The 67,452-nt window shown below is 34.8% G+C and overlaps 4 protein-coding genes across 5 annotated transcripts; 2 read left to right on the top strand and 2 right to left on the bottom strand.

Annotated features, from left to right (window-relative positions):
- The first annotated feature begins 18,467 nt into the window (after positions 1 to 18,467).
- On the top strand, positions 18,468 to 19,362 carry LOC121247845 (brassinosteroid-responsive RING protein 1-like). Its single transcript, XM_041146305.1, has one exon. The coding sequence runs from the start codon at positions 18,599 to 18,601 to the stop codon at positions 19,133 to 19,135; it is 537 nt and encodes a 178-aa protein (XP_041002239.1). The 5' UTR covers positions 18,468 to 18,598; the 3' UTR covers positions 19,136 to 19,362.
- A 3,545-nt stretch (positions 19,363 to 22,907) lies between these two features.
- LOC121247079 lies at positions 22,908 to 26,809 on the bottom strand. The gene is made up of 8 exons (XM_041145412.1): positions 26,441 to 26,809; positions 25,543 to 25,564; positions 24,730 to 24,786; positions 24,561 to 24,642; positions 24,108 to 24,203; positions 23,851 to 23,975; positions 23,747 to 23,765; positions 22,908 to 23,431 (listed from the first exon to the last, which is right to left on the bottom strand). Exons 1-8 carry the CDS (start codon positions 26,532 to 26,534, stop codon positions 23,177 to 23,179), a joined length of 750 nt encoding a protein of 249 aa, XP_041001346.1. The 5' UTR covers positions 26,535 to 26,809; the 3' UTR covers positions 22,908 to 23,176.
- Positions 26,810 to 51,936: 25,127 nt separating this feature from the next.
- LOC121244944 lies at positions 51,937 to 53,830 on the top strand. Its single transcript, XM_041143200.1, has 3 exons — positions 51,937 to 52,460; positions 52,742 to 52,809; positions 53,021 to 53,830. The coding sequence occupies exons 1-3, from the start codon at positions 52,317 to 52,319 to the stop codon at positions 53,709 to 53,711; spliced, it is 903 nt and encodes a 300-aa protein (XP_040999134.1). The 5' UTR covers positions 51,937 to 52,316; the 3' UTR covers positions 53,712 to 53,830.
- Positions 53,831 to 55,724: 1,894 nt separating this feature from the next.
- Positions 55,725 to 59,681, bottom strand: LOC121245757 (syntaxin-71-like). 2 transcript variants are annotated; one of them, XM_041143612.1, is made up of 9 exons: positions 59,275 to 59,680; positions 58,733 to 58,858; positions 58,106 to 58,274; positions 57,946 to 58,031; positions 57,469 to 57,537; positions 57,357 to 57,401; positions 57,051 to 57,113; positions 56,850 to 56,926; positions 55,725 to 55,985 (listed from the first exon to the last, which is right to left on the bottom strand). In XM_041143612.1, exons 1-9 carry the CDS (start codon positions 59,437 to 59,439, stop codon positions 55,973 to 55,975), a joined length of 813 nt encoding a protein of 270 aa, XP_040999546.1. In that variant the 5' UTR covers positions 59,440 to 59,680; the 3' UTR covers positions 55,725 to 55,972. The 2 variants fall into 2 exon arrangements, with proteins under 2 accessions (XP_040999546.1, XP_040999547.1); XM_041143613.1 differs by lacking the exons at positions 55,725 to 55,985; positions 56,850 to 56,926; positions 57,051 to 57,113 and adding an exon at positions 57,141 to 57,192 and having other exon boundaries at positions 59,275 to 59,681.
- Between the last annotated feature and the right edge of the window lie 7,771 nt (positions 59,682 to 67,452).

Raw genomic sequence — 67,452 nt, 5'->3', positions numbered from 1 at the left:
CGAGTCTAAAGCCCTTAATTCCTTAAAGTTTAGCCAAAAAATTTATTTATTATTATTATTATTTTGACAAAATCTTCTCTCCATCCAATTTCCTATTTTAGGAAAAAGTTTTGTGATGTGAACCGAGCTACTATTAATTTCTAAATCATTTTTTATAAATATTTTATTCTAACAAATTAAACAAATTCTTCTTTCAATCATCTACAATTTCTCTCATGTTCATATTTATTATAGTTTTAAGTAATAATTTAAATAATTATGAAAATGTAAAAAAATATATATTTTTAAAAACATTATCGTACCTGCAAAAAAAAATTAAATTTGTTTTAAAATATTTGCTAGAGAGTAATAGTTCATAACATAAGAAAAAATATAAAATAGTGAGTAGTTAAGTTTATAAATAGAAGTGAGAGAAAAAAGTAGTAAAGAATAAATTGAGAAATATTATTTTAATAGAATAAAGAAATAATAGGGAATGAGATGTAGGAAGTTTTTTAAAAATAAGTAAAATTTAGGAAAAAGTTTTAGGAAGTGTGTTTTTTAACCAAATTTTAAAAAAAAAAATTATAGGAAACCCAATGTGAATTATCTAAGGCACCACCCTGTTGAACTAGTGGCTACTCATTAAATACAAAAAATAGTTTCGGTTTCAATTCAGTTCTATTTGAAAAATGATAAACTTACAATTAATTTATAAGTAGTTTATTACTCTACTTAAAGACAAAAAAAGCCTTCGGAGTCTCCACTGAGCTCTTTTGAGAGAAGCTTGGGTGGATAAACAGTCTCGCCTGCTCATTGAGTGAGAGAGGAAAAGGTGGTTATATGCTTGAAGCCTTAGCGAAAATGGAGGACTTGGAGAAGAGATGGGATCAGCTGAAGTTAACCACTTAAGAGAATGCTAAAATAGAAATTGGGAAGGAACAGATAGAGAAGGTGTCGGCAGAGGGTGATAAGTGTCTGGTGGGGAAACTAATCTCTGTTCAAAGGATGAATAAGGAAGTCATTAGATCAACTTTGACAAAGATATGAAGGCTGAACAGATGGGAAACCATGGTTGTTTGTAATTTCCTTTGAGATCCTGAGAGATAAAGAGAGAGTTATGGATGGGAAACCGTGGTTGTTTGATAGTCATCTTCTTGTACTAAAGCCTTTTGATGGTTTGACCCCTCCACAGAGTATGAACTTTGATTTTGAGTGATTTTGAGTACGACTGAATAACCTGCCATTGGCATGTATAACCCATGAGGTAGGCAACCAAATTGGTGCATCGATTAGTAACGTTAAAAAGGTGGATGTCTGTGACAATGGGATTGGCTGGGATGTTATCTGAAAGTGAGGATCAAAATGGATATAAGGAAGGTCATTACGAAGGGAAGAACTACCAACTTGGCGGGAAACAGAATATGGGTGCCTTTGACATACGAGAAGCTACCAAATTATGCTTTGAGAGAATTAGACATATAGGTGGTGGATGTGATGGTGTGGGGGACAAATCGCAGTATGCGTGCTCAGCCTAGCTCTTGGAGGACTGGAATGGAGAACAAGCAGTACTAAGGGAGGAAGCAGAGGGAAGGCAGTGAAGGGGATCAAAGTAGAGAGGAGTGGGGAGTGGAGGGGGTTTCAAATTATATGACTCCAATAAAGTAGATGAGAAAAACTAAAGTAAGGGAGGATCCAGTGAGAGCTCGGAGTGAGGTGGAGGTTATAAAGGTGATGCAGAATATGATGGTTGTATTGGAGGATCAAGTATTTGATAAAAGGAGTTAGTGTGGTGGAAAGAAGGGGGAGGGTGGGTCAATCTCTGTGACTGAGCAGACAAAACATAAGGCTAATAGGGACCATGTTGACAACTCTGAAGCTATAAAGGGTGAACACAAGGTAAAAGAGGATGCATGTTTGGGTCAGCAACTATCCTGTGTAGATCTGCAACCAGTTGAAAAGGTGGGAAGGTTGGGAGGGGAGGGGGAGGTGGAGGTGGAAGAGAAAGGCACGCAACACAGGCAATAAGAACTAGGGTGCTTCCTCATACGATGGGAAGAGAAATTTGGTGGATGAGAAGGAGAGCAGTCATGAGGAAGGCTTGACGTAGAAGAACAGGCAGAATGACTGGGAGGAGTTAGTGGAAGATGAACAGATAATGGTGAAGGCTGTTTACCAGCCCCACCAAGCATTATGAAAATCTTAAGTTGGAACTGTCGAGGGCTTAGGAACCCTCGAACAGTTCAAAGCCTTTACCAGATGGTGAAGAAAAAGAGACCCGAAATGATATTCTAAATTGAAACAAAACTTGCAGCTGGCAAGTTTAAAGGTATTAAAAAGAAGATGGGATGGAAGGGATGTTTTATTGTTGAAGCAAGAGGGAGGAAGGGTGGTTTGCCTTATTGTGGAGCAATGAGGTTAAGGTGGAAATATGTAACTACTCTCATTTCCACATTAATGCAATAGTATGGTGTGTGGTAAGAAATTTATCGTGGCTGTTCACTGGCTTTTATGGCCATCTCAAAGCTTGTAAAAGAAGGGATTCATGGAAGTTGTTGTCATTGTTAAACCCATCTACTCAAATGCCATGATGCATAATGGGAGATTTTAATGAAATTGCCTTCCAATATGAGAAATGGGGAGAAAAGCCTAGACCTGAATCACAGATGGAAGACTTTAGAAAGACCTTGGTTGGGAATAAATTGTTTGATGTGAAATGGAAGAGGAATCTATTTACTTGGAGCAACAAGCATTCTGATAGCACATTCACAAAAGAAAGGCTTGACAAGGTTAATAGTAATCCTTTGTGGTCTGAGATTTTTCAGGATGGGATTGTTGAGGTTTTGGATGCAAGCTAGTCTGACCATAAGGCTTTGTGTTTAGACTTAAGTTCCAAGATGCTGAATAAAAGAAAAAAGAAAAGAGTTTTCAGGTTTGACACAAAATGGATCCTGGATGAGTGTTAGAACAGGCTTGGGACATAATTGATCAGATGGTTCTTTCACTCTTGTGCCAATCAGAGGAAAACGAAGAATCAGATCAATGAAATTATAGATTCTTTACGTAAAAAGGTGACAGACAAGGAATGGATAAAGGGTATTTTTTATGAGTATTTTAACAACTTGTTTAGCTCTTCTAATTCTACAAGGGAGGCTATTGATATGTGCATTAGAGACATGGACCCGAGAGTTACCAATCAATTGAATGCTGATCTTCAGAAGGGTTTTACTAAAATCGAGGTGGAAGGGGTGCTTTAATTGAAGTCCCCTAGACCCAATGGGTACGGTGCATGCTTCTACAAAGCATATTGGAGTGTATTTGGGAAGGTGTCTAATTTCATTCTCAACTTCCTAAATGGTGATGGAGAACTGGAAGACAGTGTTAACAATGCACTTATTGCTCTCATTCCCAAGGTGACTAATCCTACTGCTGCTAGTGATTTTAGATACATAAGTTTATGCAATGTGCTTTACAAACTGGTTTATAAGATTCTAGCTAATAGATTGAAGAAAATTCTTCCAATTATTGTTTCCCATAACCAAAATGCTTTTATCTCTAAGAGACTCATTACAGACAATGTAATGGTTGCATATGAGACACTCCATACTATGAAAACTAGACAGAAGGGAAAAGTAGGGAGTATGACACTTAAACTGGATATGTCTAAGACATATGATAGAATAGAGTGGGGATATTTGGAGGCTGTGATGAGGAGGATGGGTTTTGGGAGAAAATTGATTTCTTTGGTCTTGAAGTGTGTGACTATGGTTACATATTCAGTGCTTGTAAATGGTGAACTTAATTGTATTATAAAGCCAACAAGAGGGGTAAGGCAAGGGGATCCCATCTTCCCTTACCTGTTTATCATTTGTGCAGAGGGGCTATCCTCATTGATTAATGTTGCTGAGACAAGATGGGTTGCTGTTTCAAGAGGGGGTACAAGGATCAGTCATCTCCTTTTTGTTGATGACTATCTCATTTTTGGTAGGGTTAAGATGGCTGAGTGGCAGCAAATACAAGGGCTTCTAAAGCTGTATGAAAATGCCTCATGCCAATGTTTGAATTTACAAAAAACCACCATATTTTTCAGCTCCAATACAAATATGCAGATCAGGTTGCAAATCATAAATATGGCAGAGGTGTCTGTGTGTGTAGCTATGAAAGGTACCTTGGTTTACCAACCATGGTGGGCAGATCAAGATACAATACATTTAGAAACTTGAAGGAGAGGGTATGGTCTAAGATCAGTAGTTGGAAAAACACATTTTTATCTCAAACAGGGAAAGAATGGCTTCTTAAAGCAGTTGTTCAGGCAGTCCCTACCTTTATAATGAGTGTCTTCAGGCTGCCTAAGAGATTGTGTAAAGAAATAACATCCCTCATGGCCCATTTTTGGTGGGGTAATAAACAAGAGGATAACAAGTTCCAGTGGAGAAGCTGGTACAGAATCAGTGAAGGCAAGTGGAATCGTGAATTGGGATTTAGGGACCTAGAATGTTTCAACACAGTTATGCTTGCTAAGCAATGTTGGAGAATGGTAAATAATCCATCCTCATTGGTGGCTAGGATTTTGAAAGAGAAGTATTATAGGCATGAGGGGTTGTTGGATGCAAAACCTGGCCACGATCCCTCTTATATATGTAAGAGTTTATGTTCTACATTTAAGTTGGTGAAAGAATTGATGGTTTGAAAGGTGGGAGATGGGACAAGGGTGCAGATATGAAGAGACAACTGATTACCACAACAAGCCTACCCTCGAGTGCAATCACCCAATAATATCCTACCAAGTAATGCCAAGGTGGATCAACTTATAAATAATGAAGATGCCACATAGAAGATAAACCTACTTAATGAAATCTTTTCAGAAGAGGAAGTGGAACTGATCAGCAGCATTCAAATTAGTAGATGGGGTGCAAGGGATAAAATGGTATGAGGCACTTGAATGATGGAAAATTTTCTATCAAGAATGCTTATCACCTTGAGCACAAAAGGAAGAGAATAAAAGTTGAGGAAGCATTAAAAGGAGCCTGTGATGATAAAGAATGGAGACTTATTTGGGGGCTTAATGTCCAAGGTACAATCAAGCACTTCCTGTGGAAGGCATGTCACAATCTGCTGCCTACTAGAGATAACTTGGCCAAGAAACAAATCATAAAGTCCAGTCTGTGTCCAATCTATGAAATATAGTCAAAATCAACTATGCATGCTCTCTGGAGTTGTCCTGCAGCCTCAGATGTATGGGCTGAACCAAAAAGTCATGTCCAAAAATGATGTAGTAATGAGGTTAGCTTCATGGATGAAACTTAATGAACAACTGAATATAGAGCAGGTGGAGTTAATTGCTTGTGTGTTGAGGAAAATATGGCTTAGGCGAAATGTATGGCTATTTGACAATAAGTTTGTTGATCCTAGGTCTGTGTTGAAATCTGCTAAGGAGGGGTTTTAGGAATTTACTACAGCTAATGAACTACAACTGAAGATACAAGGGGAAGAGGGTTCAGACAGAAGGGGCCAGATGGGAGAAACCACATGGTCTGAGCATAAAAGCTAATTGGGATGCAGCAGTAGATATGGAACTTAAAAGTTTGGGGCTGGGTGCTGTGATTTGTGACTCTAGTTGAGAAATTATGTCTTGCCCGAGTTCAACTGTGAACTATGTACAGAAACCTGTCATTGCAGAGGCTTTGGCCTTAAGAAGAGCTGGTTATCTATGTGCAGGATTAGGGTTGTCAAATGTGATTTTCAAGTGATTGTGAAGGCTACAAACAGTGAGGAAGAAGTTTGGGCAAATTATGACAACATAGTTGAAGACATTAGACTGTTATTAACTGACAAAGTGGACTGGAAAGTTAGGTTTGTATAGATAGAAGCTAATAACATAGCTCATAAACTTGCAAAACTAGCATTTAAGTTTTATGAGGAAAGAGTTTGGATAGAAGAGAGTCTCATAAAGATAGTTAGTGATATACAGAAAGAAAAATACTGTAATGATTAAGTTACTATGATATATCAATAAAGGTGACATTCTTTATTTATTTATTTTTAAAAAAGTTTATTACTCTACTTAAAATGAAAGGTAGTTAAGTAAAATTGAAATTATTTTAATAAAGTGTTATAGTTATCTTACGATGGACCAGAATAGGAGATTATTCTGATGGATAGTTAAACAACGGAAGCTAGAGATTGAGATTGAGAAAAGTTGCAACAAAGATAAACTCTGAGATTAGGGTTTTACTATAAAAATAAATCAATCCCTTCTGAAGCCCACAAGTCGGACTTAAATAGCTAATGAAAAATGGCAAAACTGTAATTAAAGTCAAACTATAAAATACTGAATAAGATAATTATGACTAAAATGTAGCCTAAGAATTCGGAATAAAATCGTTACTAAAGATAAACATTACCATAAAAGAAAATTAACCAAGAATGAAAGAGTTAACTAAAAATGACGATTCAGAAGGAAAAATATTGATTTTAGGGTCGACAAAGGGCCCACCAGGCAAAGCATGGTGACCACAACATGCGTGCCAAAGAGAGCTTTCTGACTTGGGGTCATATGTGCAATTTTGACACCTGTATCCAAAGTTATAGTTAAAATACTGATATCGCCACTTCTCCTCGCCCAACCAAAGAATAAGTCTCCTCGCCCAAATCTGCCGCTTCTCGCCCAAATCTGCCGCTTCTCGCCCAACCCTAGGAATACTTATCTCTTCCCATCAATTTTGCGTTGGTCTACCTTCTCGAAGTAGTTCAGTGCTTTTAACTTCACATATGTCAACTGAGCCTCATCGGCTTCGGATTCAAACTCGGATCCCCCTACATCAGCCTCCCCTAGTTGGAAAGAACTTGCCCTCAAGTTCACACCATCTTCAACAAAGCAGGGGATGAGGTGTTTTGACGTTGAACACATCCGAAGTCCTCATATGACCAGGAAGACGTAGTCTATATGTATTGTCGTTAATCTTTTGGAGAACTTCACAAGGTCCAATATTCCTATCATTTAACTTATTGTACTCACCAATAGGAAAATGATCACAAGTTAGCCCAAACAAGATCTCTACCATCAAAAAGTACCTAGAGGCGACAAATGTCGGCATGAACCTTGTACTTTGCATTGCTCGCCCGAATTGCTTGTTTGACTTGGTCGTGTACTCCCTAAAGGTGATCTACCATCTCCTCGGCCTTAACTTTCAGGCAACCAATCCATGGGATAGGGACTAAATCAAGGACGCCCGGTGAGTTCTAGTACACAACTTCAAATGGACTCAATCGATAGTCCGGTTCTTGGATCGATTGTAAGAAAACTCTGTCTACGATAAGGCGAGATCCCACTGTTTTGGCTTATACCTGCCACACTTCTCAGGAGGTTGCCCAAACTTTAATTCACCACCTCGGTTTGCCCATCCGTTTGGGGGTGGTAGGCAATACTAAAGTTCAGCTTCGTTCTGAGCTTTTCCCACAAACTTTTCCATAAATTACTCATAAACTTCGTATCCCAGTCTAAGGTGATAGACTGAGAAATACCATGCAGACAAGCAATCTCCTTAAAATAAAGGTGGGCGATCTAGGTGGTGTCCATGGTCTTTCTACAAGCTACAAAATGGGTCATCTTAGAAAATTGATCGACCACGATGAAGATTGAATCCATGGCGCGTTGGGTCCTGGGTAAACCTAAAACAAAATCCATTCTGACGTCAAGCCACGGACCATAAGGTACAGGTTGAGGTAACTGACTGTAAAGGCCAGCGCTTTCTGGCACATGAAACAGCTCGCCACGTATCGTACCATGTCACTGGTCAACTTGGGCCAATAGTATTCTGCGGTCATTAAAGCCAAAGTCTTTTCTCGCCCAAAGTGCCCCTCGCCATTTAGTTCTCGTATAATGTGCTCTCTCAAGGAACGGTCTAGGATACACAACTGTAAGCGACAAAATAAAAAACCATTGTGCAAAAGAAAATCACTTCGCCTACCCTCAATTACTTCCTTAATAATCTTTCCAAATGACGGATCTTCGGCATACAAATCCCTGAAAGTGTCAAATCCTACCACTCTGGTACTACTAGTGGTGAGGAGTGCCACTCAACGACTTAAAGCATCTGCACCCGAATTCAAGCTTCCCGATTGGTGCCTCAGCGAGAACGTGAACTCTTGTAGATAGGCGACCCACTTGGAATGTTGTCTACTTAGCTTGCCCATTGATGTACTTCAATGCCTCATGGTCAGTGATCAGAATGAACTCCTTTTGTACCAAATAATGTCGCTAGTGTTTCAAGGACTGTACAATGGCATAGAACTCCAAGTTATACGCGGAGTAGTTTTTCTTCAATCCTGAAAAATTCTCACTAAAAAATGCAATAGGTCCTCTTTCTTGACTCAGGATGCAGCTAATACCCACTCCAGAAGTATCGCAATTCACCTTGAAGATTTTCTCAAGGTGCTTGTGCTTCGGTCATCTTCTAATTGACCAGCTAGAAATTGTTATATGCTTCCTCGAACCAGTGGAATGATAGCCCTTTTAGGCACTCTGTGATGGGTGTGATTAGAGTGCTGAAATTGAGGATGAATCATCGATAAAAGGATGCCAATCCATGGAAGCTCTGTACTTCGTGTAGGGTCTTAGGAGTTGGGCACTCTAAAATGGCTTCCACTTTGGATTGATCTGCATGGACACTATCTGCAGAGATGAAGAATCCAAGGAATGTAACAGAAGTGGCAAAACATGAACACTTTTTTTGGTTGATGAACAAACACTCATTTCGTAACGTCTCGAAAACAGCTCTGAGGTGTTCTACATGTGCCTCCCACGTCAGAATATAGATGAGGATATCATCGAAGTAGACGATGACAAACTTTCCCATAAACGGCTGCAATACCTGATGCATAAATCTCATAAATGTACTAGGTGCATTGGATAGTCCAAATGGCATGACCAACCACTCGTAGAGACAGTGTTACATCTTGAACGTTGTCTTCCACTCGTCGTCAAGGCCTATTCGGATATGGTGATACCCATTTTTAAGATCAATTTTGGAAAAGATCTTAAAGCCTAACAACTGATCTAGCATGTCGTTCAGGCGGGAAATTGAGAATCTGTACTTCATGGTGATTTTGTTAATGGCTTTGTTGTCCACACACATGCGTCATGAACCATCTTTCTTGGGTACCAGAAGGGAAAGAACTGCACATGGGCTCATACTGTCACGGATGTAGCCCTTCTCTAACAATTCCAGCACTTGGCACTGCAATTTTTCTGATTCATTGGGGCTGAGGCGATATGTTGCTCTGTTTGGTAAATTAGATCCCGGCACCAAGTCAATCTGATGTTGTATATCTCTCATGGGAGGAAGGCTAAGGGGAAGGTCTTTTGGCATTAGATCTACAAATTCTAGTAGTATCTGCTGAACTTCTGGCGATATCTCACGGTCCACCCCGCCATGGTCATCACACGGCACCAAGGCAAACGCCATGCCTTCTTTCTTTACCTCCTCCAAGAATCTAGCCTTTAACAGAAGAGTGTGTCCCTTTTCGCCCTCAGGAGCAGAAGTAGCTGCCTTTCTATGGGATGCTAAGGTGACCTTCTTCCCTTTAATGCTAAGGGAATAGGTGTTTTTACGCCCATCGTAAATCACGCTTTGATCATACTGCCACGCGGCCTGACAATAAATGACAAGCATCCATGGATACCACGTCACACCACATGTTGTCAAAATACTTCCTACCAATTTAAAAGGAAACCAAACAACGTTAGTCAATGGTGACCTCACTACAATGGTGACCTCACTGCCCTTCATCGACCACGACAGTTTGTACGGCTTCGGGTGCTGGTCTGTCTTGAGTTGTAGCTTTTGAACTGCTTCCTCGAAGACTACATTCTCACAACTACTACTATCTATGATCAGTTTGCACACCTTCTCAAAAATAGTGCAGGTCATACAAAAGATATTAGTTCTCAACAAATCTTCACCTGAATCCCCCTTGGGAGTTAGTAAACTCTTCCTGACGACAAAGGTCTCGTTACCATCTCCGTGCAAGACATCCCCTTCCTCGCCATCTTCGTCATAAATTAGCTCTTCCATGCTTTCAACATCCTCTGTGTCATCCTCATTGATTAGGAGGATTTTCCCCTTCTAGGTGGTAGAATTTCCGCATTGTATCACCCTATGACTGAGCTCCCCACATCTGAAGCATCGAATATTGGCGTTCGAACTTTGACCTTGAGTGAGCAGCAGAGTAGGGCGAGTCTCATGCTACTGACCCCTCGAGTGTTCTGATCGCCCCTTGGCGCAGGTCGCTTAGTTTGCTACTTCTCCACGACTAGAGCACATTGATAGGCTTCAAAAATAGTCCAAAGAGAGTTGAGGCTGAGGTAAGTGATTTCGCAAGCCACTCAAATAATGTGCTACCAAGTGTATCCAAAGGGAAAAAAGTGACCCTTTATCTTTTTCTTCATATTCTCCCAGTCACAAATCTTGGCTTTATCCTGTCGCTCTCAAGACTGTTTCAATTACTCCCACCAGGCAGACACTTGGCCCTTTAGTTTGATGGCTACTAGTTTCACTTTCATACGATCTTGGACATCCTTGTAATCAAATATACATTCCACTTCATACAACCAATCGATGAAACCCTCCGTTTGCAGAGTACTAAAAAATTCCGGTAGTTCCACTCTGAAGCCTAGGTCTCCACCTCGCTCCTCCCTACCACAATACTCCCAAAAAGGAGCACGATTGTGATACGGGTTCTCAAAACTGGATTCAGACTCTTAATCATAAGTCTGACCCTCCAGGTTTTGCTCCTCTAGACGCTGGGATAATTCTGTTATTTGCCTCTACAATCATCGCGTACTGTACGTTACAACCGCGGGGAGGGACTTCCTTATTCGGAACCTATCCATGTTGACCACTGCCTCTACCACCAGCCATGAAAACTGATGATAATTCACCCCAAAAATAGGCTAAAGCTCTGATGCTCATTGATGCCGGACCAAAATAGGAGATTATTCTAATGGCTAGTTAAACAACGAAAACTAGAGATCGAGATTGAGAAAAATTGCAAATAGAGAGAAACTCTGAGATTAGGGTTTTACTATAAAAAAATAAATCAATCTCTTTTAAAATCCACAAGCCGGGCTTAAATAGCTAATGAAAAAATGTCAAAACTGTAATTAAAGCCAACTATTAGAATACGGAATAAGATAACTATGACTAAAATGTAGCCTAAGAATCCGGAATAAAATCGTTACGATAAACATTACCATAAAAGAAAATTAACCAAGAATAAAAGAGTTAACTAAAAATGACGATTCAAAAGGAAAAATAGCTGATTTTGGGGTATAAAATGGGTTCACTAGACAAAGCATGGGACCGCGATGTGTGTACCAAAAAGAGCTTTCCGAATTGGGATCATATATGCGATTCTGACACCTGTAGCCAAAGTTATAGTTAAAATACTGATGTCGCCACTTTTCCTCGCCCAACCAAAGAATAAGTCTCCTAGTCCAAATTCGCTGCTTCTCGCCTAACTCTAGGAATACTTATCTCTTCTCACCAGTTTTGCGTTGGTCTACCTTCTCGAAGTAGTCCAGTACTTTTAACGTCGCATATGTGAGCTAAGCCTCATCAGCCTCAGATTCAGACTCGGATCCCCTTGCATCATTACCTTTGTCGATTTAAAATGAATTGTAAAATAGTTGTAGGGGGTATTTTTGGCTTGCTACCAATTGGGCTAGGGACTTCAGTCAACAGTTTTTCCTGAATACATCAGCTCATTCTTGACTGACCTGATTGAATGTTAATAATATAGAGTAAAAAGATTCGAAACTTTGCATGACGGTGCCAAAAATTGATGCCTTATCTTGGCTATACTCCATACGACCTTGTTTTGGACATTAGAATTGGGGGAGAGGGAAAGGAGAACCAGGATTTGAAGAATAAGCTGAGTCATGCAAGAATGCGGGGACATAGCAAGTAATCGACAATGTTCTCTCTTTAAGATCGACTACAACAAGCTCACGACTCTAATAGAAACAAGGGTAAGCTCTCTACTCCATTTGTTTGTAGTTCTATACCTATCAAATTTGGTGAGCGCTTCTATAACCTTAGACTTGTTACGTTGTTCGACTAAACTCACTGCCTTCGTGTCCATCGAAAGTCAATAACCTTCGTCACTATCAGCATTTGGTACTCTCTCGATAGCTTGAATAATTCATTAAAAGCCTTTGGTGTAATAAACTATAAGTCCTAAAGAAAGAAAGACATAATCGAAAAAGGTTTGATTGCAGGAACTGACGGTGACAAAGGTTATCGGGCCAATGCATCAAGTAGTGGCCACATATTGTAGAATCTTTGATAACCTAGCTGCCACTATCGTGTGTGTACAGTTGGGGCTTACAGACGTTTTGTCATCCGAGAATGGATTCTACTACTTTGAAAATGGAATAGTGAGGAGAACTTAGACTTTGTATTGAATCAGGCTCCTTGGCTATTCAAATAAGAGTTGTACCCATATGAAAATATTCTGTTTCTCGATATGATCTAGCTGAATAGAAACTTATTCTTGTGGATTCCCCCTTTCCCTTAGATTGTTGAAAGGCATTCTTCACGTCAAGTTGAAATAAGGACCACTTTCTTATTGCTCAATCCTCAACAACAACTTATTCTTAGTCATTCCATGGGTTCCCTGAATCAAACTACCCCTGATCTTAACAGGCATTTAATCATAGGCGCCTCGACCTCTTTGACTTCAGCATTCATTGCCATTCATGCAGCTTAACATCCTTCGAATGATCTAAGCTCAAAAACTAATGGAGGACTCAAATAAACCTATTCGTGGAGGTCTTCATGAAGAAAGGGCCTTTTGACATCGAGCTAAAAAAGCTTTTAGAATTTTCATATAATTTGAAATTCAAATTTAGCTAACTAGTCGTGTTTCAATCTATACTTGTTATAAAAGAGCCGTAAAAAATATTGTGCTTGTTACTTTATAACATATTTCTACTTATTTATTGAGTTTTGCTATATGTAAGTTAGTGTGTTAATATACCACTTAATGTAAGACTTATTATAATTTTTTAAAAAGTAGACATGTTTAAAGAGGTGATGTGGAAGACTTTAATAAATGTGTAAAAATAAGGCTTGTAAAGAAATTGTTTACTATTTATTATGAGATTCTTCTTATAAAAAATCTAGAAAATAAATGTTAAGGAGCGGTTAGAAGTCTTTATAAAATAAAAAATTCTCCTTATAAAATATATCCATCACTATATTTCTATTAGTTTATCTTTAGCTTATTTTTCTATGTTCAAGGGTCAAACGAGATAAAGAAAATATATTTGCAACTGTGAATTGTGCAACTGTCACGTAATCGCTTTAAAAAAATGTGAATAAAACATAAGATCCATATGAAAAAAATTAATTTTTTAAAAGTAGACCCTACTCTTTCTCAAAACAATTACTCGAAATTTACGCATTTCACGGTTATATAGAGAATGACTCTTTTAATTATTCTATTCATTGATTACAAATTAAAACAAAAGAGAAATGTCATAACTACAAACAATTTTATAAAAATTATTTTCTTTTTCAAAGATGACTTCTATACATAGTGTGTGGGAAGGAAGAATTTCAAAACTCCATTCTCAGCCTCAGTTTCTCTCTTTTGCTTCTCACATTTCAGCATTTTCTATCCCTATGAGAGAGAAGTTTCAGCCCTGAAAGAGAGGTTTTCATATGAAAACAAGGTCTGCTGAAATTTTTTCATTCTCACCGAAGATCACCTCCAACTGAGAGCATTCTCATCTCATGCCTTCTATCACTATTATCCTTAAATTATAGGAAAGAATTTAGAGAAAAGCTCAAAAATCATCTCCCATTCCATTCCCTATTTTAGGATTTTGATTTAGGGGATGAACAGTAGTTCTCTAAATATAGGGAATCACTATTCATCCCCTAAATCATCTTTTATTAATATTTTATTCTAATATATAAAATAAATTCTTCTTCCAATCAACTACATTTTCTCTTATACTAATATTTATTATAGTTTTAAATAATAATTTTAAAAATAATTTAAATAATTACTAAAATTTAAAAATATTATCATACCCGTAAAAAAAATAATTTAAATTTTTGTTTAAAATATTTGCTATAGTAATAGTTCAAAACATTAGAAAAAATATTAAGTAGTTAAGTTTGTAAATGGAAGTGAGAGAAAAAAGTAATAAAAAAAAAAATAGAATAATATTATTTTAATAGAATAGAGAAATGATAGGGAATAAGATGTAGAAGGTTTTTTAAAAATGAGTAAAATTTTGGATAAAATTATAGGGAGTGTTATTTTTTCGCTAAAATTTAGGAAAAAATTTAGGAAACCGGATATGAATACTCTGACAATTGAACATTAAAAAAAAAAGACTTTTTTTAATTTTTTTTTTAATTTTTTTCACATAATTTCAATAATAATAAAAAAAACTCAAAAAAATTATTTTCACATTTCAGGGTCGACCTAAAAAATCTGCGTTTAAAACTTTAATTACTTTGGATTTTCTGCATATGTAGAGGCTTTTCTACCTTTCTTAGGGATATGGCATCCCATGGCCTTCTGTTTCGTATTTAAGTGTCATTATTTTGTTAAATATTTTGGAGAGGAAAGAAAACAAGTAACAGGAAGAAATTAGGGAAGAATATAAAAAAGAAAAAGAAAAAAGAACTCAGATATCATGCTGTATGACTAGACTATGCCCAGTTCCCAGTCCTGTGTGCAAGTTCCTTTCTGCATCATGTTGACATGTTTCATCTCCTGTGCATGCAAGTCTAGGAAAGGAGAACAACTGAGTTCGAAAAATGAGCTTTTACCATGAACATTGTCTCTAAGATATGAGAAATATTAAAGCAACAAAGAGATTCTACAAGAGTAAACCTACAAGCTGATATGGTTTCATATGATATATTAGATCTACTTTACGATAAAAGTAACTTTACAATTTAACGTACCACACCAAACTATGTCAGTTTGTGGGTTACTTTTTTAGAATCTCTTTGTGACTAAGTATTTCTCAAAAAGAAAATATTTTATAATTTTATTAATAATTTCTCGTGGTGGATAACTATATTTGGGACACCTTGGTCATTACCATAATATGTTAGGTCACAGTGCCTAATTTACCATGCTTGTAATGGTATCCAACTGCCAGATGAGCTTCAGTCTTCAATTAATCATTTCACACCTGACAATAAGGATTTAAGAAAGCAAAAAGGGAAAGACAATGAAGGTTTCATACATGCATATGTTGTCAAGCAAGCACCAGGAAGCCTAAAATATCAGAAATGCATGCATCTTTGTCTAATCCTAAGTTCTTTTTGGTCCAACGTAATACAGTAGTACTAAAGCAAATAGGATGGTTTTCATCTTTCTATTATTATGTAAGACTAAATCAAATAGGATAATGTTTGTGACAAATAGGATAATGTTTGTGGTAAATGATTCATCTGTCAGTTTTTCTCCATGTTGTGTGCTCATAGTTTGTTGTAAATTTGACACTGATATTGAAAGCAGTACTAAAAAAACTATTTAGAATGGAATTAATGGATTGCTCATAAGATTATTGTAAAAAGAAAGATACTAAATTAAATTGGCACCCAAAAAAGAACCAAACATTATAAACAATTGAATGGACACAAAATGGAAACTTGTCATCATCAAAATCACATATGGAGGTTGTGACAGAGACCAATGGGGTGATGAGCACCCCCAAAACACTCCATTAGAAAATCCAAATCAAGGGTCAACTGAGTGGAAGCCACAAATCAGAGAAAGATGAGATAATATTTCAACTTTGAGGGGGGAGGGGGGGTCTGCATGCTTGAGAAGAAGTGAGAGAGGAGACAGAGAGGAAACATTTTGTTTATGCATTGGGTCCCTTGAAATGCTATATATCTCCAGCACTTTTGGTACAGGAAAACAGTACCTAGTTTCAACCAGTGACAAGAGCTTGAATGAAGTTTGGGGGCCATGAGTGTCTTGGCCTGGCACAGCAAAAACTTGGCACTGTGGTTTAGTGTTAGCTGAACTTTCATGTTCAAGGGTGCACCCTCTGGCCTACTTGGGTTGGGTTAAGTCTAGATGCAGGGTCTGCTGATGCAGCCATGATGCTTTTTATCGCTTTGGGGGGCCAAGGATTAGCACCACTATTTGTCCTGTCTTTTTCTCTCACTGCTCTACTCTCCATGGCCCCCCTGCTTCTCCTCCCCTCCTTATCATGGACTGTGAAGTGGGCATGTCCCACCCAGTTCACTAGTTCTTGTTATCCACCTTGTTGATATCCACTTTTTCTTTATTCATTCGTTCTTTATCTTTTCTTAGTGTGGGGGCTTTTTTCTATGAAATATGTACCATATTAACTTGTAGAAGTTTAATAAATCAAGAAAAATTATCCTCACAAGTCGATGTAGAGAATACTCCATCGACATCACTTATATAACAAAATGTGATTTGCAAGTTTCTCTCCATAACAACTTTCATCGTCATGTCATTTAGATTCTTCTTAACGAGACTCATTTTCCATAACATTAATCAATCTAACGTATTATAATAAATCACGTCATACTCGTCTTGCTTCAAACCCAAATCTCTGAAGAAATCTTTCCATTCTCAAACGCATGAAACAGATCATCACTCTTTAAGCTGCAAAAACATTATTTTAACATATCTTCCTCTCATAATGAGCCTCCAACTTTATCCATAAATTATTATCATTCGTGTCTTTTTTTTTTTTTTTTTTTAATCAAATTATCATTCGTGTCTTGAAATACATGATTGAAAACATTAAGATAATCAACCCACTATCTGATATATCCTATGATAACATTAATGTGAATTCATGTATGAAACAAATCATAATCTTTTGAAGACAATGAGCCTTAAAATGGGAAAAATGAAGAAAAATAATTGGAGAAACCAATACATTTACTCAAAAGAAGTGAAAACAGGAATCTTGAATTTTATTTATTTATTTATGTTCTATAAATAATTAAAAACTGTAGAGAATTAAGAATATCGTACTTGCTTTGTGTTTGTGGCTACTTCTTTTTAATTTATTGATGATCAGCAGAAATGATAGATAATTAATAAAGATGCCAATTAAGGGTACAGACAATAATAATTAGGCGTGAGATCATTGACAGAAACATATAATAATTACACACACTAATACACCTTTAATCCTTGTTTTCTGAACAAATCCTTTGCTTTGTGTCTTTAAAAAAGTAGTTTGTCCAATAGAGAGTGAACATGCAAGATCTTTGGGTCATAATTGCACAAAATAGTCAAACTTGCCCATGCAGAAGAGGAGAAGCTAGCTCACTAAATTGGTTTAACTAACAAAATGATGAGGAAACATGAGCATCCCACATCCCCCTCTTGGTAATTATTAAGAAAGACATATTCAATCACACGAGTAAACAGTGTTAAAACATTTAAGGACTTTGAGACTTTGTGATTTTTGTTTAGTTGCCATAAGGATCCATTTGTTAGGGAAGTTTTTAGGGGCACCATTTATGCAGATTTCTCGAATGATTTAGGGATTAACTCGGAGAACGTAAGTTAAAGAAATGGACTCGAGTGTTTAGTCAATTCAATCCTAGTAAAGATATGACTTTATTAATTGAATTAGATAAATGATAGTTGCAATTGTGAGTGTGCAAGTATTATGTAATCACTTAGAAAAAAGTGAATAAATACGGAATTCACATGAAAATAAATTAATTTTTTAATAGTAGACCTTACTCTTTTTTAAAAAGACTGCACGACGCTTGCACATTCCACGACTGTATGTAACATTATTCATTGAATTATTGGCAAATCATGTGGACACCGCTAACGTGTTAGGTTAACATTTTTAAACGTTTCTTATAAGCTCGTTTCTATAAAGTAGGCATCTTTTAGATGGAGTACAAGTTGAATAACTCCTATCTATACTAATTTTAATTTTAACTTCAAATCAAAACAAAGAATTGATTTGGGAATTTTGTGACAAACCAAATCCATTTGTTGGAGGTCAATTACACAACAATAGAGATAGAATTAAGAAACCCTAAATTATGATGATGAAGCATCCACTTTCTCACTATTTCCCAATTACAGCACGTGATACACACAAATGTAATTTTGCAATCTGCCTAGAATGGCTACAAATAGATATCATATATTACTACAATTTTTAACTATTTTTCTAGTATTGTTTAGTCTACCATACCGTGTGAGGCATAGCTCGTAAAAGCAGACCCCAGTCACCAAACCACAACCACAGGCCCTTCACTCACCCCACCAATCATTCTCCACCACATGCTGATATCACCTGCACTACACAAGTGGATCCCATCCAAACCATATATGGAAGCATGAAGGAAACCCCCATAACTCACAGCCTGTAACTATAGCATCTTCTTTGTACTGTAGCTGAAACAGAAGCTTCCTCTCTCTCTCTCTCTCTCTCTCTCTCTCTGATAACTCTGTATATAAAAGTCTCTCCCAGTCACTGAATTGTAAACGTAGCTAAAATTCTCTCTTTCAAAGAGAAAGGTCGAGTTTTCTGTGTGTTTTTTTTTTTTTTTTCCGGAGTTCCATGGGCTTCCCAGTCGGGTATACGGATGTTATCTTCCCGAACCTCTTTCTCCACGGACTTTCACTTCTGGGTTTCATCCGAAGCCTAATTTTCTCGCTCTTTCGCTTCCTGGGTCTCTTGGACATCCTAGAAACCGACGCGACTTGGCCGGAAGACGCGACCCGGATGCCCGAACACAAACCCGTATCCGAGCTCCTAATCCAGGAATTCCTGCCCGTTATGAAGTTCCAGGACCACGCAGACTGCGCCGAAGTCGGAGACCCGCCGGAAAGCTGTGCGGTGTGTCTGTACGAGTTCGAGGGAGGGGAGGAGATCAGGTGGTTGAGGAATTGCAGGCACATATTCCACCGGGCTTGTATGGACCGTTGGATGGAACACGAGCAGAGGACGTGTCCTCTGTGTAGGACCCTGTTTGTGCCCGATCATGAGATGAAGAGCGAGTTCAATCAACGGCTCTGGGCTGCTTCTGGAATACCTGATCTTTACAGTGAGTACAGTGAGCAAAGCTCGTTTTCAGGGTTTTTGTTATATGGATGATGATGGGATGGGGTTTTACTGAGCATTTTGAAATGTACACATGATGCATGAGAAGTTTGTACGTAAAAATAAAAAATAAAAAATACATATCATATATTTAGAAAATATTTTAGGATTTTTTTTTATTTATTTCTTCTCATGTTTTTTTTTTCTTAATTTCGTAATTTTTTTTGTACTGTTTCTCTTCGTTGTGAGATTGGAATGCAAAGGGTTCTTGAATTATTTAATATTTGGTATTATTATTTCATATGATATATATATATATATATAGATATATATATATACACACACATGCAATTATCGTTGATTTTTTCAAAATTATTGCGTACACTGTTAGAGACATATAATTAGAAGAACCAAAAAAAATATATATATAACAAAATATTATTCTAATTTAAATTCCCTTACGATTTTCATCTCTTGTTTTTTTCTTTTTATAATGAAAAATACTTTAACTATAAAAAGATTACGCGAAAGTAAATCTATAAATTATCATGATTTGATGCAGTGCGTCAGATTATAAAATTATTTTTATCGTAAAGTAGATCTAACGGATCAGTAAAATCACATTAATATGTGAATTTATTTTTATATAATTTCTTTATACCCGTAACAATTCTCATTTATAATTCATTGAGAGGTGTGTCACCTTTGAATTCATGATGTCAATAATGAATTGTGAACTCTATATATGGTTACTAAATACTGAGTTCCATCCTCAATGGTGTATATACGGTAACAGTAATGCTACATACAGTCATGGAATGCGTAAACGATGCGCAGTCGCTTTGAAAAAGAGTGAGGTCCACTGTTAAAAAATTAATTTCTTTTTATGTGGGTCTCATATTTATTCACTTTTTTCAAAACGACTGTGCGGTGCTTGCACACTCACGACTGTAAGTATCATTTCTCGTATGGTAACTAGTGTTTAGATCCGATTCTAAGAACTCCTGTTGATCTATGACAACAAATTGTAGGCATGTGGTGGAGCACCCCCCTTCCTGCTTTTTAGAAGTGCAAGACAATAAAACAAAACAAAACAAAGAACAAAAGATTGTGAATAAAAAAAACCCTACTCCAATAACTTCTCATGGTTGCTCAGAAAAAGGTGAAAAAGAAAAAAATGGCTTGGCATGGTTGTGCAGGTTTTGTCTTCTTAAGATTGGATCTTTAGTATGCTTAGAGAACAAATATTAGAGAGTAATATCATATACAAGTTTAGAATATGTAAAATTTCGGACAATTTTTTTGAAAAAAAATGAGGCCACCATCATTTCGGAAAAAATTAAATCAGAGAGAGATTAAGGTCTCGTTTGGTTATATAGATAAGTCATAAGATGAGATGAAATGAAAATTAAATAAAATATTATTAAAATATTATTTTTTTAATATTATTTTTATTTTGAGATTTGAAAATATTAAATTGTTTTAATATTATGAAAATTGTTATACAAATAAGACTTGTTTTGTTTTTATTTAAAAGTTTAAAAAAATTATAATGGTTAGGTCATATAAAATGAGATGATTTGTAAGACAAAACCAAACCAAAGGTGGTGGGTGCAAAATCATACCAAAGTTATATTGAAGTTGGAGCGTGTGCCTGTCCCATCTCTATCTCATGTTCTATTGCTCTTAAGTGTGAGGGATTTATAGGCAAATCAGCTTTGAAAGTTTCCAGCTTTGAGTCGGAACAATCAACCAACTATCAAAACCTCTTTGAAGTCCCAAAAGATGAAAATCTGATGGTATTCATTTTGCTAAAGAAAAAGAGAATTTACAGGTGAAATTAGTGGTTTTTATTTTTAGTAATGTTACGTATAGTCGTGGACTGCGTAAGTACTGCATAATCATTTTAAAAATGAGTGGATTCTATTATTAAAAAATTAATTTTTTTATATAAATCTCAAATTTACTCACTTTTTCTAAAGAGATTGTATGGAGCTTGGTTACAAATATCTTTTTTTTTTTTATACTTGCATTTAGCTTACTTTTATATTTTTTTCATTTATTTTATTATTTTAGTTTATTTTATTTTTTCTAATATGTTAAATACAACATTTTTTTTGTAATACTTAAGCATTGATTGTGCGTTTTTAACATGTATCGTCTATGATTAGTCTATTTGAAGACCTTTATACCATATGTCATTTACCTAATATAATTTAATTTGTAAGATTTAAATTTTAAAATTTATTTTCTAAATCAAATTATGACATATAAATAATATGCGGTGTAAAAGTCTTCAAATAAAATTATTCTTTCCTAAATTGTCGTGCTCCTCAAAAATCATATTCTCCTCTAAGTAATGCTAGATACAATCTTAGAGTGTACAAACTTCGCGTATTTCTTTTAAAAAAGAGTGAGGTCCACATTAAAAAATTAACTTTTTCGTGTGGGTTTCATATTTACCTACTTTTTTTAAAAACTAGTGCGCGAAACTTGCACGCTCTACGACTGTAAATATTATTTCTCTCCTCCTTAATGAGTTGGAGTTGGACCTTAGGCATCGTTTGGATAGTCAAATGAGATGAGATGATCTGTGAATAGTAGTCAAATAATTTATAAATAATAGTGAAATTGTTTAAATTAAGATATTTTATTAAGGTTTTGGAAAAGGTGAGAAAACAGTTGATTAAAAAAATTATAAATTTAAAATATTTTTAGAATATAATTTTTGTTTTGAAATTTGAAAAAATTAATTTTTTTTTTATGTTTTGTTTGAAAATTTAAAAAAATTGTAATGATTAAGTAATGATTAGATGAAAAAGTTACAGATTTAAAATAAAAAATATTTATATTTATAGTATTTAAATACTGAGATGAGATGAAAACATGTCATAATCCAAATGGGGCATGAATGAACAAATCACTGTAAAGAATGGTGCATAGCGGTTTCAAATAGTCCCTAAGAATGGATCACTGTATCTTAGGGAATATTTTAAAATTTGACAAAAGTCCAACAACAAATGTATAATTTAACTTTTTTTCTACTATATAAATTAGTAGTACTATTTGAAAGTTTTTATACTATACACTATCCACATGATAAAATTTGATTTTTCAAATTTATTTTTCAAATCAAATTATACCAATTAAATGATATGTAGCATAAAGATCTTCAAAAAAAATTATTCTTTCTTAAATTGTAATGCTCCTAAAAAGCCAGATCCTCCTACAAAATGAAAAGGCATAGCTGTCTCCTTTATAAAAATGAAAAGGCATAGCTTTGTCTCCTTTATAGAAACTACAAAATGTTGCAGACATGTTTGGGTTTCAAATGGAGTAATGCTATACACCACTCTCATCCTATTTTGATCATACTAAATAATATGTGATACATTTATCACCATTAGATAATAAAAAAGTATGTAATAAATGATCATTTAATGGTAATAAATGTGTCACATCTTACTTAGTAAGATGAAAGTGAGATGGTAGTATGATGTATAGAGTTTTCCATTAAAAAAAATGGTGGTCGGGTTACTGGCGAACTCCCAACAGGCAGAAGTCCACCGAAAATGGAAAACATCACATAAATAGCCACCAAAATAGTTGCAAAAGAAAAATAATTTTCCATTAAAAAAAATGGTGGTCGGGTTATAGGCGAACTCCCAACAGGCAGAAGTCCACCGAAAATGGAAAACATCACATAAATAGCCACCAAAATGGTTGCAAAAGAAAAATAAAGAATTATGCACCATATACATTACTGTAGAACAGAAAGAAAAGGAAAAAGGTGGATATGATTTGAACAAGAATGAGGAGCTGGAACTTAAAGATGAAAACATGTGCCCCAAATATGTTCAATCATGACTCGTAAAAAAAACCTGTTTCTTGATACAGTTTCTTCACCTGTAAAGGCTATTTATTTAGGTCAAGACCATTGATGGAAACCAAAAGAACAAATCCAAAGCTAGGATTGAGGTTGAAAACATGCCTATATACAGAAAAACATTCAGAAGAAAAGCTGGCATTAACAACAAGATTACTTTGAAGGAGATTTTACTAGGCATATATAGACATGCATCATGGTCAACATCACTAGGGATAATTGTGAGGATGGGCAGGAGCGGGAGGATATGCAGGTGGAGGATACCCAGTGGGAGGGTAACCTTGAGCATGAGGGGGTGGGGGGTAGCCATAGGGCTGCTGCCCATATGCTGGTTGGGAAGGATATACAACAGGCGGAGGAGTTGGCTGATCAATACGAGACATCTGCTGGACTGGCGGTACTGCCATCATTGGTTGTGGCCCAAACTTGCCATCTCTTTTATCCATTTCAATCTTGTGCTGGGTCTGCATTAGAAACAATTAAAGTAACCATGTCATAGGAACATTGGAATTGCAAAATCTACATGAAACTGTTTAATCTAGTACACTCCTAAAAGAACCAGATGACTATCCATCATTGGGTCCCAACCCAAGTCATATGATATAATATTGGCTGTCAAAAATGATTGCGTACGGTTAGTTTTACAATTACTCTAGTTTATGTACTGCTCCTATGATGTTGCCAATTGTACTATCCATCTGTTCAAACATACTACATGGTATATGAAGTTCGTATGCTCTATGGTTGTTAAATGAACTTTGTTTTGTTCTCTTGCATACCTGCATACATGCACAAACCCTGCAGAAACAAACCAAGTCAATGTTAGCAGAGATTTTGCAATTTATGTCTCTTGGCTCAAGAATGGTGCATTTTAAGGCCTTACGTGCAATAAGTCAGATCAGCCAAACAGTTCAACATCTGTGAAATCTCTTGAATTTCATCACTTCCGACTATGCATGCAACTATGGAACATATACATGCAAGTTGCTGGAGACAGAACATGAATCCCTGAAAGAAGACAGTGTGTCATGCGACAAACATGTCGATGATAAAGAAGCAGAGCAAGTGCAAATTGATATTTGGGTGGAGGAGATGTTTGGGGGGGTGGGGTTTAAAGCGAGAGAGAGAGAGAGAGAGTACAATAATGCAGTTATCACATTTCGTTGTCTGTATATTAAACTCATCTTGCAACAGAAAGCGTGTCGAGGCCACTGAATTTCCAAAGCAACAGAAAACCTGAACAAAGTGAAGAAATCACACATGCAAGAAAGCAAGTGATTATTTTTTGTTACAAATTAATAAATTATAGGAGCAGAAGTTCATGCTGGGACAAAGCCCGGGGGGGGGGGGGGGGGGGGGGGGGGGGGGGGGGCGGAGGGGCTATGCCCCCCAAAGCTCTGAAGACCCAAAGAAACCTGCAGGTTTTGTGAAGTTCCACCCCTCAAAAAGTCCCCCAAGGCCCCCTCCCCCAACAAAAGGCACCCCAGAAAGTGCTTCTGGCTTTGTCTCTGACTTCACATTTGAAAATCTCCCTTTTTCAACTATAAAATAATGACCATCACGAAAAGCGTAAAGGAAACAAAACTGTAATACCTCAGTGCAAAGACAAATTTCAGGGCAATGACTTTCTCCACACCTCCCACTGCATGGCATATAGCCAGCACAGCATGTGTACCTGAAACATATGAAAACCGAGAATTTTGCCGCGTTCACTCTAATTCTTGTTAGATGAAAACTCAAAGGGAAATATGTCACAGAATACCTTGACATGTCATTATAAAGAGCCCGTTTTCGAAGCAAGTAGGAAGCACAGGGACCACTATCACATAACAAAGAAAAATTATATAGGCACACCTATAAAAAAAAAGAAGAAAGAAAGAAAAAAAAAAAAAAAAAAAAAAAAAAAAGAAGAAAGAAAGAAAGAAAGAAAGAAAGAAAAAGAAGAACAAGAGCTAGAGGAATCAAATTTTTCCATGTCATTTAGTATTGTATTACAATGATTACTAAATAACAAGGTCCAGATCATCTAGGTGAAAACTATTCTTATAGTTCCATTGAGGCTAGCCTTGACGTAATTATATATATGTAAGCAATAATATATATATATATATATGATCAATAATATATATGTAAGAAACTCTGCTCTGAAACAAATATCTTGATATCTTGTCATACTACATCTATTATTGATCATTGAATACTTATGGAGCAGTATGTTAGCCCAAAGAAAAATTGTCCGTACAAAAGATTTCAATATCTGATACAAAAATTAACATAGTTGAATAACCACCAACACCATAACTATTATCCTAGTTCCTATTGAAACCAAATTTTAGTTTGGTTTAGATGTATAGTTCAGAAGCTTAATATCCAACAAAAGGTTTTATTTATGAGAGAGAGAGAGAGCATGGATATGAAGAAACAGAATGCCCCCTTTATCCCCCCAAATCACCCGAGTATTAAAATATATACAACATGGCAACCAGTAGAAACCAGGATAACCAATATGTCGAACCCAGAACAAACTCTAAGAGCCAGAACAAATCAAGAACGCATCACATATCAGAATACTTACCACAACAGTGCAAAGCAACAATCTGCATACCCAACAAGATAAAAAACAATTTAATCAGTGATCAATGTAATTCGAGAATCAAAATTATTGGTGGAGAGGAGTTCTAAGATTCTAAATCAAGTTTCCAATGTTTTTGAAAAAGCCCAGAAGTATGCATTGATATTACTCAAGAAAACAGAGTATTTATATACTTTCCACTTAGTGCCATATGGAATAAAAAAGAAAAATTACATATACATGAAAATCGCAGATCAGTGGAGCCAAGTAGCAGTTAGTGATTCGGTATAGTTATATATATTTTCTGGGACTCTCTCTCTCTCTCTCTCTTATTTTCCTACAATTTTATCAAAAACCAGCCTTCAATTTTTAACAAACCAAGATCAGTAATCAATCGGTTTGCCTGCCTAGAAACCAAATAAGAAAAAGGGGGTCAAAACCTTCCTTTTGACCAAATATCTCTGATAAACGAATCAAACTAGGATTAACGATGAAGGCCTAGTTGGATGGAGCTTTAAGTCAAAATCCAAAAGTCTCGACTCTTCAATATCCAATTCGTTTACAGCATGTTTTTAGCAACCAAAAGAGTATGGGCCAAAGGGCGTTTACGAGAAGTAATCACTTGAAAGAAGCCAAACTGTTGCTACCAGTATGGTTTCCGTCTAGAGAACATTTAACAGTCGAGTATTTAATGTTATTTTTCTTTTCTCACATTTTCTCCGCAAACGAACAGAACTCCACTCACAAATCAAACTTAAAACCCACGCACGCGCGCACAAATTTGAACAGTAACTGATGAGAAGATTTATTCAATTTTAAACACCCAATCTCACGTGAAATACAAATAGATATTCTCAGGAGCAAAACAGAGTCATATATGCACACTATATATATTGCTTACAAGGAGTATCGGTATAGATGGTGCTCATGAGATCGGAGTGCCAGAGATTCCGGTAATTCTGCCGGAACTGCATTTTCTCCACCTGTTTATCCATGGCAGTTGAAACAAAATGAGATAGCGATTGCAGCGAATAAAGATTCCAAATTAAAACCCTAGCTTCGAAGGGAAATCTTCAGCTTGGCGTTCGAAGAAGACGCGTCGTATGTATGTTTACACAGACGCGGAGTCTGGTAAGTTGTTAAGTCTGCGTGTGCGTATTTAAATGTAGAAGAAGAAATAAAAATCCTCTCAAATTCTAAAAAGTACAGCTGCGACACGGAAGCTTCCATTAATGGTTGTTTGGATTCCCAGAAAAGTCTTCCAATCTGACCAATCCACGAGGAGAAAAAGTTCTTCCTTCTTTATCTATTATTATTTTATTATAATAATAATTGAATTTATTATTGAAATAAATATTTATTTTTTTAGATCCTAAAATAAAAAATATTACGATATAATAATATTTCTATCACAGTCTATTTACAACTAACTAATAAATAATTTTTTGAATTGGTAGATAAATCGTAGGGTAGTTGGTGTTCTATCATTGTCTATACTTAAATCATGTACATTGAATTAAGTCTCATTTAAATTAAAAAATGATTTCAATTCATCTTATTATTATATTTTTCTCAAATTTTTAAACAAAAATTAATAAATAATTCAAAATTTTTAAATTTTAAAACAATAATATTATTAAAAAATAATATTTTATTCAACTTTCAATTTCATCTCAATTCATCTCATTTTAACTTACTATTCAAACGGCCCCTAAACTTAAAAATAGAAATATTAATTTGTACAAACTAAATATATAATATTCATGTAAACTCTTTATAAAAAAGTAAATCGTCGCCTTCTTATAAAAAATTGTAAGGCACATAAAAAGTAGGACAATACTTGGTGCATAGCAAATGTGCATCTCAAATATGCACATAAGTACAAATGAATTTTTTTTCTTTTAAATATTTTTAAATATCCTTAATCATTAAAAAAAAATAAAAATATATATAAATTTATTAATAATCAATTCATTAATCATTAAGAAAAAAATAAAAATAAATTTAAATATTTTAAGAGTCATATTATCATTTTTCTCAAAAGTATTTCTTAAAAGAACGGTGCTACTCATATGTCAAACAATGTAATTTTTTTTTACTTAAACATTTTTTAAAAAAATAAGATTTTCAAACTTATTAAAAAAATTTCTTAATTATTAAATAAAAATTATTAAAATAAATAAAAATACAATTCGATAGAAAAATTCGATGGGAGTAACGTTTCTCTTCTTAAAATAATCGGATATTGGAATCATTATATTCAAATTACTTTAGTCATAAATATAGTTGTAATTATAATTTATTTATTTTACTATGAGAGCATTTCTTGTTTTGGAAAAATTAATAAAAAAAATTGTCTCAAACATCCGCCTTTTAAAAAAATTCCTTTATTAACTATTTCTGAGGTTGCATTCCTTAATAGAGAAGTTTCTCCAAACTCCTTCCATATAAAAAGATATCTCAGATTCTCAATGATTATAATAAAAATAACATTAAAAAGCATCTTGTGTTTGAGATATTTAGTCTCCATTTAGATTGGAAATTTATTTATCTCATTATTATAATTTTTTTAAAATTTTTATATAAAATATAATAAACAATTTAATTTTTTTAAATTACAAAACAAAAATAATATTAAAAAAATATTCTAACAATATTTTATTCAACTCATTTAAGATAATCTCAACTTATCTCTAAATCTAAACAGAGCCTAATATCAACTCTAAAACAACGCAAGGTCACTTAAAAAATCCAACATTAAGCGACACGTGGATATTTATATTTTATAATTTTGTAAATAATAGTGAAATAATTTAGATTACAAAAGAAAGAAAAAAAGTTAAAATAAAAATATTATAAAATTAAAAATGGTTTGAATATTATTTTTATTTTAAAATTTGAAAAACGTTATATTATTTTTTGTATTTTATTTGAAAATTTGAAAAAGTTGTATTAGATTTTTTGTTTGGATAATAATTAAGTAATGATTAGATGAAAATTTTAAAATTAAAAAATATTTTGTATTTGAGTAATTGTGAGAAAAATGTTATGAGAAATTTTGAGAATATCTAGATATTCATACAAGCCCTAACTATAGAACAAGAAATTGTCATATCTACTCCAAAGTCAAAAGTATATTATATTAAGAAAGGATTTGAAAATTTCGTAAATCGAAATTTCTAATAAACAACGACTACTTATAATCTTTTTGTATTAAATAATATCAATAATTTATATTTCAAATTATTTTATATATTTTTTTAATTTGTAATATAGATCAATTTGACGTGGAGATGTTACTACAAAAACTTCCCAACGTCCTAAAAAAAAAAAAAAAAAAAACTTACCAAATTCTACTTCCATGCCAATCAAGAAATAGGCAATGTTTAGAGAAATATAATTTCATCCATGGGGTTAAAGAAAATTGATTTTTTATACAGGTGTTCAGTAAAAAATTGCAGACGCACCAAAAAAGTCTTTTAACTTTTCTTATTATTAAATCACTATATAATAATGGACAACACATGTTTGAAATTGGAAAACTCATGTCTACTTCCTGATTTGGTAATTCGAGAATTCATCAAAGAAGACACTTCAATATTCTATATATTAAATTTGTATTACATAATTTATTTACGTTATAACCTACAGTTTTATATATTTATGTCTTTTCAAAGTCAAGTAGTGTCATGAGATATTAATATTGAAAGCACCTATCATACCAATATTAATTTTTGGAATGTATGAAATACCTATATGAAAAATAACAAGTACACCATCACAAAAAATCACTATATTACATATATGTTGAGTTTTTAATTACACCATTAATGGCCACCCCTAATTGTCCACATAGAAATGACAATCTCATCTCTTATTGCAGCCATAGATTAGCCTACTTCAGTCGTCATGTCCACATTACGAGATGAGGATGCCCCGTCACCAACCCCACACTCAATAGTAGGGAGCTGCATCCTACTTCAGTTCTGAAATATCCAATCATTAGGAGTCACTGTTCTAATAAAGTTATACAACGCACAACATGCTATAATAATGAGTCCTTGCCTCTCTACCAAATATGCAAGCATTAACTATAAAATTTTAAAACGTTCTTTCAACACACCAAAAGTGCATTCTATGATATTATGAATTGATGAATGCCGGTAATTAAAGTAATCTTTATACCCCCTGAATTAACACTGGTTGTAACGATCACTCATTTGATACCTTTCTCTGGGATGGAGGCCATAAATCCTTGAGTGCATGAAAAAACAGAATCGAAAAGATAATACTGACCTGAAAGATCCATTTAAATTCAAAGCACACAGTTCAATATCTATGAAGGGAAAAACAAACCACTTCCAGAGGTAAATATTTGAAAGTAAATATTATAAGATATTTACCCTCGGGTGGCCATGGAAAATGGACAGATGAATCACTGCACACATGGTGGAAGAGACGAGCATCATGCACTGATCCCTCCCATCTAGTGTATACAAATATAAACGTCATATTCAAATCAACTATACACAATACATTTTGAGTAATTCACTCATGCCAGTTTCGGTATGCCTCACATACCCCAATTGGTGTGATTGCCTCCATCATGGTGCCATTCAATGCACCGATGCATCCCTATCAAGTTAGAAATAAAATCGATAATTTTGAATTACCTTAGATATAGTTTATTTTGGTGTCGAAGTTACTTAAATGAAGTCAACTCTAATTTTCTTTCGAAAATGAAATTAAATGAAGATTTCTTACTCGAAACCAAAGAAAATTTTGTTGGCTGCTTGAGATAGGTGTGCATGCCGTCTCTGTGTGTTGGCGTAATCAAATGTCTCCCAAGCTCATATAGTGTATTTATCACCATTCTCACATGTTTATTAATTGTTTATGTCGAATGCTGAAACATGTCGCCAACAATGCTTTGAGCAAGTGCATGGCCCACAAGTACGCAAAAGCCAGAGATTCCTCCACCATCATTGTATCTTCTAGAATCACACAACAAGTGATTTGTACATAACAATGCCCATAATGTTCAGAAATACATAAAAACTCATACATCAGCAATATATTAATAACATTAAGAATTAATTCAAAAAAACCTAATGTCCACAATCTCCAAATGTCAATCAACACACCAAAATTAGGTTAAAGAAGTGCATAAACATGTAATATAATACCATCAGGTCCAGTACGTTCAAATCAAAGTTTATAGCAACTTTGATAAAATATGAAAAATACATAGCAATGTAAATGAAAAATAAAACCTCAACATAGCAATGTAAGCAATGTCTGAGTAATGGTTAAGCAACACAACATCAATTATGCATGGCTCAAGCCTGCCTACGCACGTCATCCATGGCCAGAAAAGCCTTGCTGAACCATGGGATCAAGTAAGCAGTCGAATAGATGCGAAAAAATTTCGTCTAGCAATGGAGGCTAAAGTTCTTGTAACAATGTCACACAGTCAGCAAACAGATCCATATCATCATCGCTGACCATTGTGGATCTTGATCCTTTACTATGCCTTTCCCCCTGATGACTCAGCTCTACCTTCATAGCACTTCTGTCATGCCTCATAGGAACTCATGATCGCATCGAGGAAGTTTGATATGTCCTGATCCACCTACTTGCTTGACCCCACTCCTTTGACGCTGTCAGGACGATCGGCTCAATGGTCTTGATGAAGGTGTCCCCATGTCCATGGAACACTGCATCATGCCATCAATATCAAAGTCCACACTAGCTTGCATGCCCAGTGCGGGTCCCCGACGTCGCATCTCTGCATCAATACGCTGCTCATTGTTAGACGTTGGGGGTGGTTCGTTGGACACGTGGTGGAGTGTATTGTGGCAACTAACATGCCAAAAATCATGAAAAGCTTTGCATACTTTGGACAGCCTAAAGTCTAGAACTTCTTCAATTGTGGTTTCGCCTAGTCCAAATATTTCAAATTTTTGTGTATTAGAGACTCCTTAAGATTACATAAAGTATAAAAACACATGGTACAATCGACAAGTATGATATAATATTTTCAAACATGGCTACAGATTCCATACCCTAATGGCATTTTCCCAATATTTGTCACTTCCTATCACTATTTTTATATCGAGGTCTCATCCCATACCAGTTTGGCTAATTAGGTCGGTGAAAAGCCACTACATCATCTTTAGCCTATGTAGTTTTCCTTGACTTGATTCGCATCATACGTCCTTATGTCCAGAATCGTAAGGCGTTCAGCATACGAATCGTGGTCCCTACTTGTGATCTTCACAATCCTTAGTACATCAGTTAGGGCGTCCGTGCACAACATCTCAATGAAAATGCCATCCATCCCATCCGTTAATAAGTCATGATCAGTGTGTGAAACTTTCAGATCATCCATGTGAAATAGCTAATATATAACATAAAATATGTATGCCTTTAGCGTGTGTAACATAAGTAAAAAGCGCACGCATTAGTTACAAGAAGATGTACACGATTCATGGACTATGTCAAAAATTCCATCAGGTAATATGCATGAACAATAACCAAAAGATGAGAAAAAGTGAAATATAAACTGCGAAGAAAGTGGGTCATACTTGCCAACTGTGAGATAGGTTAGAGAAATGTTGATAGTAACGCTAACAAAACAAAGATGTTGTTCAAAGTTTTAGAAGATAAGAAGTGGACATTAAGCTGGCAGTATATTGAAACACTAAAGAAAAAATATTATATCAATAATAGTTATTAAAGAAGAAGATTTTTCATGCAAGATAACATTCAATGTATTGAAGAAAATGGACAATGTTGGAAAACCATGCTACATAAGTTAATTTTATATGTTTATTATGGGGATCAATACCAGTAGCATACGATCAAGGAGAAAATATTGTGGTTATAACACTTCACGGTTGATACAAAAGATTGTCTCGATTGGAATGCCCAAGAAACAAGTTGCACTATACTGCCTAAAAGTGCAATTGCCTTAGCCTTAGCAAGGGAATCTATAAAGAATACAACCACATGAAACTTGCTATGTTGCATGGAAGTAAATGTGATTGCGGTTTGATTTTTAAGGCATCAATGAAATTCAATTATGCATATTGGAGACTGACCTGGTGAAGGTGAAATTTGTAAAGATGAGAAGCTTTTAGATGATGATTTTCCTAGTATTTTGTTTGAATTCCAAGAAATTAGCAAAGACTCCATTAATAAGACAGACTCAAACTGTCATTACAAAAATGAGGAGTACTTGAAAGACTTGTTAACTACCATTATAGCAGCTATGTTAGCATCATTGTTTTCTCCTTATTTGTCCCAAATAATAATATCCTATGTGTCATAGTCGCCGTTGAATTGGTGCTACGCCTTTGACTATGAAAGTTGGGGAGATATGCTCCATGATTGCAGATGCCAATAGTGGTGGACATCGTGATTCTCCTGGCTTTCGGCATGTTTTATGTCAAATTGGTTTGAATACCCTTTACCGAGGGTTTGCTTTCATTATATAGAAGAGAATATACAAGATTATTGCCAGATTCTATGCGTCTAATATGCTATACAAGGTAAGTATTTACAACAATATCTAATCTAGCTGGAAAGGAAATTATCACCAAAAATACAATAAATCATATCCCAAATCATATCTCCGTAACATCTCCCCTCAAATTGATACTGGTAGATCAAGAAGCATCAATTGTAAACCAAGAATTGATGGCAGTGTCGAGAAAGAGCTTTAGTGAATATGTCGACAGTTTGATGTTCGGTGGAAATGTAAGGAAGAGTAATCACATGTTTGTCAAAGGATTCTCGTATGGAATGACAATCGACTTCAATATATTTCGTACGCTTATGGAAGACAAGATTAGTGGCGATCTGAATAGCACTGGTATTATCAGCAGGAAAAGGAGTGGACTGAAGTTGAGAAAAACCAAGTTCACCTAATAACCCATGAAGCCATGTGATCTTAGAGCATGCGGAAGACATTGCACGATACTCAGACTTAGTGGAAGACTTGAAAACTCTGTCTAGCTTCTTACTCTTCCAAGAAATGAGTGCATTGCCTAAACACATGCACCAGCCAGTAACAGAGCAACGAGTATCCGCACATTTGACCCAATCAGTATCACTATACCCCACCAACTGTAAGGAAGATTCCTTGGAAAAGAATAACCTGCGTGTAGAGGTGCCCTTTAGATATCGGATAATACGGCAGACAATAGCTAAGTGAAGATGTCGGGGGGCCTGCATAAATTGATTGACCTACTGCACAACAAAAGAAATGTCAGGACGAGTAATCATCAAGTAGTTCAAACTCCCAACGAGCTGTCGATACAAGGATGGATCTGAGAGAAGTTTGCCTTCCTCCTGATGAAGCTTAAGATTTAACTCAAAGGGAGTAAGAACAGAATTACCCGATTGGAGACCAGCCAATGAAATCAGTTCCTATGTGTATTTGTGCTGGTGTAACAATGCACCAGTCGGAGTAACCTGCACCTCAAGGCCAAGAAAGTATTGCAAGGGACCAAGATCTTTCATGTGAAAAGAGGCCTTGAGATGCTGTTGTAATTGCTTAATTAACTCAGTTTAGAGCCAGTAATCACAATGTCATCAACATATACCAGAAGCAGTATAATTCCTGCATGAGTCTTGCGAAGAAACAGAGAGGAATCAAACTGACTCTAAGTAAAGTGAAAAGCAAGTAAAGTAGAGCGAAATTTATCAAACCATGCACGCGGAGCCTATTTCAGTCCATACAAAGATCGGCGTAGCCGACAAACCACTGAGGAAGGTGTAGTAAACATGCCGGGAGGTGGAGACATATAGATTTCTTCCTTCAAATCCTCATATAGAAACACATTCTTCACGACCATCTGCCGGAGAGACCATCCCCGCGACGCAGCAAGTGCCAAAATAGTACGTACAGTAGTCATTTTGGCAACAGGTGCAAATGTCTCTTCATAATCAATACCATACTCCTGCCGGTTCCTAAGGGTTACGAGACGAGTCTTATATCGATCCAGTGAGCCATCAGACCGAAACTTGATTGAGTACACCCATTTACAACCAATAGGTTTGACACCAGAAAGACAAGTCACAAGATCTCAAGTGTGATTGTCTTGAAGAGCTTGGATTTCTTCTTGCATGGCCTGCTGCCAACACGCTTAGGTGGCTGTCTGAGTATAAGAGCGAATAACAGAAATAATGTCGAGAGTGGTAGTAAGCGAGGTATGAGAAAAATCATACATATCTAGTGGATGTGTAACTCGGGTGGAGCGTCGAGGTATAGTAAGCGTAGAATCAGATTATGGATCAGTGTCTTGAAGAGGCGTTGAAGGAGGACGTCTATGATACACAACACTTGGTTTAAATCGCTCAATAGAAGAAGAAGGCACATCATCAAGAGCGGGTAGAAGAGTAATAGAAGGATCATAAATAACCTGAGACTGAAAGAAATATTGATTTTCAAAGAAAATCACATTGTGGGAGATTTGGAATTTATTCGCATGAGCATCATAACAAACAAATGCTTTCTGAGTAGGGCTATATCCCATAAAAGCACACGTGACAGACTGGGCAGCAAGCTTGTGACGATCAACAGGTGGCAGATGAACAAAACAAATACACCCAAAAGTGTGAAAGGATTGATACTCAGGAGATATGCCAAATAATCGAAAATAAGGAGAATCAAAATTTAGAGTGGCAGTAGGCAACCGATTGATCAGATAAGCAGCAGTAGATAAAGCTTCTACCCAGAACTTAGAAGGGACAGATGAATCAATCAGTAAAGTACGGACGACATCTAAGAGATAACAATTCTTACGCTCAACGACTCCATTTTGTTGAAGGGTATAAGGACAAGAATGCTGAGAAATGATCCCTTTTTGTTGAGGATAAGCCTGAAAGGAATGAGATATGTATTCCTCCCTGAGTCGGAGCGTAAGATTTTGATATAAGTATTAAACTGTGTCTCGACAAATGCAACAATTTTTTGAAAAACAGAGAACACGTCAGCTTTAGAACGAAGAAAATAGATCCAAGTAAATCGACTTTAATCATGATAAACGTCACAAAATAACGATACTGACCATGAGAAATTATAGGACTGACACCCCAAACATCAGTATGCACAATCTCAAAGCAAGTAGAAGCACGACTACCATGTGCAGAAAATGTAATGTTTTACTTTTACCAAAACGACAAGTAGTACAATCAAAAGATAAAGAAGACGAAGAATATGAATCTTAATTGCCCAAAAAACCTTGTTTCAAAAGATGAGTCAAGACAACAGAATTAGGATGACCCAATTTCTTATGCCAGACTTCATTATTATTGATAGTAGCCGTACAAGCAAAAGAAACAACATTAGGAATAGAAAACTGTAAAGGAAATAGACGTCCCACTTTAGGCCCTTTCGCGATCACCGTCCCCGACACCTGATCCTGTACAAGACAACCACCAAAAGAGAAATGAACATCACAGTTATTATCCACCAATTATCCAACAGAAATCAAATTGGTAGATAAGCCAGGAGAGATAAAAACATTTCGAAATAAAGAACCCAAAGTACCAATAGCAGCAATGAGAAGTGTACTGCCATCAACAATCTGAATAGTTTGCGTGCCTCCATACTTACGAACACCATGGAGACCCGTTGTACTACCAGTCATATGATTAGAGGCACCCAAATCAACAATCCAAGAAGTGGAGGTAAGATCTCTACCTTGTAGGCCCAAAGCCGTAAAAGCAAACACAATCATCTATTGGACCATGGCAGGTGTGAGAACAGATGAATCAGAACTTACAGTGGGGGGGGCGCAAAAGAAGATGAGGACTGAACATCAGCTTGAAAGGCTTGGGATTGGCGATTCTGAGGCCGCACACGACAGTCTTTGATGACATGTCTCTCTTTCTTGCAATAGTTATAAACTTTCTATGGATAGTTGCGAGAAACGTGACTAAACTCCTTGCAGTTGAAATATTACAACTTGTTTCTCCCTCTCCCTTATTCTGCATAGGCGACATTCACAGCCTCAGAAAAGATTTTCTCAGAAGTCATACCCATCTGAGTGGATAATCGTTGTTCCTCACGCAATAATTCTCCCAAGCAAATATCCAAGGAAGGAACTGGATTACGGTTCAATAAACTGGCTCGAACAAGCTCAAATTCAGGTCGAAACTTCATAAAAAATTGATCGCGTTGATCTCAATATGAATCGATTGAAGAGCCGCGAGGGTCGCAGTGGGAACCTTAGCATGAACAATAGCATAATACTCACTCCAAATATTAGTAAAAGTAGAATAAAATTGCTCAATGGTCAAATTACCTTGAGTGTAATTGCTAATTTTCAATTCCAATTGGAATTTCTAAGCGCTGTGGTCTTGGTGATAAATACGAAGCAGATAGGCCCACATAGTTTGAGCCGTAGTGAAACACCAAAGATTGGTGACATGATGAGGCTCAATCATTCCCAATAGCCAAGAGATCACCTTAGCATCCTTGACCTCTAATTGGGCAAATTCTTTTTCATTTGTGGGAACTCGAACATAACTATCAATATGATTTGATAATTCTTTCTTTTTCAAGAGCATTTTAAATTGAAATTCCTACGTAGGAAAATTCTTTCTAGTAAAAAGAATAATAGTATTTTCAATAGACATGATGAAAATTACGTAAAACAAAATCAGTCCAAGCAGTAAAAAAAAAAAAAAAGCAAGCCCAAAACAAATCAGTTCAACTCCAAGTGAAAAAGTGGCCCAAACACGCAATGCAAATAATATAGAAGCTCACGGATAGAATGATGAGGCCCAAGTAACACAATAAAAGGGCCCAAAAATGATCCCTACCCAGCTCAAAATAATCGACAAACAAAAGTGCCGAGTTCACACGGAGAGGAATGCGCACCAAGCACTGACGTCAACAGAACTAGCTGACCACCTCGTAACCACCACAGAACCTCCCGTCTGACACTGAGAGAGTCGATGTGCCCACAGCAACCCAACCACCACAAAGCAAGCACCAAAAGAGAGAATAACTGCCAGAAACAAAGCAACGGCCACCACGGAGATGGGCAAACACCACTCAACCACCACAGAAAATGCCGAACGCCTCCACAAAGAAGGTTGACTGCCACAAAGGAAGCTAATGGACACCCTGCTACCCAGCCACGACGAGAAAAACACTTAAAGAAAAGGATGCACAACTCAGAGGCATGCGTTGCACCCAGAATAGTACATCGACAGCCACAAAACAAGAAACCCACGAAGTCGATGACCACAGAAAGTGCCGACACACCAAGAGCAAGAAGAAAAAAAAAATCTTCCTATCACACACGAGTGATTAAAACCACATAGATGAATAGCATAGTAGGGGCTCTGGTACCATGTCAAATTAGTATGAATACCCTTTACCAAGAGTTTGCTTACATTATATAGAAGAAAATATACAATATTGTTGCCAGATTCTATGTGTCTAATATGTTATACAAGGTAAGTATTTACAGCAATATCTAATCTAGCTAGAAAGGAAATTATCACAAAAAATACAATAAATCATATCCCAAATCACTGTAACATTTTAATTGGGAAAATCTTCATATACCCACATGAGAACACTGTGTGTTGCGAAGTCCAGTTGATTCTCAGCACAAGAAAACCACGTGACGCGACTATATTTTAGAGGGGAGAAGACCATTGGTTTTTCTAATAAAGTAATCTACCAAATATGCAGGGTAGTAATGGCGAGTTGCATGGCTTGAGAGATCCACAGAGGGTAGTGTTCAGCCTATCCAAGCGAGGACAAGCCATAGGTAGGCAGATGCAACCCACGCAACGCCACTATTCTTTCACATGGTTTTGTAGAAGACGGTATAAGGGCTGAGATTCGCACGACTAGGCAGATAAATGCTGCATCCTGTTGCCGAAAGTGAGTCGTACACCTCTTGGCTAGGGCAACATAGGAGAGATGGTCAATGGGAGAAGAGTTGTACTGTCAGTGTGTCAGTGTGAGGCTGAAATCAGTGAACAATGTCGAGTAAATGAGAGAGGAGTGAGATCAGATGAGATTTAAGAAAATGTATGTTTGTTTTCGCATAGTAGTTGACCATACGAAAACTTGAGATGGTTTGTGTTTCATCTCTGAAAACAAACGAGCCCTAATAGTACCAATTGGACTTCTCCCTTGTACTTTCTTGTAGGGTAAGAGATATTTTCTTTAATTATTTTTAAATTCTATTTTAAATTTGTTGGTTGTAAAATAAATTGTAAGGTAGTTGTAAAATAATTAAGGTTTGGTTTGGATAATGAATTGAGAGGAGATAAGTTAAAATGATTTGTGAATAATAATGAGATATTTGAGTTGAGATGAAATTAGTTAAAAATGGTTTAAGTTAAAACGTTGTATGGGGTTTTGAAAAATAAGGGACAAAAAGTTGAATAAAAATATTAAAAATTAAAATATTGTTATAATATCATTTTTGGTTTGAGATATAAAAAAATTGAATTACTTTTTGTATTTTATTAGATGAAAAAATTGAAAATTTGAATTTAAACAATGTTTGTGTTTATGGTGTTTGAATATTGAGATGAGATGAAGTGGAAGCATTTCTCTATCTATACTAGACATTGTATCATTACTCTAAGCCTATTAGAGAATAATGAGTCTCTAATCCTCCGAATTGTTTTTTGTATATTTGAGCTTATAACTCTTAATTTTTCTCATCTTGTCAATTAAGTCTCAAGTCTATGTTTAGATAGTGAAGTGATCTCATACGATCTGTGAGTAATAGTAAAAAAATAATAATAAGATATTATTTTAAATAGTAGTAAAAAGTAATAATAAAATATTATATAATAGTAGAGTAATATGAGAAATGATTATTCTCACTACTATAAAGTTATAGTTTGTTTTCTTTTTCTTGTGAGAAATGATTTTTACAGTTCTGTAATATGCAATTTCCATGTACTCTATTAGAAAAAAATAAATAAATTTGAGATTTACATAAAAATTATTTTTTTAATAGTTACCTTCACTTTTTGTCAAAAGGAACACGTAGAGACTATACTTCAAAATTGCATATATCATTCCCATTTTCTTGTTGATGTCGATATCTTGTCGTGGGTTTCGAATATTTCTAATTCTTTCTTTGCTATGGGTCTCAATTCGATGTTTGTTGCCAAGTGAATCCAGCACATTACTTGTCCGTCTGTAGGGTGGGGCAAGCTGGAGGACAATATAATATATGCCAAAAGCAACGTCCCTTCAATTCATTCCGCACACGAATCGATCCTCAACCCTTTTAACTCTTTTTTTTTTTTTTGTTCGAGTTTGCTATCCATTCTGTTCAAATTTAATAGGATATATCTTGTTTGAAAAACCAATAAACAAGATTATGAAAAAATAAATTAATTTTTTAAATAATGTTCTAAACCTTTTTTTTTATTTTATATATATATATATATATATGCATAGAGGGTGAAGGGTTTGAACTTGGTTCGACTAATTAGAAATGAGGTCTTATACCAACTAGTCCAAAAGATCTTAGCATCGATATTGGAATATTGTCCATTCATTTTTCACGAGGATGTATCCATAAAATTTTGAACCAGGAGAGTCTAGTAGCTCTCATTGGTAGATTCGTTTTCTTTCATCTTTATTTTTACGAACCCAACAAAGAACCAACAATCAGAATATTTGGATGTTCCTAATTCTAGATTTAGCATTGAACTCATGCTATAGCCCTTTGCTTTCGGCATCTTTGCCCTATTAGAATTATAGAGGTAAGATTGTTCCTCTCGGCTCGGTCTCGAATCCAATTATTCGGGTTCTGGTTACAGTTTCCAGCCCGATTTAAACCCAAGCCAAAACTCGCATCTCAAAATCCAAACCTACCCGGTCTGGGCTGGATATGAAATTCAGGTTTCGGGTTTAAAACCTAGTACTCAGGTTTGTATATATATAAATAAATTAACCTTAAGTTAAAAATAAATTGGATTTTTTTTTTTTTTTACTTGCATTTAGTTGAAAGGGTAATTAGTTGCTTCTAGCTTTATTTACTTTTGACATAAACTTTGGTTTTCTATTTTAATATATTTTTATTATTATAGATAATGTTAAATGCATTAGCATTATGGTTTTTAATATGACTTATTGAAGAAACTTTAATAAAATATGGGCTTTTATATAAAAGGAAATTATGCTTCTCAACAACATTTTTTCTTAAAAAAATTGTAATAAAATATAGGCGTTTAGATATTTAAAAAAAAAAATATGCTTTTGGATAAAAAAAATTTCTTGAAAAAAAAATTTAATAACATATAGGCTTTTTAAAAAAAAAAAAAAAAAGAGTACAACCCAGAAGCTAAGGCCCCGTTTGGATTCAGAGATGATTTTAGATGAGTTGAATAAAATACTGTTATAATATTATTTTTAATATTATTATTATTTTAGAATTTGAAAAAATTGAATTATTTATTATATTTTGAAAATTTTGTAATGATAAGACGAGATGAAATGAGTTGAGGTGAGTTTTGAATCCAAACAAGACCTAAACTTCCAAGTTTTAGAAACCTAGTTTCATCCGGATTTCGACTCGGGTCATAATCCGAGCTAACTCGAGCCGGGTATACCCATTTAGCCCGGTCGAAATCCGGGTGAATAGTCCTATATAGAAGACTCTTTACTAGGCAATTTAGATAAGAGAAATGCTAGTTCTACCAAAAGTTTTTACAAAAATATATTTATAAATTGATGTGGCATAATGTAATATATTTTATAATTTTTTTTATAAGAAGTGTTTCATCTCATCTCATCAGTACAACTTTTCAAAATTTTCATACAAAATATAATAAATAATTCAATATTTTCAAATCCAAAAATAAAAGTAATATTTTAATATTATTTTATTCAACTTTCATCTCAACCCATCTCATCTGAACTCACTATCTAAACGCCACATTAACATCTCACGTCAAACTACATCAACTTACTACTATACTTTTCAAATTTCATTTAAAAAAAAAAAAAGGTTTGTGGCTTTTGTTTGGGAAAATGATTTACACAACCTTTTTCACAATACTTTACAAAACTATGTTTTAAATGAGAAATATTTTTGTAAAATATCTTATAAAAATAACATCATTTTACAAAATTACATTAATCTTATGATATTGTTTTGAAATGTATTGTGAAAATATATTGTGTGTAAATTATTACTCGTTGTTTGACCGGATCTCACCAACTCTATTGTTACTCTAATTTATTAGAAAAATAAATTGTCTTTTGATTCAAGAAAATCATTCAAATCACCTTCAATGATGTAGATGATTGGAGCATCCGACCGGATCAAGTCTCAAGAATTAAAAAAATTAAGAGTAATGATACACCTATAATTTTTTTATAACTATTTTACAACTCATTTTTAAACAACCAATGAAATCATGCCACTCTATTAAAACTAGATTTTAATATTACAAAATTACCCTCAATTTCATAAAGTTGTAAAATAATTGTAAGGTTTTCATTTTTCAAAAATTAAGATGAAAAGTAATTTATATAGATAGTTTTTAAAATAGTTTTCAATAAGATGCTAAATATATTTCTCTCGAGTAATGATATACATGCAATTCATTTTTAACTTTTCTTAACCTATTTCAATGTAATTAAACATGCAATTTCATTAAAAACGAGTTTCATTTTTATAAAACTATCTTTCATTTAATGTAGACTAATAAAAGAATTGTTAGAGTATTATAAATTTATAAGTTAATCAATGATGATCAATAATGTTGTGTGAATTATTAGCTATGGTTGTAAGATCAATCCGGTGGCAAAGAAATAGGCACTGCTTCTTTAAAGGGATTTTACTAATTCCAATGAAGTTTTTCTCAATTCATAACAATAGAAATGTTTTGGTCTCAAAAAAATTAATTCTGCAAAAATAAACCTACAACTTGATGTGGCTTGATATGATACATCAGATTGTAAAGTTACTTTTATTGTAAAGTAGATCTAACGTATCATATGAAGTCATGTCAATTTATAATTTTACTTTTGTGGAATCTCTTTCTGAATATAATAGTTCTCGTCATATAAATTAGTACATCAAAATAAACTGCAAAACACATCATGTGAGGGGAGAAATCCCCAGGAGTCGGGCTTGGGATAAGGCCTGGACCCAGGCCCACATATAAGGCCTGGACTAGGCTTGGTCGGCCCAGGAGGCCCAAGAGGAGGAGGACAGGGCAGGGTACACTGAAAAAAGGACAAGAGGTGAGCAGAACAGCCTAACACTATAACTGGTCAACCGTCAGGGACATCCCTTGTCCCTGACGCTACTGTCCGGACGGCGCAGGAGGACGAATGTGCCTGACCAAGATTACGTTGCATTTAATAGAGTGGGCACGAGCACGCCATGGCAGGGACCACACTGCATTCAATGCGTCCCGGGGGTTGGCGTGCTACAACATGCCTCTTGGTATTAGCGACAACCATGGTCAGACCTGGCAGAACTGCAAGGAAGCAGGAAGCTAGCAAGGACACTCGATCCCAGTACAGAGCCGCATACCAGTCACCATCACCTTGAGGCTCACCCCAACCAGGTATAAATACCCCCTCTCTTAGCCGAGAAAGGGGTTACTCACTCTCTGATATAGTTCAACACTCACACTCCTTCAGTATTTTCTCTCTTCATCTCCCACATTGAAACTAACTTGAGCGTCGAAGGTACCGCGGCCCCCGAGCCCCCATTCTCAGTAGAATTTAGGCCCAAACTCCACAGCGTAGAGTTGTTTAGGCCATGAAACACGACATCAACACATCACTTTCCAGCTCAGTTGCTATTGGAGAGCTCTAGATACCAACTCCTATAAGGCTAATTGGAATGTGGCAATTGATTCTATGAATAATAGGATTGGCGTGGGTGTTATTGTACATAACTTTAAGGGAATGTTCAAGAACCTTGAAAAACCATTACCATTTTGCTCAGAACCAGTGCGGTACGTAGATGCTTTGGATTCAATAAAAGGTATGTTTTTCTGCAATGAAAACTAGGATTGGATAAATTGTTGTTTGAAAGTGACTCTTTGCAAGTGATTAATAGTTTAAATGATCCAAATGTTAATCTTAGTTGGTATGGTTTAGGACTCATTTGGACATTTAGAATATCTCAAAATTATGTAAATAATAGTGAAATGATTTGAGTTAAGATATTTTATTAGGCTATGAAAAATAAGAGAGAAAAAGTTGAATAAAAATATTATAAAGTTAAAAAATTGTTTGAATCTTATTTTTATTTTAAAATTTAAAAAATTTTATTATTTTTATTTTTTGTGTATTATAAAGAGAGGGTGTGGCTCTCCAACAAAATCCCATTAAAACAACTATAATGCTAACAATAAAATTGGGCTACATTAAGAGATGCTTGGAGAATGAGATGAGATGAGAATTTCTTAAATAGTAGTAATTAGATAGCTTGTGAATAGTAATAAGATAGTTTGAGATAAGTATCTATTGAATTTTGAAAAATGAGAGAGAAAATGAATAAATTTTTTTATAAAATTAAAATATTATAAAGAAAGGGTGTGGTTCTCCAGCAAAATTCCATTAAAACAGCTATAATGTTAACAATAAAATTGGGCTACATTAAAACATTAGTTTAGAGCAGTCTCATTGGAATAGCTATAGGTAAATAAAATGCTTCAAATAGCTATTAGAACAAAAAACAAGCGGCATTGGATTAGGCAAAGTATATCTACATTTAGCTTTTTTCCTAAACTAAAGTCATATTTGCTTTAAGCTGTAGATGAACTAAATCTTTATTTTATTGTTTCTTTTGGAACAGTCTCTCTCTTCCAACTTCTCTTGATATTTTCTCACAAAACTACCGTCAGTTTCTTTCCCTCTAAATTTTCTCGGTCTTCACGTCTCTGCTTCTTTGTTCTGCCCTGATGAAAAATCTTAGAACTTGGGTAAACATTACATTTTTAGACTCAAGTCCCGCAACAGCTGAAAGTCTTGTTGGCAGCAACGCCACTGCACCACCCTTTTCCTCTAGTGTGTTCTATTCCTAATCTCGCGTGTTCTCTTCCTCTCCCAGTTCGACCAGGTATTTCGTCTTGCTCACACGTATTTCTCTCCCCATCGACTTCTCTTTCTCCTAAAGTTTGCGTGCTCTAAACCCTCATCATGTTGATGTTGTTTTCTCATTTGTTATATGGAGAGAAGTTTGGGACTGAGGATTTTGGGGCTTACTATCTGTGAAAATCTTTTTGAGGTCATTTGAAGGATTCTAGGGTCTGTGTTTGCACCTGGATAGCTAATTTGGTGTTACATGATCTTGGACTTGCGAATTGGTTTGCTTCAATTAGATTTAGGGTTTGGGAATTGTACCTAGTTTTTTCCTGAATTTAGGGCTTTTCTGCTTGTGGAAAATGTGAGAATAAGTGCGGCTCTGGGTTCTCTTCTACACCACTCGAACAATAGGCCAAAGCACCTGCTTCAAATGTGTTTTGCTGTTTATATGGATGCATTTCTATGGAAAGCATTGTATATATTAGATTAGGAATGCATGCATAATATAGTCATGGTTCTAACAATGGCTTGAAGCTGAAAGCCATTGATTGGTAGGGTATTAAATTTTCTTTTACTATGAATACCACAAAAAGTTGTTCATAGATTATGCATTTGATAGATAATAGGAAGTGTATTAAAAAAAAAAAAAAAAAGCCCCATCTTGCTGGTTAGAAACCTCATTTGACATCACTCTAAGCATTTCTCTATTGATCTTCATTAAATTTGAGACACTTGGATGCTGGGTGCAGGCCCATTGATTTTGCCATTACCTTGCCGTTAAGGATGCATACTGATAGTTCTCATAAATAAGAACATGTTGGGATATAGGTTTCTAGTAATGAGCTTGAGAATTTATTATATTCTGTTAATATAGAAAGGTACTTATTACATGGTTTTTGCTTTCAGTTGGGATCGAGCTCTAGTAAGCAATGTTCTGAACTGGGTTTCATTCACTTTCTCTCAAAACTAGCTGGTTGAAGTTCTCTCCCATTTTTCTAGTTCAGGTACACGGTGTGATTCATGAAATAAACATGCAAATGGTGCCATAGTCTTATTCTGGAAAATGCACAATGATTTGGGCAGTTTTTCTGAAGATATACTTGTCTTTATTTTTTGTAGCCGTTTTATATAAGATATACTTGATTTTGAAAGTTTTTTTTGGTAGAAAGATATGTTTGACACGGGTTTCTTTTTTTAAGGCTTCTAACTATTATTCATGTCACGTCACGTCACTTCATTATTATTTATTATTTTATAATTAATTTTTATCTATTTTTTATTATTATTTAATATTTTTTTATTATTTTTTTACTATTATTCACAAATCATTTAAAATTACCTTACTATGCAGCCTGAGACTACTATGAAAGATAAATAAGGAAGTCGATCCTTTTCTTGACTTGGCCTGCGTGCGTGGCGTATCAATTGGTGAAGATTTACCTCTTCTTTCTTTTCCTATCTTAAATATATCAAATCATATCTCAATTAAATTAGACAAAAGAAAATTATCTTTTGTGACGTGATCAACCCGTCTTAAATTCTTTTGGAAAGTGATGCTGACTTTTATATAATGTAGTTATAATACCGTATGACTAATGTTTGTTTGGTAAAAGAAGATGCTGAGGGCTATAAGTTTAGCCGAGACGTTTGTGATTATTAACATTAAATGATCATTGAAAATATAATTTTTAACCAATAATTTAATTAGAATATAATTATTAATTAATATATAATCAATAGAATAGTAAAATATGATTAAAATAAATAAATTTAAAATTTAAAAAAATATATTAAATTAATATTATTTTGTTGTTATATAAAAAATAAATAGATAATCTATTGTGTGGATTAGATGTGAATGAAATATGTAGAAGTAAATTCTTATCATATTAGTTAAAATTTGAGTTTAATTTTGACTATTCCAATAAGAGTGATTTTATTGATTAAGCGGTGCTATTCTGTCGCTTGAGTAGTCCCGTTCTATTTGATCGCTAGTCTATTTTGGTATTTTCTTTTTTTTTTCTCACTTTTCTTTTCAGATTTTTTTAACATATTTAAATATTTTTAAAAAATAAAAAATACTAATATATTAAAAATCACTTTCTTAATTATTAAATAAAAAATTAAAATAAAATAAATATATAAACGATCAAAATGAGTGGATAAAATATGAGGATAAATTAACATTTCCCAGCTTACTGATTTTAATGTGTTTGACAATCTGCTAAGTGGACTGTAATACAATTATCGAAGACGATGATTGGTAATGGTGGGCTGCAGTTTTTGGTTTTTCAAATCATATATAAAGAACAAACCACAATATTCTCGTACTCGAGAATTTGTCATGATCTATTTTGTCACAAGGCTTGTTAGAAAATAAAATTATTCTCCTGTATTTTTAGATTATTTTATTATCATTTATAAATAGTTTTTATTATTTATAAATTATTTTATTATTATTTATAAAATATTTCATTACTCTTTAATAAAATTCAAATTATCTTATAAAAATGCTAAGCGTCTCGCTCCTAACTATCGTTGGTATTTTTTTTTTTGTGATTAAAAAAATATTTTTTAATAATATTATGAATTTTTAAAAAAAATATATTTAAAATCGTTAAAAAATACTTGTAAAAAAAACACATTAAAATAACTAACGAAAACTAAAAAAATGATACTCTTATCACTAATTTTTACAGCTCGGTATTATTGTTGAAATTTTTTATTTTTATTTTTAATTTTACTTACTAATTAAATAAGTATTTTTTAATAATATTATAATTTTTTATTTTTTTAAAAAATAATTAAAAATATAAAATAAATACATATAAAATAAATAAATAAATAATTATACGTAACGGTAGCTCCAGCGAAAGCTGGGACCCAGCATCTTAACATTCCGACAGATCCGTAGTCGGCCATGGCCAGAACTCGTTGACCGCACGCGCGAGTTACAAGTTACAACATCACACAGCATGCACATGATCGGAACAATTGAAAACGCGAAAAGAAACGGCTCCTCTCCCTCACTCTCTCTCATCACGTACACGGTACTCGACACGCAGTCTCTTCATTGGCACGAGAGTGTGTCATCTATCGAACCAGACGAGTTTGAGAACTGCTTTTGGCTACGCAGATAAAATTATTTTATTTTATTTTATTTTATTAATATAATTTTTTAAAATTTGTATATAAAATATAATAATTAATTAATTTTTTTAAATCTTAAAATAAAAATAATATAAAAATAATAATATATTATTTAATTTTTAACTTTTATATCTTCTCATCTTATCCTAACCAAACGAGACATGAGATTACCGGACACAGACACGGCAGTGCTTGATCTCCTTCTCCTAATCTCATATGATCTAAAACCTCATTGTATATACATTCTGGTCCAGTTTCTAGATCTGGCGCCATCGATCTAACTCTTCTCTAATGGCAGGTATTCATTCCAACATTAATCTGGACCTCGCTGCACGGCGGCTAGAATCGAGCTAGTAGCTCTTTCCAGTACGTAGGAGATTTACGAGCTCGATCGGTGGTACTCACGTTTACAAGCATGCAGCTCAGTTCAGTTCGATTATTTTCGTATGCATACTGCATGCTACAAAGTTTTAGGGTCTTCATGATCAGATAAAAAGCTAGCTAGCTGAAGTAGCAGCTCAAGCTTAGTGCTTTCGTACGCACCGGCTTGCAACAGAATTAGTACTACTTCTCTGTCGAATTTGCTCAATCTTATACGTAAATTCAAAGGCTTTTCTAGTTCAATAGCAGATTGGGCTCTTCTTCTGATCTACTCTCTGCTATTCAAGTCCCGATTCCTGCAGATCACCATTGCTGCTAAAAACATTAAGCATTTTCTTTTCGATCCTGCGTGCGCTTCATTTTTTATGCACGCAGCAGCAGTTGTTATTTTAAGAAACAGAAGGAATCAGACATCTTCGGCCTGCTGATCAATATTGACTTTGATTTGTCATGAATATTGAAAAGAAAATGATTTGGGGGAGAGAAAGATCAAATTAGGGTTTGTTTGTATTTAATTCAGAGAGTGTTTTATTTCATCTCATTATTATATATTTTTTTAAATTCTTACATAAAATATAATAAATAATTTAATTTATCTAAATTATAAAATAATAATATTAAAAAATAATATTTTTTTATTTTTAAATTTAATTTTTTAAATCATTTTACCTAACTTCACTATCAAACCAGCCCTTATTTTGTAAAGAAAAAAAGGACAAATGTCTTATCACTTATGTTAATCATCCAGAGTGAGGTAATCCAATAATAGTGAAAGCAATATTGCTACAGTTGGATCCATCAAATTCAGTCAACTCATTCATTTTCACCCTTTATTTATTGTCCTTTCTAAAGATAGATACATTAGATTTTGAAGAAAAAGCCCATTTCATCTCTGTTATTAATTAACGACGCGCCTATCTTATAATACATGACATCATATTACACGATTTTTTTTTTTTTGAATTGGCGTAATATATAAAATTTGATTTATAATAAAAATTTAAAATTTAATTCTCTTATAAATCATATATTATAATGTCAGCAGTATAAAAAGAGTGCTTTCCATAAGCGTGTGCATGTCGACATACATATATTTATCGGGTTGCATGTCGAGTTTGGTTAGTGAGCTATAAAGGCACAACATGTAAGTTTGCTTGATTGTCATTTGATTTGGTTCTCGGACAAAATTCAACTCGTGAGTTCGTTTGAGTCTTATGTAACAGTGGGCTTAAGCGATACACAAATCCTAATGTTCGCTCGAGTCAATATTCATTAGTTGTTCACTCGACACGCGATTGACATGCCGCTCGAGAGAAGGACGTAGTTAGCATCAAGCGTCGTTTTCTATAAATATGTAATATTTTGACTTCTTATACATGTTTTTAGCAGTTTTCAAAGTGAACAAATTAAAAAGGCAAAGTGTGAATACATATTGTGAGAGAGAAAAAATCCTAGAGTGAGTGAGTCTAGATTGTGTGATTGTAATTTCTTCTAAATTAATAAAATTTCTACAACTCTGTGGACATAGGCACGTTACTGAGTCACATAAATTGTGTGTCGTATTATTTTGATCATTACTTTTATTTGTTTTTTCATCATTGGTGTGTGTTTCTCATAATAATATTATCAAAAGAAAGAGTAGCTTGCATATGCATGCCTTCACCACGCGTGCGCAAGGACACAGATTAGTTGTATTAAAATTGTGCATAAATAGTAACTCTATCGTTGTTCCTTAGTACAAATTTACAATATATTTTTATTTTATTTTCATCTTATTATGTAAGATGTGATATATTTATTATTATTAAATGATAAATAATCATCTAATATTAATCCAACAGTTGTAAATGTATTAGGTCTTATATAATGATAATATAATGTATAAATTTTTCTTAATTAATTTATACCGGGCGAACATATAATGTGCAATTGCATGTAGAAACTTTCCATTAGTAAAGTAATAATGATTGTAATGTTGCCATGCTATCGAGGAGGAGAATAAAAGGTGGTGATGCTTTTAAAGCTTTTTACCCTAAAATCTGGCACAAAATAGTTGCAAACCCTTTATCAGTATTTCCGACAACTTTTTTTGGGCAACTGGTTGTGTGTAGTCATTCTACAGATCGAGAGTAAGTGGTTTGAATTATTTACCATCTTAAAAAAAAAAACCCCCCAAAAATGAAAAATAATCAAGCAAAAATACCAAATGATGGACCATGCTCGAGTAAATTGTTTCGGTTATATATTTAATATATTTTTATTAGAAAAAAATTATACTTATGATAGTAATGACGTAAGATTCCCATTTCGTTCTTGTCAGAACGGTCGGAATTTTTCGTTTTAGTGTAGCATTCAATACATTATTCATCCTCGTTTCCTTTCGTTACAAATTTCGGTTTGTTCCAATCAATTCTGATCAAAATTTGCATTCCAGACTATATTCCATTCTGGATTTTTAATGACAATTTTGTAAATTTGATTCTAGATGACATTCATATAATTTTAAAATCTAAAAGTCATTTATATAATTTTAAATTTTTTGAGACTTTAAATAAATATGTCCCCTCATTCTTTTTTTTTTTTTTAATCTCATTCTTTTTAATAATTTTTTAACTCTTATATTTTTTTTCTTTATTATTTTGTGTGTTTTAATTCAAGTTTGTGATTTTCTTAAAATTATTTTTAAATACCAATATCTCTACATTTTTTTGCTTATGTTTTTTTTACCTATATTCATTTTATAAATCTCCAATGCTTCCATATATAGATAATCTCAAAATGGTACTCAAACATATAAATATAGAAATATTACGTTCTAGTACTAAAACTTGAATGATCATTGTAACATAATTTAAAACATTACATCGGATTTATTTTGTGCGTCTATATATTAAGAATCCAACAAAAAAAAAAAAAAGTCCTGGATTCCAATTATAGTTTGCATGCTTGATTGAAAACTTCATTATGAACTATACTTAGTTGGGAAATAATCAAACTAGTTTATTTAAGATATCGACATATAGGACTCTTATCTTATATTACTCCTCAAATTATATAACATTTACCTGGGTATCTGTCAATCTCGTGTTTTTTGACTGCATGTTATGATCATCGGCCTCACTCCGAGCCATCACAGCCGTCAATTTGTGGGCCGAATCAAAAGTGACCCCACAAGTACGCTCAAAGCGGGCTTTTCAAGTGGGCCATATGTGTTTCCCCACTCCCTCTTATCCTCGATTTGGGCGCGTATAATCCACGCCTCCCCACTCGACCTTCCCTCTGTTGAGTTCCAGCCAGAGCACAAATTTATTTTAAAATTAAAAATTGCGTACTCTTGATATGATTTGTTGTATTATTTTTTTAATATAAAATAATTAATTTGATTAATCATATAAGTAGAATGAAATACGTAAAAATTACTCCACAAGACACAACTCTTTTAATATTTATCAAAAAATCTAAACTGCATTGCATAATGACCAAAATGCCCTTCTAATATGTGTGCGCTTCGGAGGAAAGATCGAGTGAGGTCAAGCTCACACCTCATCCTCACAGAAGCCACACACGTTGCCAGCATTATTTCACAAAATAATTATGGCAAGCCGATCAGTTTGGTAACTTTGGTTTGGGCACCCTAAAAACTTCATTCAATATTGCTTTTAAAAGGGCCCCACCTGTTTCTACATGAGGTTGACTCCAGATGATAATTTCCTCGCGAATTATTTTTTTAACAAAAAAATAAATAAGTAGGGCTTTTGGACAACCATCATGACGTGGCATATCAGCAGCTTTCCTTACCCCCCTCTCACAGACCGTTAATTCAAGGAAAGCACGGGCAAAAACGCAACAAACGGGAAAGAAAAAAAAACAAAATCGAAACATATGAAGGGCCAAGAAAGCAAAACCCTGATTATCGAGTTCTGTGAGATCTGCAATATTTATAGAGAGAGAGAGACCCTAAAAAATTCCACACAGAAAGAGAGAGAAACTCCGAAAGAAAGTGCGAGAAAATCAAGCAAGAAACCAGGAGAGGAAGAAAGCTAGTTAGCTGGGCAGCTCCCCCCACAGCTCCTAGCTCCTTTGAGATCTTTCCAGCTCTTTTCTGTCTTTGATCTTTCTTTCTTTTCTTTTTTTTTTTCCACTTGGTTTATCTTCTGTATTTTTCTTTAATAAATTTCAATATATATATATGAGGATCCGCAAGAACGCGAAGCTCTCATCCATGTGGTTCAGCTCATCGCACGCTTTAGCTCCCGAATCCCTCCAGACGCACGTGTGCCAGCTCAACCAGTCTCCCTGGGATGCGATTTCCTTCGGCCCAGACACCTCTCACGGCCAGGTCAGTCCCCCAATCTTCCATTTCCTTTCATTTCAGCAGATCTATCTGCCAAAACCCTCTTTTGTATATATCTTTGTCCATTTCGAACCCCCCCTTCATCTTGCATTTTTTTTTTCTCTAGGGTTTTCTTCGTTTTCTTCGTCCCCACATTTAGGGTTGTCGGAAACCCTGATTTCTTTTACTTTTTATCGTGTATTTACCCCCGAATACCCGATTAGGTTAATGGGTCCTCCTCGTTTTTCTGTATAATGATATTATCCTTCGGTTCTTATGTACAGTTCGACGGAGAAGATAGCTTTACGGGAAATGCGAGCCTGGGCGATTCTGTTGGAGCTGAAGAGAGGTAAACTAAAAACCCTTACTGCAATCCTTTAAATTCTGATAGTTTTTCCAATTTGTATCGTATTTTTCTGTTCTGGGGTATTAGCTAGGGTTTTCCATTCCATTCCGAACTAGTAGTTTGATATGAGAGTAATTATCCAAATTTCGTTGCTGAAAGCATGTAAAACTAGTCAGTGCCTGGTTTTGGCTTCAAATATTATCTATACTTGCAGTGTTGCGTCGATGATGAACGCGGTGGCAGCGAAGGCGGAGTATATGGTTGTGGACGATAACGATATCGTCGACCATAGCGAAGAAAGGTCAAGAAGCTGGAATGAGTTCGGGTCGGAGAAGCTGCGACTGGGAGGGAGGAGCTCGTGCTGCCAGAAAACCGATGGGAAAGGTTGGCAATGTAGGAACGAGGCCAAAGAAGGTCAATCCTTTTGCGATCACCACCTGTCTCTTCTTAGGTCTTACAACAACAACACCACTGGCAGTCTCAGGAGAGTCCCGGAAGCAGCAGCGGTCGCGGGGGCTCCTCGCGCGAGAGGTCGGGCGGGGAAGAAGGGTTCATCGTCGAACCCTTACGAATTCTATTACTACTCTGGGTTCGGCCCGCTGTGGGGGAGGAAGAGAGGCGATAGAAGATCAGCAGGTTGGAACAAGAGAAATATCGAAGCCACCAAACTCGTCGACAACAACGGCGCCGCCACTAATATTACTACTGCTACTACTACTGCTCAAAGAGATCAAAGCACTCCCTCCTCCTCGCAATTCGATAACGGTGGGGATTTCGAATACATGGACGAGGAAGACGACGACGACGACGACGACGAAGACGAAGAGGCCGCCGCCAACAACGACAGCGGCAAGAAGAGGATGCGGAAGCCGGTGAAAGCTCGATCCTTGAAGTCTCTGATGTAGGGGTACTACTCGGTTTGGTTAATTTTATGGCCGATTTAGATTTTTGTATATGAAAATGTTTGTGTGTTTGTGCGTTTCGGTGTCGACATTATCGTAAATTTATTTTATTTTTCCCATTATTCTGTGGGTTAATGGAGGTCATGTTGTTTTTTAGGGTTAAAGGAACTACCTTTTTTTTTTTGTTTCTTTTTTTTTTTTTTTAAGTTTAACGTTGCGTTGTGTTTTGTTGCGGGTAAGGTTAGGTTCTCTCTCAGCCTCAAACCATAGACAGTTGTAGTTTTTCTAGGGTGTGAATCGGGTGGACCAAGATGTCGTCAGTCAATGTTTTGAAATGGAAGAGCTAGAAAGTAATTTCCCAACCTCAATTTTTTTCATAATGACGTGGCACCACATTATTCTCGTCGCAATTAATTATTATGTGATGGAATGGAAAAATGAGATGTTTATTCACAAATAAATGTAGTTAAATTTTGCAAAATTTTATGCATGAAGTAAGTTTTATAATATTTTTTATTGCTGCTAGCAGAGTGTACGGCTAGTAAATTTAAAAAAAAAATTAAATATTTTTTTAACATCTTTAATCATTAAATATATATAATTTCATTAATAATCACTTCCTTAATCATTAAATAAAAAAAATTAAAATATTCAAATGATGATTTTGAGGAGCTCCACTACTAACATTTTTCAATTTATATATATTCGAATGAATTATTTAGATAATATTAAATATTAGAACTACTTATATTTTACAGTCTATATATATCTTATTTCAAGTCCTAGAGTTTAGGTAGGATCCAAGCTCTCAAAATGACTAGTCAATTAGCTTTTATAATTGAGGTCTTATTATAAAGGCCAGGAATCACTAACTCTCAAACAGTATAATCCTGCTGATCATCACCATCGTAGACTCAATCCGGCTTATTATAAGACGTGTTTTTAATGTTTTGAAGTTTAAGATAAGTTTGTAAGATAACTTTATGTTTTCTACATATTTATTTGTATTGCATGTTTATATTTTAATATATTTTGGACTTTTTTTTTTTTTATCAGTTTCTTGTTGGTTTGTTCATTTTTAAATGTAGTTTTTAAATGAACAAAAATATTTCCCCGAGTTTTACATAAAGTACATATGAATTTAAAAAATAAAAATAAAAATTGGAAGAGTAAAATTGAATGAGACTGAAAGCCAATACTTGCATGGCAGGAAAGGTAATTGGGGAAAGCCGAGTTACTAATTGCTTTTGGATGCCAAGAAAACAAACGGATATAGAAAAAGAAAGTTTTATTATCTTATAACTATGCTTCCTTTAAAAATAAAAATAAAAAAATAGATTGGGATTGTGGGCAAAAATTGAAAGAAGACAGGGTTAGTAATAAAAAAAAAATTGTTTTTTTTAGAGAGAGAGAGAGAGAGAGAGAGAGATGAAATCCAAAGGACAGGTGAATTTCCTGGATATGTTACAATCTCTAACACAGACAGAGGCAGGCACATCGCATGAAATCCCAGTTGTAATGTAAAAGTCCTTTTTCTTTTTTGAAGTAAATGCTCGACTTTTTGGGAAACGTCTGTACCCTGTGTTCCACAGTTCGAGTTTCTGAGATTATCACTGCAAAACGAAAAACAGAGCGCCATTGTATTTGGCAAAGTACAATTTCGTCTCTACCTTTGGCTTCATGCTACTAATCTTCTGGTTTCCATATCACTTTCTACACCCAAAAACTTGGTTCATGAACACTCTCTGTTGGTAATATATCCAATGATTTCTGGGTGGGAAACAAACTTATTTTAGGTCAAAGTTCCAATAAATATTATACATCAGATACTATTCACTTGCACACTCCACACCTATAACTATTTTTTTTTTTTTCATAAGATGTGGAATTGTTTTTTATAAATAGTGAATAGTGACTGATGAGAAGAATTTCTTTTCCGAATGGAAGAGACATTTTTTGTGGATTTGCTAGGAGCAAGGTTGCACCCACCACAGCAGGCGGCCGAGTCATGCTATGTATGAAAAACTGCAGATGTTAACTAGTGTGCATTGCCTCACAAGTGACAGAGAGAGGGGGAGAGAGAGAGGGAGATGAGTATCCCATAATCCCATTCCCACATACACAACAGTAAGCAAAAAGAAAGACATCGGGTTCCAGCAGTATAAATAAAAGAAAGGTGTACATGCACAAAATGCTTAAGAGTCACATGTATCCCTGTATTAGAAAGTAGAGAAGCTGTGGTTGTAGTTTCCAGTGCACCAATATCATTTTAACACACTGCATCAAAGAAAGTAGATGAATCAAATTCGTCGACAAATTGTTTTAATAGGCAATTGCAAATTATGAGTCTTTCTCCAAAAAAACATTAATAAAAAAGGACCAGAATAGATAATTGGCACACTTGACAAAGGATGGCAATCACAATCTCTGGGAAGAGAGGACTTTGAAATACATCAAAGGCACAACCTTCAACAGTTCTATCCTCGAAAAATGAAAAGTTCTACTTACCTACTTTTATTTTTTACCCTTAGCAAGTGTGTGGTGTAAGGATAATACGTAGAAGAACTCCATTAATTTAGTAGGAACCAAAAAATAAAAAAAATAAAAAAAGTCTGGTGTGCGGTGTAGGCAACTGGGCTCTCCGAAAAATTTAGAAAAGAACTAGTCTTGTTAAATTTATAAGCCTATCTGATGAAATTTTCAAGACATTACAGATGTAAGTTCCAATAAAAACATCTTGCCCTAAGACATTTCACAATAAAGCCTGTCTGATGAAATTTATTCAACTTTTTCTCTCTCATTTTTCAAAATCCAATAAAAATCTTAACTCAAATTATTTCACTACCATTTACAAACCATCTCATTACTATTCACAGATTTATCATCTCATCTCATCGCATCTGACTATCCAAACGAGGCCTTAATTTCCATCTGTCACGAGGTCAGCTAGATTTAGTTAAAGAATGGCAACCATTTTTTTTTAATAATTCAACTCTCAGGGATCCAAATGAAACATTGAAGTAGAAATCCCTAGACTACACACTCACAAACTAACAACACCATCTGGCCAAATACAAATTAGTGGAACTATGGAAGAAAATGCAACAGAGACTAATCCACATCTTTGGGCTGGGAGCTTACTTGTATAAATAGGCAGCAATTCCCAAAATTATGCACAAGAGGATGATATCAATGCAAAAGTTGCGGCTGGACCTCAGCTGCATAAAACAAAAAATACATGCAAAAAGTATGTGAGGGGAGGAAGGAGAAAAGAAGGATGAGGGGTTTTCTCAAAACATGGATGGATAATCTAAATTTCAAATATGAACAAAACGCATATACCTGGGTTATAGTTTCCTTGAGTTTCACATTAGCACTTTTAAGGTCAGCATTTGCTCTATCAACCTGAAATGATGTCGCAACAAAAGTACTTAAATTTCTTTAACAATAGATCTTGCAACTTTAATTGGCACTTCTATGTTGCCTACAGGGAAGAAGGAAATTCACATCAACATAGCCATCGACAAAATTAGATAGAGGATTATATGAGAGGAGCTGATATAGATTCATTCCCAATCAGTGCTATTCTTCCATGACAGATGATCAAGGATATAGGACACTGGCAAAAAGACAGAAATGATGGATTACCTTATCATCGATTTCATCCATTAATGGCACTTGTCTATCCAGTTCCTGTACATCAAATTCACATTATTACCGGAAAAACTAATAAGTGGTGGAGAATGGCAAGAGAACAAACCTCATTCATGTCATGTGCCATGTTTTTCAATGTACCCAATCCTTCAGCTATAACATCCAAACCTTGATCCTGTATGATATAAAATTGATCTTTCATGTCAGGGTTGCCACAGCAGGCTACATAGACTAAATGTGATCCAATAACCCCAACCGGCATATTGTGATTTAAGATATTTCACCAGTCATTGGTGCTATTATCCAATAATACCCCACATTTCTGGCAGCATAACATTGACCGGGTTTATAATGGGTTCCCGAAAAATAAAATTAAAAGAAAGCCGTCTGAGCATTGAGGGTGGGGGTGTCGAGAAAAAAATCCAAAAAACCATCTAAAGACAAGCTTTGAAATCAGGAAAAAGGCCCAAGTAGTTCTACCTAGCTCATAAAAGTACTTAAACAAGAGGAGGTGCTAGAATCAAACAGCAGGTAGGCAAGATTTCACGACGAGCTCAATAATCACTGTTTTATCCATACTTGCCTGTTGCATTCTCCTCATTTCGTACTCATGCTTAAAGCGATCTGATTCTTCAGTTTGTTGAAAATACTCATAATCCAATCTCCCATCTGGTATAATATATTTCAACAAAATTGGTTAACAATTACAGGTTTATGATAACCTCGGTTAGATAAATTGTTACCTGAAGTTGAGTTAAATTTGATTCCAGTATATGAGGTAGAAGTTGCCCCACCACCAGTTTGTTTAGCTCCATTAGTAGTAGATCCATCCCTTATTGCATCAATCTTCTCTTTCAGTGCAAAAACGAGATCATTTCGAGCCTCGAGCTCTTCTTTTGAAAGCCCTTTGACCTACAACAAACAAAGTAGTATATACATTAATAAGCATACAACAAGGAGAAATTCAATAGAAGCAGTAGCATAAATGGTAGGTAGAATCTATCAAAGGATGGAGGGAAAAAAAAATACAAATGAAAATAGTGTTTTCCCTTCTTAAATCCAGGAAATGCTCAAGAAATCTTACAAATGCAAATCTGTACTTTTCAATCTATTGTAAGCATATGTTCCACCAGCTTTTAGATCAATTAAGGCTGGAAGGCAACTATGCAATGTAGACAACCTAATCTTTGGGAAACTGAAGTTGTCGTAAGCCTTCCCTCAAGTAATTGAAGAAAATAAGAATCAAAGTGCAGCTTAAGTACACTTGTATTCTTTCCATCATTTTCTCAGGAACCAAGCAATATGAAGGGAATAAAACTTATCAGCAGACATGCATTTATAATAAAGATAAAATGTAAAAACAATTTAACCTTTTTAAAAGCAAGTCTCTGCAATTTAGGGAGCTCCTCCAGCAAACGAGCTTTCGCTCGTCGAATCTCCGCATTTATAGCAACGGCAGTAGCCCTGTTCTTCTGGGTGGCAGCCGCCTCGGATTTCTTAAAAAACAGTTGGTGACCCACCAAAAGCAGCAAAGTCGGTTCTAAACTCAAAATTTTATTTATTAAAAATAAAAACATCGATGCCTTAACCAGTAATTTTATTAGAAATAACACAAAAACAAAACTTCAAAATTCAAACTTTTCTCTTCTTCACCTTAACGTTTGCTACAATTTTCTTAAAATCCGAACAGAGATTGTAAAAGGACAAAAAAAGAAAAAGAATAAAAAAAAACAAACACAAAAACCAGCAAGCACCGTCTACATAAAATACGAAGTTCAACTTCCATATGTTTTTTTTGTTCTTTTGCCTTTCTTTCAACTTTCTCGACAACCAAACAGAGCACGGACACTTCCAAAAGAAAATAGAAAAGCAACCCTTTTCCACCCACACATACACACTCACAAACAGAGACCTGGAAGGTCGCCTCGGCATCGGCCTCGATGACGGCGTATAAACGAGCGAAAGCATCGTCCCCAGAAACATTTAAGTCCTTGTGCTTATCAATATCGTACTTCTCGTACTTCTTGCAAATCGCGTCGACGCGCGTAATTAAATTAACCACACTCGTTCGACTCATTCCCCCGGGCCCTCTCAGACAATTTCCGTGTGTATCTGTATCAGAGTCTTTCCGGAGTTACCCGTTACTGGATTTCAGGTACCGAGAGAAAGATAGCAAAGTTAAAGCGGTTCTGAGTCTTCTTGTTGTTAAAAAGGTCATCGATCATTAGTCCTCGAGAGTATCGATGATACATTTTGGAGAAGGAGAGAGTAGAGCTGGTATCTTGTAACAAAAGTTATATTCCTTCGTCTACATGACTCGTGTTGTAACTCACGTCAGGCCTTTCTATTTATTTATCAACAATTTGTTTGTTTGTTTTTATACAATATTCGTTTGATATTTTTTTATTTTTAAATATTTGTCATTTTTTTATTTTTTTAAGGATCGTTTAAAGCATTCACGACCTGTAGGCAATCACCTTCAAATAAGACTTGATACAAACCAAGTCTAAGGCAAACACCATAGCCTCAAGTGTACCTATAGCTTCTGCAGCAACTGGTTCCAGATAGCAATACAAATGTTTTTCCATGGTAGCCTGAATCTTACCTTCCCAATCTCTGATAATGACACCAACCCCAAGTTTATTATTCTCCATATCAATTGCCACATCCCAGTTCACTTTAAAAATACCTGGAGTAGGAGCTATCCATCTGCACATATATAGCAGGTTGTAAAATGGATCTCTGTGTTTTCTGGTGTTGAGCCTCATCAAAGAAGTCATAACTCTGCTTAGCAGTGATAACAAGCTGCTTTGGACGTGTGAAAACACCATCATGTACCAACTGATTTCTTCTCCACCATATATTTCTCGTAATTACTGCAAACAAATCAAACTCGTCTGAAGATAAGAATTCAGCAAATTGGGAAACTACCTGGAGGAAATCAGTGTAGTCAGTGTTGCGTTTCTGCAATTTAATACTACTTGCATGCCAGACATCTGAGCAGCTGGACAAGACGATAGTACATGAAGGGTAGTTTCTTCCTCGTGAGATACACATATAGGACAATAAGGAGAATCAATAATCTTTCTTCTAAACAGGTTGACTTTAGTAGGGATACCATCTAAACAAGCTTACCAAATAAAGGTTTTTACAGTATTAGACACATTCATATTCCACAAAACTTCCCACAGTACTCCAGCAGCATTCCTTTGATCTTTATGTCGATCTGAGATAGCCTTTTGCAAATGGTAAACACTCTTCACTGTAAACAATCCATTGGAAGAAGCATACCAAATCCTTTTGTCTTCATGGCTAAGTACAGTGAGAGGTTGTTGGCAGATTAATTTGATCTCATCTCTAGGAAAAAACATGTTGTAGTAGAGACATATTCCACCACCCTGTGTTATGATCAATTAAATCTGCTACAAGAGAATTTTCAGGTAAACCACATGTTGGGGCATAATTAATTAAACCAGAAGAACACCCCTGAATCCATTTGTCCAAACTTGCACCTGATTACCATTACCAATTCTCCACGACAGACCCTCTTGAAGCAAACCCAGAGCAGAATGAAGTTCTCCACACATGATTTTTTTAAACATTATATGATGGGTGAGATTTGAAAATGTGACGTGATAATTCTTATATTGGAAAAATAACGGAAAGATGAACGATGATTTAAATTGATATATATATATATATATATATTAAAAAGATTAATGTATAATGATAGAAAGTGTTTAAGGACTTATTTGGACACTAGCTTGAATATTTTAGAATATCTATAAATAGCACTAAAATGGTTTAGGAATAGTAGTGAATTAGTTTAAGTTAAAAATATTTTATTAGATTTTGAAAATTGAGAGAAAAAAAGTTAAATAAAAATATTATAAAACCAAAAATTTGTTTGAATATAGTTTTTTAATATAATTTTTATTTTAAAATTTGAAAACGTTGTATTATTTTTTGTGTTTCGTTTGTAAGTTTGAGAAAGTTTTTAGTAACTATGTATGACTAGATGAAAAAGTTAAAAATTTGAAATTGAAAAATATTTTGTATTGGTGATAAGAAAGTAAATGTACGAGAATGTATGAGAAAACCTTATCACCCAAACAAGGCCTAAAAAACATTCAAAATGATTACAAAAGAAACCCAATGGTGATTCCACAATCAATCCTTTTGTATTTACAAAAGCATGATATACTACTTTTAGCTATAAAGAGATTTTATAAAAATAAACTCATAAATTGATGTGATTTGACGTGAAACGTCAAATTGTAAAATTAATTTTATTGTAAAGTAAATTTAACGGATCATATGAAGTCAATTCAATTAGAATTTATTTTTATAAAATTTATTTGTGCATGTAGCATTTCTCTTAACAAAGATAACTTAAAATATATTTTTTCATTCGTAGTATGTCATTTATGAGTAATCTAAGACGTTTTTAGATGTGCAAGTTGCATTCCATAAAAATAATAGTGTCTACTATGAAAAAGTTATTTTTTTCTTGTGAGCTATTTCCTTTATTATTTTTATAGAAAGTGCACTCTAATCCTGTATAAATTATTTTCCCGACACTTAACTTTATTCTATGATCTCTCTCTCGTCTTTTAGGCCTCGTACAACGGCCTAAAATGAGTAATATCGATGCCATGCTTTGTACTTTGTAGTCTTTGGAAGGGTTTTCTAATTCATCCAGCAGACTTTTGTTTTTTCGGTTTCAAAAAGGCTTGGAATAGGGTTTGTGTTCCTAATTTAAAAAATTTGTGTTTTTATAATTACTTTAGAAAAAAAAATTATTTATAAGCCAGTGTGAATAACACGTTTAACAAAATGCTTACATGACATAATTTAATTTGAAAGAAAAATTTTAAAATTTAAATTTTACAAACCAAATATTACCATTTAAATGATATGAATTGTGCACTCTCTACACACAAGGGTGGCTCAATATATTTTGTAGCCTAAGGCGACCATTAAGTACAAGTAGGGGTAGGGGTGAAAAACCGACCCCTCGGTTCGGTTTTGTTCAAAAATCAAAACCGACCAAAAATTGCTATTTTGGCAAGAAAACCGGTCGTGTAAGGGATAAAACCTGCTTTCTCGATTGGCGGCCAGTTCATGATCGGTTTGTCAGTTTGTTGGAAATCATGTCTTGACGGCATGTCTTGCAATTCAATAATTCAATCCCACCACCAAGTTCAAAATATACAGCAATTCCAAAATTAGAAAAGTATAATCATCTAAGAATCCAGCAACATCCAAGGAGCTAGATTACTAGAATTACAGAATTGGATTGGCATAGACAAAAAAAATAGAATAAAGAAAATAGAAAAAAATTTCGGATTGAAAATAGACAAAAAAAAAATTCGAATTACAGAACTCCATGGGCGTGGGATGTGCCATTTGCCAGAGGGAAGTGGACATCGTGGAGGCTGGGTCGCTATCGCTGCGATGCCGATGCTTCTGCCTCTGCCGCTGGAGAGTGGAGACTGGAGGAGGGCTGCGGACGTTGGAGAGTGGAGTGGATGCTAGGCCGCTGTCTCTGATGCCACTACCGCTAGAGAGTGGAGACTGAGAGGAGGGTTGCATCGCTACGAACGCTAGAGGGGATGGGAGGAGTGCTGAGGGAGTGAGGGGCCGCTCGAAATGAGAAGAGATTGAGAGGAGGGTTGTTTAAACCCTAGACACAAACGGTGTCGTTCTCTCTCTCTCTCTCTCTTTTTTTTTTTTTAAACTGCATAAGAAAAACGACGCCGTTTCACCTATTTACATGAAACGGCATCGTTTTAGAATGGATTATATATATAAAAAATAGGTTTAAGACGTCGGCCGGTTCAGCGATTTTCTTCTAGTTCGAACCGATACCAAACCGGCCGACACCAGTTAAGATAAAATTCCACAGCCTGCTGATTGGTTCTCTACCAGTTCCGAGCTCAGCCGGCCGGTCTGAGTTGGTCCCGGTCGATTTTTCAGTTTCCAGTACAGCCCTAAGTAGGGGTGGGCAATGGGAGCCTGCCTCCCGCGACCCCCCTACACGGAAGACCCTTAGCGGGCGGCGGGGGGGGGGGGGGGGGGCCCTCCCCTAATTTAATATAAAAATAATAATATTTTTAATTTTTATATAAATAATTTATATAAATATATTGTATATATATATATAATTTGTTAAAAACTTAAAGTTGAATTCAAATTAATTTATATTCTTTTTGAATGTATAAATTTTAATTTATAATTTTAATTTTATTATAATTTTTTTTTAGACCCAAAAAAAACTTATAGACCCAATGGGTCATTGAGTTGAGCGGGGAGCAGGGTGGGGAACGGTTTCAACCCCACCTCTCGGTAGCAAGGCGGGGGCAGGGTTGGATGGGTCCACCCCCCAGACGCGGCCCGTCACCATGTGGATAGCACCTCTAAGTACTAAACACTTTAATTTAAAAATGATAATAATATTTAAATATTAAATAATAAAATTTTATTGAAATTGTTTTATATGCAAAACAACTATTAATATTGTTTTGCTTAATAATATCTATATGTAATTTAGCAAATTGAAAAAGAATCTAATTTTTTTGTAAATCATGGAGTATTATCCCCTATCCATAATACTTTTTTTAATACTTAATTTTGAAAACAAATCAAGGCCATCAATATCAAAATACACATCATATTTTAGAAAATATTCAAGAGTAATATATCATCATTTTGCTACTTCTATTCCAGTTTCACACTTGTTTGGAAATCTTTTAAACTTTGAGTAAGTTCTTTTTGAGTAAAACTTTTATATCTACTTTTTTTTTAACCAAATTTTACCATTTAAGATTGATTTTATTTTTTAGGCAAAACTTTTTCCATCTTTTATGCTAATCAATATTTCTTCTATGATTTATTTTTTTATGGTCAATATATATATTTTTATTGTGCGGGCCTACTCCATGTGGGGCCCTTAAGCTGTGGCCCGTTGTGTTTGGATAGTGAGGTGATCTCAGATATTTTATGAATAGTAATAAAAAATAATAATAAAATATTAAATAGTAGTAAAAAATAGATAAAAGGTAATAATAAAATATGAATAGTAGTGGAATATTCTGAGAACACTCTACTACCAAACTAGCGAGCCGGTCCTGTATTCACACTGACTTGAGAATATAATAAATTTTAGTTTATAATTTATTTTACAAATAACAAACGTGATGGTAGATCTTACTAAGAGATAATTATATCAAGAGGGTGTTAGCCTCAATATTAAATAATTATATTAGCACAATTATTTCGAACCAATATGATAATACAATACTGCCGCATCAAATATTTTAAAATTTTTTATTCAAATTTTATATTTTAAATACCGCTTCACTTTTAAAATTAAAGAGTTAGAAAAATATTGTGAACAAAATTAAGTGTTTGATTACTATTAATATTATGGTCTAAATCTCTGAATTCGAACTCGGAATGTTTTAACTATTATTAGTTTTTAGATTAGGTGGATTAGCATGTATTAGGTTTTGGGTTTCAGTTCGAATATAGATTCACCTCAAACTATTAATATTAATCGCTTAATTAAAAGATTTATTGAATTTACCGGTGGAGATGAAATTTAAAGGGTTAATTATATTTTGCCCGCTCGAACTTTCATTCAATTCGTAATATGCATTTGAAACTAATAATTGCATCAAAGTAGACCCTCGAACTTTTAAAACTTTCCAATCTCCTATTCTGTCTACCAACAGCTTTAAATCTAACAAAAATTCTCTGCACGTGCTGCTCATGTGCATAACATTTACTGCAAAGATGTAATTTTTATATAATTTATTATCATTGACCATATAAAATATAAAATAATATATGCTATCAATTAATAATAAATCAGAAATCATTAAATATTTTTTTTATTAATTTATATATAGTTAATGAATATCAAATAATTTCAATGTGTACATAGATTATTCATACATGCATACAACTTAGGTATAAAATAATTTTATATATGGTTAATGGTTAATGATTTATTATTAATTGATAGCATATATTATTTTATATTTTATATGGTCAATGATAATAAATTAGATGAAAATTATATCTTTACAGTAAATTTTCGATAGATTTGACGCTGTTGGTAGACGGAATAGGGGGATTGAGAAGTTTTGAAAGTTCGAGGATATACTTTGATGCAATTATTAGTTTCAGAAGCAAATTATAAATTGAGTAAAAGTTCGAATGGGTAAAATGTAATTAATCCAAATCTAAACTGTGGGGGGTAGGAAAGTCACCTCCAATAATGACCTCCTACCATTTTTTGGCTAGAAAAGAGCAAGATCTGGGAACTTGTCTACAAGTGCTCTTGGCAAATATTTTCTTCTTTTTAAAACCATTTTGGACCAGGACGGTTAGACGCAGCATGAATTAGTGGAATTCACCTCAGTGATTTACTATATTGATGTACTGATATATATATATATATATATAAGAGAAAAAGGAATAAAAGTTTGTTACATGTAACTGTAGAGAATAACATAAATTTTCCTATTCTACGGTTCCTTTCTAGTCTGCTGCACAGTATGTGTTTGTGACAAGTTCTTCTCATGTATAGTAGAGTTCGAAACAGAGGTATATATCTTAATACGCCCCTTCGAGTCCAACGGTGTATCTACAACTTTGAGACTCGACTTGAACTGAAGAAATTTGTCAGCCACCAACGGTTTTGTGAAGATATTTGCAATTTGATCTTTGGAGCTAACGAAAGAGACTGTAAGTGTGTTGGCAGCCACCCTATCTCTAACAAAATGAAAATCAATATCTATGTGTTTTGTTCTTGAGTGATAGATAGGGTTGGCTGAAAGGTAAGTCGCCCCTAGGTTGTCACACCATAAAGTGGGAGCTTGAGATAGCTTGATGCCAAGTTCACATAACACAGTCTGTAACCAAATGAGTTTAGCTGCTGAAGAAGCTATCGACTTGTACTCAGCTTCTGTTGAAGATCTAGCAACAAATTATTTTTTTTTTAGCTCCAAGAGATGAGATGTTTGCCAAGGTAGATACAAAACCCTCCCGTGGAACGGCGATCATTTGGACAGCCCCCCCAATCAGCATCCGAGTAGGCTTGCAGTGTAAGACTTGAGTTGGAAGCAAAGAACATGCCATCATTGATGGTGGCTTTCAAGTATCGGAGGATGCGCTTGACAGCACTCTAATGGGGAGCTTTGGGAGAGTGCATAAATTGACAAACCTTCTTGACTGAGTAAGAAATGTCTGGTCTTGTCACTGAAAGGTATTGCAATCCTCCCACAATGCTGCGATATAATGTAACATCCTCAAAATCTGGGTTATCAAATTTTGACAACTTGAGAGAGGCAGCCATTGGTGAGGTCATGCGTTTAGCATGAAGTATATTGCTTCTGCTGAGAAGATGTTTGATGTATTTTCTTTGTGACAAAACAAGTCCATCAGCAGTGTAATCAACTTTAATACCCAAGAAAAAAGACAAAGGGCCTAGATCTTTTACTGGAAATGCAAGTTCCAAATCAGAAATGAGATCAGTAATGGCCGACTGTTTTGAGGATGTTATTACTATATCATCCACATATATGAGCAAATACATATGAATGCCATTGTAATTGAGAATAAACAATGATGGGTCTGCTTTAAATATAGTAAAACCGTAGGCAAGGAGCCAGGAACTTAACTGAGCAAACCAAGCTCGTGGTGCTTGCTTAAGCCCATAGATAGCTTTCTCAAGCTTGCAGACGTGGGAGGGCCTAGAGGGATCCACAAATCCTTGTGGTTGCTGCATATAGACATTATCAGTGAGCACACCATGTAGAAAAGCATTTTCAATGTCAATTTGATGCAAGAACTAGCCACGAGAGACAACAATGAATAGAATTAACCGAATGGTTGAAGGTTTCACTACTGGGCTGAAGGTGTCATGAAAATCAACACCTGGGTATTGGTGAAAACTTTTGGCAACAAGACGTGCCTTTCGTCTCTCAAAAGAACCATCGGCACGGGTCTTGGTGCGAAAAACCCAACAACATCCGAGCACGTTCGTGTGAGGTACAGGAGGTACCAGGGTCCATGTGTGATT

This window comes from Juglans microcarpa x Juglans regia, chromosome 1S (genome assembly GCF_004785595.1).
Source record: "Juglans microcarpa x Juglans regia isolate MS1-56 chromosome 1S, Jm3101_v1.0, whole genome shotgun sequence".
NCBI lineage: Eukaryota > Viridiplantae > Streptophyta > Magnoliopsida > Fagales > Juglandaceae > Juglans > Juglans microcarpa x Juglans regia.
The sequence above is the reverse complement of the archived record's forward strand: the minus strand, read 5'-3'. Positions and strand labels throughout refer to the sequence as shown.

Excerpts from the sequence above, each read along its gene's own strand:
- LOC121245757 (XM_041143612.1), bottom strand. The coding sequence starts at position 59,439 with ATGAGTCGAACGAGTGTGGTTAATTTAATTACGCGCGTCGACGCGATT. Across the intron at positions 58,275-58,732 it reads AGAGACTTGCTTTTAAAAAG|GTCAAAGGGCTTTCAAAAGA; the intron begins GTTAAATTGTTT and ends TGTTTGTTGTAG. Across the intron at positions 57,402-57,468 it reads TGGCACATGACATGAATGAG|GAACTGGATAGACAAGTGCC; the intron begins GTTTGTTCTCTT and ends TTTGATGTACAG.
- LOC121244944 (XM_041143200.1), top strand. The coding sequence starts at position 52,317 with ATGAGGATCCGCAAGAACGCGAAGCTCTCATCCATGTGGTTCAGCTCA. Across the intron at positions 52,461-52,741 it reads TCGGCCCAGACACCTCTCAC|CAGTTCGACGGAGAAGATAG; the intron begins GGCCAGGTCAGT and ends GGTTCTTATGTA. Across the intron at positions 52,810-53,020 it reads TCTGTTGGAGCTGAAGAGAG|TGTTGCGTCGATGATGAACG; the intron begins GTAAACTAAAAA and ends CTATACTTGCAG.
- LOC121247845 (XM_041146305.1), top strand. The coding sequence starts at position 18,599 with ATGGGCTTCCCAGTCGGGTATACGGATGTTATCTTCCCGAACCTCTTT.
- LOC121247079 (XM_041145412.1), bottom strand. The coding sequence starts at position 26,534 with ATGGATAAACAGGTGGAGAAAATGCAGTTCCGGCAGAATTACCGGAAT. Across the intron at positions 24,787-25,542 it reads TGTTGCTTTGCACTGTTGTG|TGGTCCCTGTGCTTCCTACT; the intron begins GTAAGTATTCTG and ends GTTATGTGATAG. Across the intron at positions 24,643-24,729 it reads CTTTATAATGACATGTCAAG|GTACACATGCTGTGCTGGCT; the intron begins GTATTCTGTGAC and ends CATATGTTTCAG.